The sequence below is a fragment of the Cannabis sativa genome, chromosome X (genome assembly GCF_029168945.1).
Source record: "Cannabis sativa cultivar Pink pepper isolate KNU-18-1 chromosome X, ASM2916894v1, whole genome shotgun sequence".
In the NCBI taxonomy this organism is placed as follows: Eukaryota; Viridiplantae; Streptophyta; class Magnoliopsida; order Rosales; family Cannabaceae; genus Cannabis; species Cannabis sativa.
The window spans coordinates 76,578,126-76,650,214 of record NC_083610.1 but is presented as its reverse complement, the minus strand read 5'-3'; the positions used below and the strand labels follow the sequence as shown (position 1 = coordinate 76,650,214).

The following is a 72,089-nucleotide window of genomic DNA, read 5'->3' as shown; positions in this document are numbered from 1 at the left end:
TAAGAAACATAAAAAAAAAAATCTATTTTATTGTTTTAAAAAAATAATATTTGCAAAGTTAGAAAAAAAAACACTATGCTATATATTCAGATTTAATATAAGATAAAAAGATTAAAAAAAATAGGAGTTTTTTCATTTTTACACTTCAAAATAATTTTTTTTTTTTGTATTTTTACGGAAATCTACATAGAAACTCCTATTGCAACTAGCGCTGCAACCTAAATTGCAACAAAAAATCGTATAGAAACCCATATTGCAACTAGGATGCAACTATTTTAGAAACCTAAACCGTAAATTCGAAAAAAAAAATAGTATATGGAGTAATTCCTCAAAAAAAATATACGCACTAAATTTAAATTTGAACTATAATGTAAAAAAAAAAATAGGAGAATTTTCTCATATACTATTTTTTTAAAACTTTTTTTTTTCAAATTTACAGTTTGAGTTTCTAAAGTGGTTGCAGCGCTAGTTGCAATAAGAATTTCTATACGGTTTTTGTTGCGATTTAGGTTGCAGCGCTAGTTGCAATAGAAATTTCTATATAAAATTCCGTAAAAATGCAAAAACAATATCTAGAAGTGTAAAAATAAAAAAAAAACCCAAAAAAATAATGTTTTCTGTTATATAATTACATTTAATATATATATACATTTAGATATATACATAGATATTTAACCACATTTAATATAAATTATAGATATATTTATTTATACATATTAGCAACAAAGTTTCAATATTTAAAATTTAGAAATTTAGAAGGAGAAAAAAAAATGAGTTGCATACTAAAATTTTCCCACCTCTTCTTTATAAATTATTCTCACATTATCCATTATGAGTGCTCTGGAGAAAAGCCTCACAAAAAAACAAAAGTGAAAGCATCTTGCTCTATCCACTTATCCACATATTGGAATAATATATAAAAAGACGGGGATGGTTGCTTAATTTAGAGTTTAAACTTGAAACATGATACTAAATTAATCATGCGCTTTACCCTACAAAGCCAAATCACAAAACTACACATTATCCTAAACAATTCTACCATTTTGTTTAACAAAATCCTTTCTTCACTCAATGCTTAAAATAAAATCTGAAGATAATCTTGAATTTATGTCACCATCAATTTAAGACTGGAATAAAATTAACCCTCCCATTCTATAGACTAACACAAGCCACAACAATACAAAACAAAGGCACTTCTTCCTTTGCATGTAATCATGTCATTATTATTTTCATTAAGTTTGTGCAGCTAGCCACTAATCTCAAGGAAAACTAGAAACGAAGAGAGAATTGCAGGCATTCAAATTTCATTTATTTACATGGTTACGAACCATCTACTACTGTGTAATGTAAAAGAGCCAAAAAAAAAAAAAAGAAAGAAAAAAACTTTTATCTCATTTAATTAATAACCAAAGCTGCGACTAGGGCTGCAACTCGCTCAATTGGCCAGTCTTTATAAAGATATAGACACCAACAGCTAGCTGAAACCCCCAACATATTTGTTTCATATAAACTGCATCAGCTACATTTATTGGCATGTGAAATCTGACCGCCTTTCGGCAACCACAGCAACCAGGAACGCCTTTGCAAGGACCAAACTTTTATAAATCATTGTAGAAAAGAAATGATCAGATCAAAAGTAAGAAGCCTCATTGATACAAAGACTTCGTAAAATCATGAGGTTATTATTACTCTTACCAACCAGAATATCATCATCAATATAGATTGGTAAGATATTGTAGACAGCAACCACCAAACAAATTGACATCTACCATCTGTACAACCAGTATAAACAGCACCAACAGCAAGTACATCATCTTGTGATTCAGTCACATTCGCTCTGCTCGAACAAAACTATATAAGGCCAGCATATGGACCAATATGAGTAAATGAAGATAGCATTTTCGACTTTCAAGAATAAAACGCACACAACTTCAAACAAGAAAAGGAAGAAAAAAAAACATAGGAAAATGCACAGATACCAAAAGATCTAATGATGTTAAACAAAAGAGGAAACCGGCCATAGGCAGGAATTCCTAACACCCTAGTAAAAGTCACTACAAGTGCTTAAGATAGTACCCAGTAGTATCATAATACAAAATCTACCATAAAGCCTAAGCAAATTAAAAGACTGTCCATAGAAATGTTTAACCTTCGAATAACTGCAGGGCAGTCAAATAACATTTGATATGGCAACAACATGCAACTCAACTATTTCTCCTCAATACGGGCAACGACACAATAAATATGCTCATAACTTGATATGCTGCTCTCCATCAATCCTACAGAGCACAAGACAAAATGTCAACATTTTACAGGGTAACAAACTTCAAATAAAAATAATGCAACAAACAAATAGCGCTTAATATTGTAAAAACTTACATCAACGTCTGATCTACGAGGAGAAGGGCTTCGAGAATCAACTGGCCTACCACGTGGTGAAGCATCTTTTGAAGCAGGAGAACGATCCTTAAGGTCGCGTATTTCAGGGTTTTCACCTTTTGAAGGTGTCCTACGAGGAGATGGGCTCCTGCGAGATTTAGGACTACGACTACGACTACGCCGAGCAGGGGAGGCACTGGGAACACAAACACAATTGGCAATCAGACAAACACAAGCATTTAATAAGAAGAATAATGAAACTAACAGTATCACACACCTCCCATAGGAATGGCTCCGACTGCGATGCTCATCATCATCATATTTGGACCTCCCACGACCTTTGTGGCGATCTGGACTAGCACTGCGGCTCCTGCTACGGTAACGGTGTTCCCTCTCACTCTTATGGGATCTGTCCCGGTCATATCTATCCCTACTTCGACTGCGGCTTCTCCTCCTGTCTCTATCCCTATCCCTGTCTCTGTCTCGATTCTCATCACGATGCCTGAAATTAATTTCTATCAGTTGCTGCATATTTACTAGCAGTGCTGAAGACTGGACTTTGCAACTTCAAAGATTACTTGGCAAAAAGTATCACAAAAGATAATAGGTGTTATTATTAGTGATAAGCACTGAATACCACCACGAATATAGGACAGGCTAAAAAACATTGGAATAAATCAATATTGACAGCTTCCATTTCTACATAATTATTTGAAGTTGAACAATAAGACACTTACCCAAATACAGTTCAAAATGTGCAAAGATTATGGTCTGTCCACATGCCAAATTGATGGCAGAACAAAAAAAATATACAAGTGAAATACATTCACTCACCTTGGACGAGGACTACGGCTTCTTGACCTGCTTCCAAGTTTTGATTCCGATTCAATTATCCTCCCCTTATGACTGTAAGTTTTATTTTTTTAAGGTGGAATCAAAACTTAGAATACATGTTCAATCAACTAACAGATACAAACAACATATAAAATAAGCAGAAACCAAAGACCCGCCCTCACAAGATAGGAAATAAATTGATAACTATAATAAAGATCATACTAACGATAAGAATCCACAAAAAAAAAAAAAGCTTTATAAATAAATTCAACTAAGAACGCCATTAGAGACTTACATTCTTTCGGCATTGGGGCCATACTTGGCAAATTGAACCATAATCTCTCTACCATCTACAACTCTTCCTAAATATACAAAATAAGACACAAATTAAACAATAAGAAAAAATAAAAAAATAAAAACCATAAACAATGTATCACAAATAGAAATAAAGAGAAGAAAATGACGAACCATCGAGCTTCTCCACGGCTTTCTGAGCCTCATCCGCATACTTGTACCGAACAAACGCGAACCCGCGCGATTCCCCAGTCCTACATCCATTGATTGATATAAATATTATTTAATTTATATTAAAAAAAAAAAAAACCAAAATTTCGACAACAAAGGAGATAGTTACCTTCGGTCTCTGGGGATAAAGACGTCGACGACCTTCCCATAGCGGTCGAAGAGCGGGAAAAGATCGTCTGCGGTGGTACCTATGAAAGGAGCATGAGAAAGATTAGGAAGAAGAAGAAGAAGAATAAGAAGGAGAATAGAAAGAGAGAAATGAGTGTATACGGAAAGTGATGTTGAGGACGAGAAGGGAGTAGGTGTCTCTGATGTCCGGTGGACCAGATCTCCCGAAGTGCGACATGGATATGACCAGCGGCGGTGTTAGGGTTTTTGGCTTATCAGTGAGAATGGAAAGATTTTGGCCGATTTGGAATTTGGATGTCTCACTCAAGAGATGCTAAAAATATTGCCCCTATCTTTTACATGCTAAAACATTGACCTTTATTATTTATATTAAGAGTTTGGGAAAGTATAGAGTAAACCTTCTAAAGTAATGTTCCTCTGCATGTTCTATCTAATTTGGCATTCAATAGATGGCTGTGTTGATTTAAGAGTAAGTAAATTGTCGCATAAATACTTAATATTTTAGATTTTATACACTTAAATAGATGATGTTTATTTTTAGATGTAAAAATACATAATGTTACAATTCTCTTACACTGTTACTACCACTTCTGTTAACTCATAAATATGGACACGTAGAGGGTTCAAATGTATTACATTTATTTTTTTTATTTTAAAAGTTAATATTCTTAATATTAGAAACTAAATGATACTTGTTTAAAAAAAAAAACAGTTCTCATAACAATTTTTACATGATATTGACACTTCAATTTGATAATCATGTTCCATATACTGCACTGGTTCACTCAGCTATGGTAATTTGGTATTGCATCTCTCTTATTTATTTATTATTATTATTTTTGAAACAAGTAGCATTTAGTTTTTGATATTAAGAATATTAAGTTTTAAAATAAAATAAATGAATTTAATGTTTTTTTGGCCCTCCACATATCCATATTTATGAGTTAATAGAAGTAGTAGTAAAGGTGTAAGAGAATTGTAACATTAGGTATTTTTGCCTCCAAAAATAAACATTAGGTATTTAAATGAATAAAGTCTGAAATATTAGGTATTTATGCCGCAATTTACTCTTTATTTAATTAGGATTATTTATAAAATAGGAAACAAGCCGCGTTTCAAGTGCGTTTATATATTGTTTAATGATACATATTAAATTTTAAATTTTGAAATTTTTTTAATAATATGAGTAACTATTTTACTAATTTTTTTTTATTCAGAAATGTAAAAATAAAATAAAAATTATTATATAATTTTTTATTTAATAGATAAAAAAATAAAAATATATCTTCAAATATTATATTATTGAAGTGCCTGAGTGGGGTTCTCTGAGGCGGTTACTCTGGTTTTCTGGGTTTCGATTTTTCTGCATCTTCTTCCCCATCTTGTCCATCTTCTCCACCTTGCCCATGAACTCTCTTAACTTCCCACTCTCCAAGTATACACGATCTTCTGCTCTTACCAGTCTACGGACGAATTTGAAATATGTTTCATCTATATATATTCATCATCTCACAATCTATGATTTGTACCTACACTTCTTATTTTCATTCTCAATCACTCACTCTTGTATGGACTCAATAATTAGCGTGATGAATACCACTCTATCTTTGTCTGAGAAGGAGAGAGATGTTCATACCCTTTCTGAAACTGATCTCCAAGATTCTAATGCCCCACCGAAATTTTTCTTAGTGGCCAGATGCTTATCTTTTATTAATCCCCAAACTTTTATTAAGAAGATGGGAGAATTCTGGAGTAACAAATGTCGATTTGATGTTGTGGTTTCTGAGATGCATTCTGACCTTTTTTTGCTAACTATGGCTTGTGCAGGTGACAAATACAGAGTAATCTCGGGTGAACCTTGGCATTTTTTCAATCACCTCATTCTCCTTCACTCCCCAGCATCTCTGCAATCTGTCAAGAAAGAGGATCTATTCAAGGCTCACTTTTGGGTTCAAACTCATAGACTTCCTTTCTTAAGTAAGTCCAGGGCTTTGGCTAGGAAAGTTGGTGAATGGGTAGGAGAGTTTGTTGAAGTTTATGAGGATTCTTTACATGAAGGTTGGGGTTCTTTTCTGCGCACCCGAGTCTTAATTGATATCACTCAACTTTTGATGCAAGGCAAGATGGTGACTCTGCCAAAGGTCCAAGATGAACATTGGCTTGAGTTTCGGTATGAGAATCTCCCTACTTTCTGCTTCCATTGTGGCATTCTGGGTCACCCTTTCGATAAGTGCAAGGCATTTCTGGAATTGGTTGATAATGGTGAGGATCCTGACTTGCCATATGGTCCTCAAATGATCGGAGATAAACTTCCTAAGGCCGGTTATGACAGGTATCGTAATGATTTTTCGAAAGCAAATGCCTATCCTTTTCTCACCCGTTTGGCCAAGAAAACTATTGCCTCTACTCTTCTTGCACTTTATACTAACCCCAACATAGCCATAGGTGCAATCCCACAACCTAAGCCTCTTACTCTTGCAGAATCAAACATGCCAGATCAATCGAATGTACCCAACAACAACCAAAGTCCTGAAATGCCATTACCATTTCCTTCATATATACCAACAGCTTTTCATTCGGCTAGTAGTTCCACAAATCCCATTCCCACACCAGTACTTACTACCCCAGTTCATTTGCCACTCAAAAACTCCCTGAATGCTGAGTCCATTGCACACTATCCCTCCCATCCCATTTTACCAAAGCCTTCTGATAGCAGCCCTGTTTTGGTAAATAAAGGCAAAGCAATTATGACAAGTGATGAGTCTATTGAGTTAGGTGATTATGGTAAAAGTTTCAAGAGACAAATTGATCCCAAAAACCTACGCAGTGTTCTTAAAAGATGTCGAGGCAACAAAAGGGATAACATTGATACGGAGGAGATAATTATTCATCATGTTTCTCGTTCTTCACAGGATTCAGCTGAAGACAATCCTGCGATTTCAGCGGAGGTTGCACACCAGCAGCCCCGCCCGCAACCATAAAAATTATAAGTTGGAATGCCAGGGGCTTGGGAAACCCTTCGGCATTCAGGCATCTTAAGCTGCTGGTTAAGGAGCAGCGTCCTAATTTGCTTTTTATTATGGAAACTAAGCTTAAATGTAATTCTTTAGATCGTATTCGTCACTCTTTGAAATTTAACAATGGACTTGAAGTCCCAAGGGTTGGTTTAAAAGGGGGTTTGCTGTTATTATGGATGACAAATGTTGATGTAACCTTGAACTCCTATTCAATGAATCACTTTGATGCTTTTGTGTTGTATGAGAATGGTTGTCGTTTCCACTTTACTACTTTTTATGGTGCTCCGGAATCTCATTTACGAACTAATACTTGGAATCTATTGAGAAGTTTTGCTACTCCTTCGAACAATTTTCCTTGGTTAGTTCTTGGTGATTTTAATGAGTTGTTGTCAAATGAAGATAAAGATGGGGGTCCTCTGAGAAGTGAAAAACTTATGAATGACTTCAAGCAAGCTATTGATTTTTATAATCTTATTACAATCCCTTATACTGGAGATCGGTATACATGGACTAATAAGCACTATAATGGGACTTTGGTCAAAGAGAGGCTAGATAGAGGGTTTCATAATGGTGTATGGACAGACTTCTTTGTCGATTCTCCTCTTTCTCATTTGGATTTCTACCATTCCGATCATCGTGCAATTGCATATAATGTTTCTCTGCGACAACAAATGTCCATTTCGGCTACAAGACACCATAGATTTTGTTTTGAGCAATTTTGGCTCAAAGATTCAGATTTCCGTGGTATTATTGAAGCTTCTTGGAAATCATGTAACAACTTCCAACCTATTTCTTCTCTGCTGCAAAATATTGCAGATTGTTCAACTGCACTCCAGAATTGGCATGTCTCAAAATATGGCCAAATGGGTCGTGACATAGCAGCAGCCCATAAACACTCATCTCAATTACACAACAGTAATGACCGATCGCTGCAACACTTTCAGACAGTCGAGGATGCAGATAAAATATTGGATGATTTGTTGGAAAAAGAGGAGCTTTATTGGCACCAAAGAGCTAGAGTTGATTAATTGCAAAGTGGAGATTCTAATACAAAATTCTTTCATGCCCGAGCAAAATCAAGGAATGCCACTAACAGAATTAAATCTCTAAATACTGATGTTGGTGGGGTTATACATGGTGATGAGGACATTGCTAATGAAGTTACTTTTTATTTCTCAAAATTGTTCACTTCTAATGGTGTTAATATTGAAGCTTTGAATATGGTATTGTCCACTATCCAATCGGCTATTACACCTGAAATGAATGTTATTCTGCTGCAACCTTTTACTGCTTCTGATGTTGAAAATGCTCTTCATTCAATGGCACCTGATAAATCCCCAGGAGTGGATGGTATGTCTGCGATGTTCTTCCAAAAACATTGGGATATTGTTGGTTCACTTGTAACCCAAAGTGTCCTTCAAATTCTTAATGATGGTGCGGACATGACATGTATTAATTCAGCTCTGATTACGTTAATTCCGAAAGTAGACTAGCCTAAATTTGTGAGGGAATTCAGACCTATTAGTTTGTGTACTGTGATTTACAAGTTAGTCTCCAAAGCTATTGCGGTCAGATTTAAAGAAGCGCTGCCTTTTGTTATTTCTCAGCATCAAAGCGCTTTCCTTCCTAATCGCTTAATAACTAATAATGTGCTCTTGGCTTTTGAACTTGTCCATTGTTTGAAGAACAAGAAGAGAGGCCGGTTGGGGTATTCGACACTCAAACTGGATATGAGTAAGGCCTTTGATCGAGTAGAGTGGTTTTTTCTGCGCCAGGTTATGATGAAGATGGGGTTTGATATTAATTGGGTGAATCTTGTTATGAAATGTGTTACAACAGCCACGCTTTCTTTCAATATCAATGGGGCTATCAAAGGTTCAATTGTTCCACAGAGGGGTCTTAGACAAGGTGATCCACTATCACCTTATTTATTTTTGATTTGCTCAGAAGGTCTTTCATCTTTGTTGAAAAATGAGGAAAGTTTGGGTCAGCTAAAGGGATTATCAATTGCTCGACTTGCTCCTGCAGTGTCTCATCTTCTATTTGCAGATGATAGTTTGTTATTTTACCATGCCACTGAAGAATCTTGTCAAGCCATTCGAAGAGTTCTTGATCTTTATCACCGAGCATCGGGGCAACTTCTCAACACGGAGAAAACGGTCATGTCTTTTTCACCTAACACAAGTCAAGCTACTAAAGATCGTTTCAACCATGTTTTGGGTATGCCTATTTGTGATTTACATGAAAAATATCTAGGTCTTCCATCATATGCGGGTAGAGATAAAAACGAGCTTTTTAGTGGAATCAAAGACGGTATATGGAAATTAATGAACACATGGCATGCCAAGCTTTTTTCTATTGGAGGTCGGGAAATTCTCTTAAAAGCAGTGGTTCAATCTATTCCGACATATGCGATGAGTTGCTTTAGTCTTCCCAAGAAGTTTTGTAATCAATTGGAATCAATGATGGCTAACTTTTGGTGGGGTTCTAATGCAAACCATTCGAAGATTCATTGGAAGAAGTGGAAATTCTTATGTTCTTCTAAAGTTGATGGCAGTATGGGTTTTCGTTCCTTCATCCATTTTAACCAAGCTCTACTCGCTAAGCCGGCTTGGCGAATTTTCAATGATCCCTCTTCTCTTTTAGCTAGAGTTCTTCAAGCTAGGTACTTTAAGGATGGTAATTTCCTTTCAGCAAAAAAAGGGGTATTGCCTTCTCTTACTTGGCAGAGTATCTGTGATGGAAAAGAGCTATTGTTAAAAGGACTGAGATGGAAAATAGGGAATGGGCAAAGTGTGAGATGTGTTAAAGATCCTTGGCTCCCGGGAAACACTACTTTTACTCCTTATTACTATGGGGGGGATCCTCTGTTCACGGTGGCTCATTATATTACTAATGAAAGACAATGAGATTTGAGAATTCTGGAAGACCACTTTGGGACTATTGATATTGAGCGCATTCTCTCTATACCGCTTGCTCCCTCTCCTAGAGAGGACATGCTTATCTGGCACCACTCCGATACAAGCTATTACACAGTGAAATCGGGCTACCACTTTAGCGGCTAGTTTAGAAACTATGGAGGCCGAATCCCATTCATCATCTAATCGTCAATGGTGGAATCTCTTATGGGCTCTAAAACTACCTAAGAAAGTCAAGATTTTTGCATGGCGTTTCATTAATGATGCTCTTCCAACGGCTGCCAACTTGATGCACCGTAAGATCTCGACTTCCTCAGCTTGTTCACTCTGTTTATGTGCTTGGGAATCTGTTGGACATGCTATTTTTTGTTGTACTCGTGCTAAAGCTGTGTGGAAGATTTCAAAGTGCCAAGTTCAGATGCCTAACATTGGTAACCTTAAAGGCTTTGATATTTTCTCCCATCTTGCTAATGTAAATAAGGACGCTGATTTGGAGAGAATTATATGTATTATGTGGTGTATTTGGACTGAGCGAAATAAGGAGATTCATGGGTCTAAGCCTAAGTTTGCGGAGGTGATTTGTAGCTATTCGGACACATATCTTTCTCAATAAACCTCGGCTACTGCTGCTGCCATTCAACTGCATGCATCTGCTGCAACAAATTGCAGCAACCAATCGGTTCATACCTCCCATCAAAAGACCATTCCGAAATGGCAGCCACCTGGAAAAGACATGTATAAATTGAATATTGATGCTGCTATTGATTCAAAGGGTGCTATTATTGGAGTAGGGGCTCTTATTCGAACTGATGCAGGTGATGTAGTTGCTGGACTCTCCAAAGTTTGCAAAGGTTGTTGCTCACCAAAGGAAATGGAAGCTTTGGCTATGTTTTACGGTTTGCAATGGGGATTGATGCACAACTTTCCACTCAATTTCATTGAAACCGATTCTCTCTTATTGTCTAATGCTCTCAATTGTTTATCTTCTACTAAGTGTATAACTCCTTTTCATGATTTGGTAGAGGATATTAATTATCTTATGTCCTTTTTTCCTAGAGTAAAGGTATCTCATGTTAAAAGAGATGCTAACCAAGCGGCTCATGGCTTAGCAAAGTTTGCTCTTCGATTGGACAAAGATATGGTTTGGTTTGGTGAAATTCCATCCCCAATCGTTTCTGTTGTTGTTGTTGATTCTTCTCATTAATAATAACAGCTGTTTCTTAAAAAAAAAAATTATATTGAAAAAGAAAATTTGAAAAACTCTTACGAAAAATTGAGGCCTTAAAAATATCAATAAATCTATAAAAAAAATGATCATATATATGATCTCAAAATTATTGTATCATTATCTTGTAGTCAGAACTACGTTAATTCAAAATTGTTGTCATCAACGTATCTCACTATGATTGTCATTGTATTCTGAGTTATTATTGTCATTACCATATATCACTTCACCATTTATAAATAGGTTACATAGGTCATATTTAGATTTTATTTTTTGACACAATATTAAACGAGTTGTGTTCAGTATATACTTGTAATACATGTGTCGACACGAACATGACCTATGAACACAAATTACCACCCTTTTAATGAGACCAGACTATCCTCAACCTATTTGCATCATTATTTAAGTCGGTAAAAAAAAGAATACTTTATGACAAAAAAAAAGAGAGAATTTTTTTTTTTTTGAAAAGTTGAGTTTAGGAGAATAAAAAAAGTTACAAACAAATATGAAATAGTATGAAATTATTAGAGGTAGACTTATTTTTATTTATGTTTATCTTAATTTTAGAGATAGACTTAATTAGAGAGATTTTTAAAATTTAAATTATAATATATTATTTATTGTTATAAAATAATATAAAATAGATGAGAATAAAGAAGAAGAAGATGAAGAGAGAAAGAGAAAGTGAATGAGAATTTCTTAGTTGTTTATTCCAATGGGGTGAACCCCTATTTATACAAATACAAGAGTCAAATATTAAGAAACTAAGAAAAAATGAATGTTAATTACAATTAATGGTAATAAATAAAAGATTTGGACATCCACATAATTATTAATATTTATAACACTCCCCCTTGGATATCCATAATAACTGCCTCATTTAAAATCTTACTGGAAAACTTGATCAAAAGAAAAAGAGTATAGTGTAAACTAACTCCCCCTTATTTAGGCATTCATGGAGATCTTCTAATTGACGAATTTCGATCTTGTCTGCTGTCTCAAATGTTGATGTTGGTAATAACTTTGTAAATAAGTTTGCAAGATTAACACTTGATTGAATTTGTTGAACACCAATATGCATTTTCTTGAAACGTATAAAGACGAATTTGGTGAAATGTATTCTAATTCTATTTCCTTCAATGTACCCTCCTTTTAGTTGAGCGATGCAAGCAGTATTATCCATAGAGAACTGCTTGGGTTGATACTTCTTTATTGAGTGCAATCCATATATTTCCCGAATATGCTATGTTAATGATCTCACTCCCACACATTCTCTACTTGCTTCATAAAATGCAAGTATGTTAATATGATTTAAAGTTGCCTCTTTAAAAACCTTGTCAGAAAAATCCAGTGGGACAATTGAGCTAAGAAAAAAGATTACAATATATATTTCATATTCATAACTATTTGCAAGTTGCCTCGTTAAAAACCTTGTCAGGAAAACTCAGTGGGACAAAACCTGAACTAAGGGGAAAAGAGTGCAACATGAATATGTTTCCTCCTCATGCACATATGATCCATAATTCTTTTGGTGATAATATATCTCATAAGATTATTGTTATCACTTTTAAAATATCACCATATACTATCTATGATCATATATTTTCTATAACTCTTTCAGAGTATGTGTAGACTTCTAAATTATAGATGAGGGATTCGTGGAACATTAATCTTTATCCAACTAATTGTATCATTCATGTGACTATATAATTTTGTTCATACTAAAATTTAACATTTCAAGTAGATATGAACATAACAAATTAATGATAATATAAATTTTCATTTGTGACAATGATGGTGCTCAAAGACCATATATTTGTTCCATCTTGTTGTATGATCTTAATTTCCATATCAAATGATCATATATCTATAATTCTTGATGCATATGAAGTACTTCAGTTCTTCTCTACTAATGAACAAACTTTATACATTTAATATTTCTCGATATACAAAAGAAATTAAAAGTTTGTTCTTCAATCATTTATAATATATTCAAAAACTCTTCAAGAGTCTATCACAATGTATAATTTACGAATTTATACTGCATAGACAACCATAGGTATTTTTCAAACAATAATTTACTTACATGTCTTTATTTCATACAAAGATCTTTGTCATATAGTGCGCGCGACTTTAAATTTATATCACTTTAAGACATGTATTAAATTCTTCTAGAATTTTTAGATAAGGCTTATGTCAAATTCTCATTATATTAGGTGCTCCATATAAATAACTTTTGTTGCAACATTTATGCGACGCTTATAAATCCTCATAAAATATATTCCAGTCTATAATCAAATCATGATTATATTTTCTCAATATGTAAGCCTTTCTTCAATCGATCTCATGTCTATGCAAACTTTGTACAACAATTCATATGTACAAATACATATATGCAAATTTCTCATTATAAATATTTATTTGCACACCCTACAGTGTTACTTCACTTTAGGCGAGTAAACTTGCCTGGACTGCGTCATAATGTTTTGGCCAAAAACAAAATATATGTCGATAATTCTCGACAAATCTAATACCATGATCATTCCTGTCTCATGTTAGTTTATTGCATATGCACACATTCAACATCTATTGTCGACAAAAATTTTAATATATGATAATTTCCTCCCATATTGACACAACTTATAGAGATCTCTTTAAATTACATATTTTTCAAATATGTTAATCATTTATAGGTACCTATATAAAACCACTTCAGGGATTCAATTATAATCAAATGTATTATGTCTAACTTCTCTTGGGAGTCTCTTCTAGAGTACCATTTCCATCACGGTTATAATTTCTAAATCATTAATACTTTATGACATTAAGGTATCTTCATGAGTACCTCTAGATTTAACAACTTCAGGACATATCAAATGAACATTTACTAATAATTTTAACATTGTTCATTTACACTTTAGGCGTTTACGACTCATTCTAACTCAACTTTGAATAATATTGATTTGCAGTTGGTATATATCATTTTGAACTACATCATTCTTATATACTTTGTGCAAGGATTATTTTTCAAAAATTATCATCGATCCCAACTGCTTTTCTCCCCTTGATCGAGAGAATTTTTAAAAATTGTGATATCTAATAATATTAATACACCTGTAGAGATTTCAATATATCACAATGAATCAATATTTGTTTAAACCCATTTATACTATATGACATTGAACTTCAGGTTCAAGTTCAATACTTATGAACTTAATTCATTTCTAAGAATTATTATTAGAAATACATAAATTTACAAAATTTGTAAATGCATGTCATATAATCTTATCACATCAATAAGAAACTATGCAATAAAAATCTAACAATGGCTCAAGATTGATAAAGAAATATAACTTAAATATTTTATATGTGCAAATATATGCACATTCTTCTTTTGAGCCTTATAAATTAACAATGAGAAGAATCTTCTGGTTCTTCAACAAAATTTAGTCAAATCCTTTGACAATTTATTACATATGATTGATCATGTTAAAATAACTCAATTCATGAACTTCAAGTTCATTATAATTTGTATTTTAATGAAACTTTCACAAGGTAATGTAAAATCATTACAACATAATCATTACAAGTTTCATTTTTATATACACGAATAATATAATTATATTATTCTCCAAAAGATATACACTCTTCAGGAGTTATCATTATGTTTATCAAACTTTATATTTTTTGAGGAATCACTATCGTCAATTTAATGATGTGCATAATTTACATGACAACTTCATCATGTTATTGTAATGGTCAAATAGATATAACTATAATATATCATTTATTTTTCCTTGTATCTTTCTAACAAGTCATCTAATTTATTAATAGACTACTCATCAGTCTAATTATCATGACTTGATATATTATATATTTAAAATAATATAAAATAGATGAGAAGAAAGAAGAAGAAGATGAAGAGAGAAAGAGAAAGTGAATGAGAATTGCTCAGTTATTTATTCCAATGGGGTGAACCCCTATTTATACAAATACAAGAGTCAAATATTAAGAAACTAAGAAAAAAGGAATGTTGATTACAATTAATGGTAATAAATAAAAGATTTGGACATCCATATAAAAATTAATATTTATAACATTTATTACTTAATTAGTTAGATGTATTTTTCTAGTGCTTCCAAATACGATTTTTTTTACTATACACATATATATTATTTTTAATAATAATAATAAAAATATTTTTTAGTTGCTACCTATCTTTTTTTTTATTAGTTTGAAAAATTATCTATTATTAGATATTTTTTTTATTGTTATTATTAATAATAGCAATAATTATTTTTTAGTTAATTAATCAATGAATATTTATAAAAAAAAAATAAAAATTAAATAAAACTATTTTAAGTGATTTTAGAGTATTATTTTATTAATTTAAATGAGAGAATTAAAAAGAGAATAAATAGAGTTATTTTGAGTAATTTTAGAGCGTCATGTCAACGCCTCATACTTTTTCTTTATATACAGTAGAACCTCTATCCAACAATACACTTGGGACTAATAAATTATATTCTAATTGATATGTTAGTACTAAATAGAGTTACACTAGAAAAAAAATCAAAATACCTAAAAATATCAATGTAACAACAATAACAATAAATAATCATTACTATTAAATCATAATAGAATTATTTTTGAGTAAATATAATATTTATACATGTATTACAATTTAGAATAAAATTATTAATTCTACATAAATATATTTATAAAATATATGTATATATTTTATTAAAATATAATTATTCTTATATATAGGTGTTGACCGAGGTTTTCGGCAACCAATAAAATAATATACAGATAAAATAGAGAATATATTTCTTTTCTGCTATTAAAACTAATAAAAAATAAAAGAGACCTTCGAATGACTAAATAGCAATCAACACTGGGATGTCTCTTAGTAAAACATAAAGTAGCTACCTGTAGGAACTTCGAATTGAGATATGAATACACTAGGTTACCCAAAAAGAAATCGGCATCAATTCAAAACCCAGAACAGAATAAAGTTTTATAAGATTAAAAAGGTCCGTTAAGATATAGTTGTTTTAGAACTTCATTCAAAAAGGAAACTTTCTTTGAATCACTCTGAAATAAAATTACCAAATCTTTTTTATTTTGATTATTTTTTGATTGTATCGACGAATCCTTTTTTTTACTTAATTTTCAGTTTAGAACGACAAGTGATCTTAGCTTATAATGAAAATGTCCTTTACCTTTTTACTTTAAATTGAACTTATTTTTATATTTTGTCTTTCTTAATTACATACAAAGCTCCATCTTTGTAATTAGTTCAAGAAAGACCCTTTTCTTTAGGTCTAATACAACAACACTCTGTGCATCACGAATATTGATTATTATTTATTTTATTTATTCGTTGTATTCTTTCCTTGAATACTAATACTATCTAGTATTTTTACCTCATCCTCAGTTTCGAGTCCGAAGCTAATAATAGAGAAATTGAGAAAACCTTTAGATTATTATATTACAAGCACTACTACAGTTACTGCAGGAATTGTAATGATACAGGAATTTGAGAAAGACTCTTTTGAATAGTTGAATAGTACAAATTCTACATGTACACGCAACAAGAAAAAAGAAATTCTCTAACACTTCGTTTCGATCCTGATTGGGAAATTTCGTTGATGTGTCAGAAGAAGGATAGCTATACTGATTCGGTATACTCTAAAGAAACCCTTGGTACACTATTGACGATCTCACAAAGATCTGATTTCAGTGAATTTCTGTTTACTGATTTCATCTTTTACGGAGTCGACCCCCTTTGACTGTACAAGAATATGCGGAGCTTAAGATGTCTGGAAGCACAGGAGAACGTTCTTTTGCTGATATTATTACCAGTATTCGATACTGGGTCATTCATAGCATTACTATACCTTCCCTATTCATTGCGGGTTGGTTATTCGTCAGCACGGGTTTAGCTTACGATGTATTTGGAAGTCCCCGTCCAAACGAGTATTTTACAGAGAGCCGACAAGGAGTTCCATTAATAACAGGCCGCTTTGATTCTTTGGAACAACTCGATGAATTTAGTAGATCTTTTTAGGAGGCACAAATGACTATAGATAGAACCTATCCAATTTTTACTGTGCGATGGCTAGCTGTTCACGGACTAGCTGTACCTACCGTTTATTTTTTGGGGTCAATATCAGCAATGCAGTTCATCCAACGATAAACCTAATCCGAATCATAGAGCTACGACACAATCAAACCTGAACGAAGAAAATGTTGAATTGAATCGTACCAGTCTCTACTGGGGGTTATTACTCATTTTTGTACTTGCTGTTTTATTTTCCAATTATTTCTTCAATTTAAAAAAGAAGAATAGGAAATAATAGTAGGAATTCTCTTATCCCATTCGGAAGGATATCATCTCATAATTATCTATGGCTGTTTATGTCTCTAGCACGACCACCTGATGAAATGTGGAGGAAAGTAGGACAAATGGTTGATACTACTGGAAGGATTCCTCTTTGGATAATAGGTACTGTAGCTGGTATTCTTGTGATCGGTTTACTCGGTATTTTCTTTTATGGTTCATATTCTGGATTAGGTTCATCCCTTTAGTAATTGGGTAAACTGAGTTGTAGACAGGACATGAAAGCGTAAGAACTCAACGGAATCCCCCTCGAAGAAGTAATTCCTCCCTAGATCCTATATCTATCTATATGAAGAAGAAATCATGTAACGAAGGGGATTCTTATTTGTACAAATGGTACTTAGAACTTGGAACGAGCATGAAGAAATTAACGATACTTCTTTATCTTTTGAGTTGTTCTTCCGGATTCTACTACGCTACGCAAAGGTTACGAAGTCACTTAGCTCGACGTTAAGAGAGTCAAGGGGGGAACGCCATACCTACATAGAAGAACCGCTGTTCGCTGACTTTCTAAGGTCTAACCTTTCGCTCCCCTACTGAAAAGGGGCAAGGCCGCTTCGCACCACTGATAGACTACTTAAGATTCAATTCAAAAGGCCCTACTTAGTTTCGCAAGCTTTTGTCATTGTCAGTCAACTAGAGTTTAGAGAGCTGTAAGAAATTAAGAGAGAGATTTTTACGTGGTTGGGGCGTTAATGAGCCTTAGTCCACGAGTCTGTATATTTATGATTGTATTTAATACAGAGAATGTTCTTGGTGAGTATTTACTCTTCTTGCACTTATGGAACCCAGAATTCTCGAACCCCATTAATGAGCTTTGAGGGGGTATTTATAGTATTTTTGTGGGGTGATCCCCAGAATTATAATACATGTATTTCTGTAACTATCAATAAAGTGTATTCCCAATGAATATACCATGGGTAATGCATGGTCAAATCTCTAGGTGTTGTAGGGATTTTATGAGGCCTGTCCTTATTCCCTTTTGACCGATGTGATTCTTCACAGAGTAGCCGTCATTAGACTTTAGTGGTCATAGTCTTGTAAGTGCAGATCGGGGGTTGTGTCGTCAGACTTTATTGCGTGTGGCAGTTCCAACACGCCTCCTCCCATGCGGCATTAAATGCGAGATGACTGCTCAGAGGAAGCCTGACACCTCCCGGAGATGCTTTGATGCCATCTTGATCTCCGGGAGCATATAAAACTTTGCATGCCTTCTCCGGGAGGCATATCCAAGATAATGTCTTTCTTTACAAAGACTTAGCTATTAATTTAAGTGCTAAAACCTTTGTGTCCACGTGTCCTTGTCTGGTTGGTCCACGTACATTGGGCAAAATCAGGGGCAACAATAGGTAAACTTTATTAATACGGGACTTAAAAAATGTATAACTAATTACAATTTAGAGGTTATTCTTATTTATAAATGATCCAAATTAGGACTTAATTTTTTTATAATAAATTAGAGGTTATTCTTGAATAGAATATTCTTAAATAGAGATTCTACTGTATATATATATGGATGATTTCTAAATAGGTAATACCCATTAATGGGTACTCAAAAAACTAATGAGGTGGCAATTTGGTGACCTACTATAACAGGTTACCAACAATTTTTTATTTAAAATTTTATTTATTTTTTTAATTATAAAGAATAATGATTCTTTTTTTTTTTTTTTGTTAAACCTAAAAGTTTCATTAATCCAAGGGTGGTCATTACAAATGACATTGTTGGGGATCACTTCCAAAGGGATCAAACCCGTTTTACAAATGACGAAATTGCAGCCTTACAATTCTATCGATTTCCCAAAAAGAGGCCTCTTTTTTCAGAGCAGCAATGGCATTGGCAGAATCACCCTCAATGATCACATACGGGTGTCTGTAGTGCTTAGCCATCGTGACTACAAGTAAGGGTGCAGAAGCTTCAGCTGTAAGAGGAGATAAGCAGCCTACCAGCTTGGTGTGAACCCATCTGGTATTACCCTGGTCGTCGCGCGTAATGGCCACAAGCAACGTGGACAGCGGCACACAGATTCCGGCCGTTTCGTCCCGAAAACTCCACAGAAAGAAGAGGGTTCTTAAGAATAAAGCTTGCCATTAGCTTCGACGAGAAGGATCTCAGGTACAACTCGCACAATCCCTTTTTTCTATAACCATGAAAAAGCGTTAACTCTATTATAGCGTATTTGATGAAACTGGAACCCTACTTTTATGAATTGGGTATCTCCATGTGTGGGTGTTTGAGGATTTTTATTTTAATAGGTGTTTTGTTTATAGGGAAAGCTTAAAAATGTCATCTTTCAAACCAATCCTCGATTTTCATTATCCATTTATTTACTTGAAAGATGATGTCAGAGTTCAATTCTTCAAACACATTGCTGATCTTTCTGGAAAAACCAATTTGACTCTTCTTGTCCTTGGTTTCACTGTTATAAGTGGAGGGAAACATGCTGGGAACAGTTTAGCAATTCAGGTATGCTATTTTCAGCCTTAAAACTTTGTGTGTTCTCTACAAAACTTGTGATTTTTATTTTCAACTTTTATAAATTCAAAGATTGTGAATGCTTTGCTGCCTCTGAATTATAGCCTTTGTGTGCTGCTTTACTTTATTTCTAGCTGGAAAAAAAAACTCAAATTTTCTTCATTTCAACATTGTTTGAGAATCCTCAATAGGTGACTTTAGGCCAAGAAATTTACATGATTAGTACTTTTTTAGATGAGACATTATTCAACTGTGATTGGTTGCATTTCCTACACAATTTTTTGTATTAATATGATAATTTTGTTACTGACAAAAAAAGATATAAAAATGTAGATAAGGAGATACCACTATTATTCACTTAATCATTGACTGTATTCTTATTACATATATAAAAAGAACATATTACAAAATTTTGTATGTGAGAAAGAGAATACAAAACTTAGTAGACAATTAGTTGCCTGTGTGATAAACTATTTACTTACTTGGCTCAATTTTTCATTTTTCATGGTTGATTTCTGCATTTATTAATGTTTCAAACAAAGTCTTGATTGTTCCGCAAGAATAGTTGTCTGATTTTAGTTGCAAGCAAGGTATGCACAAGGTAGAGCTGAATAATTATGTTTATTGTTCACTCCCATGAGGTTTCAGGTTCAATATCTTGTGGGGAGCACCTATTATTTTTTTAGTGTTTTATGTTTTGCAAAGATTTTGTTTGGTTATAGTGCTTGTATGTTTGGTACAATTCTATGTTGTTTCATTACAGTGCCAGTATATCATGTTGATGCTGCATTTCAGAAAGGGTTTGTTAAACATACAAGTGCTACTCAGCAGCAATTTGAGTCCACACATTCTCCACTGGCTGCTGCTCTGAGGGATGCAATTAATTCAGCGTCAACGATCACTCGAACCTTAAGTGGAGAATTAGCTGATGGCCAACGTAAACTGATGGCGTTTGCAGCTGCAGGTGCTAGCTCAAAAGGACCAAATTCCTTGACAACACAGTTGAGCAATGGTCCGCTTTCTAGTGTACATGAAATGGCGGAATCACCTGTTGATCCTATTAAGGAATTATCAAGGCTGATCGCTGAGCGCAAATTTGAGGAAGCATTTACAGGAGCCCTCCACAGAAGTGATGTTTCCATAGTTTCTTGGTTGTGTTCTTAGGTTGATTTACCAGGAATCATGTCACTGGTGCCACTGCCATTAAGCCAAGGAGTTGTACTGGCTCTTCTCCAACAATTGGCATGCCACATAAACAATGACATGTCGAGAAAGTTGGCATGGATGACAGATGTGGCTGTGGCCATAAATCCAACGGATCCTTTGATTGCATTGCATGTCCGGCCAATCTTTGAACAAGTTTACCAAACACTTGAATATCATCGCAATCAATCTACCACTTCAGCTTCAGATATCAACAGCATTCGCCTTCTTATGCACGTAATCAACTCTGTGTTAATGAGCTGTAAATGACTGTTTAGACTCGTCTAGTATTTGTTAGCACAACTTTGTTGTATAGCAAGAAATCTAGGAACCTCGCTTAGGACATCTTTGTACTTTTATGATTTGTGTTGTATAAAAATAGTTTGTACTTTTTCCTCTTATAATGATTTTTGTACTATTGGTTGTTCGTAGGTACCTTTGGTTGCCAACCCAACTTTGTGGTTAATGGGGTCTTTAAATTTGTCTCTAAGGGCTTATGAGACATTTTAAATTACAATTGAAATCAGATGATACAAAAGACTAATGTCGTTATACTATCAGTAAAATGCTTAGGGGACCAAAACTTTTTCTTGACCTCACATTTTCTGAAAACCAGTTTCACTAAGATTGAAACAAGCACTATTCATTTGAAAGAAAATGTTGGGAGTTTATCTTTAAGAATCATATCATGTATTCACGTGACCAAACTATGAATATGGAAACAATACGTCAAGAACTGTTCATACTTTTTACAAATGTATCTTTTTGGAATTTTATTTATGTTTTAAGGCACATATTTTTTTTTTTGCTTTTATGAATACTGGTTTTGGACTTTATTTTTTTGAAGGGACAACAATCTATGACAATGGTGATCTTCAAGTTTCAGTGACAACAAGCGAAATCACTCGTGAGGACGACGATATTGTTCCCCGTGAAATGATAGAAAGACCATTAGTGCAGCCAATTGCAACTAATCAAAAGCTGAAGGTGCCTGTACAAACTGAATATTAGTCAACTTAAAATAATGTACAAACTGAATATTAGAAAAATCTTTACAAATTAAAATGACATTTCTAACAACAGATGATCCTAAATAGAAATCATTACAACACTTAGCTTTCAAAGCATTAACTGAAAGATGTGTAATCTTTAATTTATATGCTTCTAATTCAAATAAATGTAGGAGCTAATTTCATTCTTAAGACATATCATACTTCTGTAAGTACATACTGATATAGATTCAATCCTATACTCTGAGTGAGTAATGAAATTTTGTGATAATTATTTTTTTGATGTTTACTGTTACTTTTCAAAAGAAGTCGCTCTAATCCTGCTGCTCTTGCTATTCTAAATGCTTAACCAACTACTTTAGATAAACACATTATAAACATTATGTTCATAACTACACAAAAAATCATAATCATAATCATAAAATAAGTTTGAGAATTTATATTCAATGTTGGAATGGAAACGACAGGAAGTGATATAAGTGCCCTCAAAGCGTGTACAGATGGGTCTTAGATTGAAAAAAGTTGAATAAAGTACATTGTGGAGAAAACACCAATAGTTCAACATCTTACCCCATAAGCATTAGCCATGATGGCTCTAATAAGAGGTGTAAGGTAGCAAGTTCCTCCCAAAGTGGTACCATTTCTTGCTGCCGAGACATTTCTTTCGTGCAGCTTTTTCATAAGATAAGTAACAAGATTAGTCCAAATCACATAGTAAGCCAAACGTTCACAGCACTTAGCACAAATATAGAGTAAAAAGCCTTATTAGTTAGAGCAATATAATTACCTAGATTGAAGGAACAAGCTTTTCAAGTTCCAATATTTTGCTTCAACACACCGTTTCTTTTAAGTCAACTGAGTCATTATTGTAGACCACTTTCTTCAATCTGAAATGAAATACTAAAAAAATTATGTCTAATGACTCTTATCCAACAATCTATATCAGAAAAACAGCATTGTGGCTAATACAGAAACAAATCTCATAAAACCAAAAGAAGTGATTCTTCTCTTACTCCCTCTATAAAACAAACAATACTAATTAGTGGGTGATATAGAAATCAGTAATCAAAAACTAAAGGAAACTTTCACCTTCTTAGTTTCCATCTAAAGAAAGCAAAAACCAAAGAGAAAAAAAATGATACTTTGGCAAAGATATATAGTAGAGGAATGTTGATCATAAATATTCTACTTACATCCAATCCAATCTTAAAACAGGATAAAGAACAACCATGGAAGTTATTCCCCAACAAACACAAATACATAATAGCAATAATTAAGAGAAAATTAAAAATTCATCCAATAATTTACAAATTTAGTGGCATCATAACCTATATTGGATAATTTTGCAACAAATTAAAAAATCCAGATTCTAAATTTCCAAATCTGAAGAAAGTTGACATGGGTCGCTGTGAAACAAGTCCATCCTAAAGAAATATCATATCAAAATCAATATCAGTATGAATGGAAGAAGCAGATAAATGAAGTGTGAACCTGAACAATCCATATTCAAAGTTTTTATTATTCAAAGGATAAAAGGCAATGAAAGACTATTACTACAATAGAAATAATTTACAGAAAATTGAAAATTATGAAGAAAATACATATATTATCACCTCAACAATCATGAACACCATCACAATCCTCATATAGTAAAGCATTTTCAATTAAATGAAAAAAAACTGAAACTCAAATGAAAATCTAATCACTGAAGTTAAGAAAAAAAATGGCAAACATTCATAAAAAAGAAAATGGCATATACCTCTAATAATTTTGCCAGTGGCAAAGGCAAAGGGAATCACCAATATACATAATACTTATATGTTGGTGAAATCCTTTTAGTTTCAAGGATCGAAGTCGTACAGACCAGTGTTGGTGAGATTTGGGATTTTGAGTCTGAAAGGGACCATCATCGTTGAAATATTTTGGGGTTTCAAGGATTAAAGCCGTAAAAGCCATTGGTGGTCGATCGCAGTCGCGAGGAGCGGCGGACGTGGAGGCGAGTGAAAGAATTCATTAACCCTGATTCAAAATCACCAAATTTTCTATAGAATCATTATTATAAAATAAAAAATGTTCAGATGTAACCATAGAAACAATAATTGATTCAATCAAATAGAAAAAATAGAGCTTCTAATACTATTGAACTAAAGAGACATTACATACAATTGAATGACGGAAGAGGGTCGTGGTGGTGGTCGGTGATGATGGAGCTACCAAAATGCCCAGTTTGCTTACAAAACTACGACAGTGACGCAATCCTCGGGTACTCAATTTGTCTCCTTAAACTTCCCCAACGGTTCCCTCAAACCATTCGATGCCCTGCTTGTACACTACTCGTTTGGTTCCCCCCTCAATGCCCTTCAGTTCTCCTTTGATCTGATGAGTTTTACTCTGAGTGGAAGGACTGGAAGCCGTTTTGGTGGATGAAGGAGAAAAAGGAGGTAGGTGGGAAAATTGATAATATTGATTCTTCCGAAATACAATTACCACATTAATAATAATTTGATTTTACTTCTCTGTTCTTCCTCCATTACGCTTTAGTGGATTTGTGAGTATTAGGGATTTGATTTTTTTAATTATAATATATTCACTTGAGAATGAGAAAGGAAAAAAAATGGGTTTGAAAAATAAGATGACCGCCATGTCATCAGGTCACAGGTCAAAACAAAACATATTAATTTTAAAAAAATTATTAATAACCTTAAATATCATCCATTTGATTAAATCTAATGGTCCTTAATTAAATACCCATTCATGGGTAATACCCATTAAAAACACACCCATATATATATATATTGATTTGTTCATAAAAATTAAATAATTCACATTATCAAAAATAAAATTTAAATATTTATTGTGTTTCTTATAGGAGTGGTAAATTATTTGTACTTTATTTTTAAGAACGTAAACTATTGAGAATTTTTTTTAAAAATTTACATCCTAAATAATTATAACATACACTATTACAACAAAAAAAATAAATAAATTAAAAAATTCTCTTCAACGTGTAAACACGTGTCAATCTACTAAAACCCCCTTTAAAGAGTGTACTATAAATTTTTCGTATGAGTTTTATTTGAACTACAAAAAAATTATAAAAAGTACTTGATTAATGCTCAAATTTATTTACTTTAAAAGCTATAATTTTTTCTTTTTTTTTAGGAGAAAATCTCAGTCACCAAACACTAAAAACAATAAGCACTCAACAAATATAAGAATGCAGATTTATTCAAGGATAACATCCGCTATCAACATGTTCTGAATACAATTGGGATTCTCTAGCCACTAAATAATACCACTACTTATTGATTTAAAAGCTATAATTGTATATATAAATTAATTTTATTAAAATATTTTCATAATTTTAATTGTAAAATTATTTTAGATAAAAATGTTTAATTTGCTTTAATTTTGTGTCAATTTAGATTTGAAGCAAAAATAATCAATCAATATAGTAGAACACTTATTTAAGAATATACTTGGACCAATAAAATTATATTCTAATTGAAAGTTTATAACTAAATAGAAGTATACTAGAAAAAATAAAATCAAAACACATATAGTTTATATTTTGGATAGAAGTCCATGTGTCAGTAGTAAGAGAAATCCTTACTTTTTTCAAAACACCTCTAATTACTTCTTTTTCATCCAAGTACAGTTGATAAATGTCTCTAGCAATTGTCATACGGGATATAGTTTCAAGTCTCGGTTCTAACTGACGAATCAATTGCCTAAACCCTTCACTCTCCACATGCCTAAAAGGCAACTCCTCCAACAAAATGTATTTTGCAATAGACTGCCTACACTTTTGTTTATCAAATTGCACTGCAATCAAGTTCGCAGTAACACCACCCTCTCCCTCTTTCTTAGGTTCGAAACACAAGGTCTTTTGTTTATTCACCCTATTAGGATTCTTTGGACACCGATTCAAGTGATTCCATAAAGTACTAGTTCCGCAATTTTTAGGGTGAGCAGCATAATCCTTCCCATAAAAATTACATGCTGCCCTAGGATCCTCAAGATTACCACCCACAATTCTAGTAAAAAACTGCCAAATATCTGACTTCTTCTTAGGCTTCTTATTTTTATCATTCCCCATTTCCTCTTTATCATTTTCTATTTCCTCTTCCACTTCAATATTAAGCATATTGTTAATTCCATTTTTGGCATATTTAATTGACAAAAATATTTTATTATTTAATGTATATTTCGGCTGGCATATATTGATATGGTTTCCATATTTGTGTAAATCAAACTTGAAAGGAAAGTTGTCTAGCTTTCCTATTTTTGAAAAAAAGGTAAAAATGGTAAGTTTGGTTACCCATTTCGTTTTTATCTAACCAGCTGTGTAATCTGATCTTGTGTTAAGTTTCCCATTTTCTTAGATCAGGTTTCTTGAAGAGAAAACCGGAGCTAGACTTTCCTTTTCTATAAAAGGAAAGTTGTAGTTACTGCCCACGATTCTGTATGTACAGAAACGGAAATTCTTGGACTGATTGAAGAATTATTTTAGGGAAGTTTCTAGTGGGTTGAGGTCTTGTTCAGACCGAATGTAAGCTGTCTATGAGATGTATATTCATTATAAATACATCTTATAGTAGCTAGGTTTTGTATCTCTTTCACACACTTAGAATTATATTCATATCTTAAGGAAAGAGTGTCTTTGTTATGTTAACTCTTTTATTCACTTTCATATCATAAGAAAAGAGTGTCTTTGTTTTGTAGAGAAGAGTTGTTCTACTCTTACTCTGTTTATGTGTTGTTTGTATTGTCTTGAGTATGTATTCAAGTCTACAACGAAGAAGAACATCAGTGCACCTTCGGGAGAAGGGTATTTACAAGCTTTCGGGAGATTGCTTTTGAAGTCTTGCATCGGGAGGATACAAGCACACAACCTTCGGGAGATGGTTGTATAGGCTTTCGGGAGATAGCCTTTAAGCCTTGAATCGGGAGGATTCAAGCACTCTTCAAGGTGATCGAAGGGAGTTCGAGCACTTGGAGTTTTATCAAGATTCGGCTAGTAGGTGGAATACATCAAGCTTGCGGCATACAATAAGAGGGAGTCTATTTATGCATAAGTCAATTACTTTGTATTTTTGATACCGATCTAATGAATCTTATCTCTGGGCGTGGCCCCGTGGACTAGTAACAATCTGAAAGGATTGTTGAAACCACGTACAAAAATCTTGTGTGTTTTTACTTTTATGCAATCGTTTGTTTTTCTCGGGTTTCTCCGGAGTTACGAGTTGCATTCGTAACTACGTAAAATCGTTTTCCACTCGCTTTATTATTCCGCATTTAATTAATCATTTAATTAAATAATCAAACTCGGGAATATTAAAATACGGAATTTCAATTGGTATCAGAGCAAGTCACTAAATTCTTAGTGAGATCTTGAGGTTATTCCGTTTAACTTGTTTTGTGTGAGATGTCTTTGTTTGCAGAAGGAAGTTCCATCTCTAGACCTCCTCTATTGAATGAGTCGAATTATCCTTATTGGAAGGTCAGGATGAGAGCTTTCATCAAATCGCAAGATGAGAAAGCATGGAGAGCTATTCTTACAGGTTGGTCTCAACCTACTGAAAATGATGAAAAAGGTAATACTCAGGTAAAATCCGAACTCGGTTGGACCACCGAAGATGAAAAACTCGTCTCGGTTATAATAATAAGGCTTTACATGCTATTTTTAATAGTGTTGGTGAAGGTTTTATTAAATTAATCTCATCTTGTGAATCTGCAAAAGAAGCATGGGAAATCCTTCAAATTCAATTTGAAGGTACCGCTGATGTAAAGAGATCACGATTTACCATGCTTCAAACTAGATTTGATGAATTGAGAATGTCGTATACCGAAACTTTAAATGATTTCTATGAAAGATTATCTCGATATTTCTAATGAGTTTTTTGCCTTGGGAGAAAAACTAGATGAATCGTCTTGGTTCGAAAAATTGTTCGAGTTCTTCCCGACAGTTTGATACAAAATTGCTTGCAATGGAAGAGGCAAAAGATTTTGGCAAAATGAAGGTTGAGGAACTCATGGGATCTTTAAGAACCTTTGAGTTGAATCAACAAATCAAGAAAAAGAGTAAGCAAAATCTCTCGAATGAGAAAAGCAAAGGTATTGCCTTTAATGCTTCTGAAAATATTGTTTCTGATGATGAAAATAATGATGAAATGGTTCTATTGGCAAAAAATTTCCAAAAATTCATGAAATCTGGTGGAAATAAAAAGTTCTTTTCAAGGAACCCAAAAGGTAACATTTCTGGTAACATTCCCTCTAAACCTTTTCCATCTAACAATAAAAAGGGTATTAAATGCAGAGAATGTGAAGGTTTTGGTCACACTCAATCCGAATGTGCTAATACCTTAAAGAAAAATAAAAAGGGATTGAATGTTACTTGGAGTGATGATTCTGAGAGTAGTGAGGATGAAAAAGAAAAAGTTGTCCTAACAAGTGTTTTGTCAAGAAATTTGCGGGGAAAAAGGAAAAAGCATTTGCTTGAACAATATCCCGATCAATGACAACAAGGAAGAATCCAGTATCCGAATCGGATGAGTCGTAAATTGATGAGGATTCCATGATTGAATCCTACAAGGTAATGTTTGGTAAGTGGTTGGAAACTAGTGCTGAAAATCGCTCCCTGGTTAAAGATAATAAAATTTTGTGTAACAACATTAATGAGTTGGAAGATAAACTCAAATGTTGTGAATCTGAATTGTCTTTAAAAGAATCAAAAATTATTTCTTTAACCAAGGAAATTGATAACATTAAAAAGAATGTTAAAATGTTAAATCCAGGTTCCACCATCTTTGAAAAAATTCAAAAATCTGGCCAAACCAATCATGCTGGGTCAAGGGTTATGTTCCAAATCAACCCGTGTCTAATACCACTAATAGTTTTGTTTCGGAAGAACTTTTTCTACCTCGCAGTTTTTCGTCTCGACAAAGAAAGCACTCGTTGCTACGTAAAAGAAGCAAGACGGTAAGTTTGACAATTTCAAAGGGAAAGGAAGACGTTTCATTCCTATTTGCCATTTTTGTGGAGTAAAAGGTCACATTCGACCTAAATGCATAACCATGCATAACATGTTTAAATCTAATTACATTGGAAATAAACATGTTTTACAAAAACAAAAATGGGTTGTCAAAAACAAATGCTTGGTAGGTTCTACTTGTTTTAAAACTGTTGCTTCTAACATGTGGTATTTTGATAGTGGTTGTTCCAAACACATGACAAGTGAAAAAGAATTTCTTGTGAACATAAGACCAATGCACTGTGGAGAAGTTACATTTGGTAACGGTCTTACTGGTAAAGTCATAGGAATGGGAACTCTCAAGTTCGAAGGGCTTCCTAAACTAAAGAATGTCATGTTGGTTGAAGGACTAAAAGCTAATCTACTTAGCATTAGTCAGATTTGTGATCGTGGTTATACTTGTGAGCTTTGATAGCAATCATTGCTATGTATATAATATTCTTGATGAAATTGTGTTACAAGGGCTGCGATCTAGTGATAATTGTTATACTCTCACTACGCATGCCACTTGTCATTCTGTCATTGAAAATGTTACTGACCTATGGCATGAAAAACTTGGGCACATTCACCTTAAAAATCTGAAAAAATTATCTGTTTCAGGGATTGTTCGAGGATTACCTAAATTAGGTAAAGAGTCATTGGGAAAATGTGGTCCATGCCAGTTAGGTAAGCAACTGAAAATTTCTCACAAGAGTGTCCCATATGTGAATACTTCTAGAGTTCTCGAACTCTTGCACATGGACTTAATGGGTCCAATCCAGGTAGAAAGCTTAAATGGTAAAAGGTATATTTTTGTTTGTGTTGATGATTTTTCTCGATTCTCATGGGTGGATTTTTTGAGAGAAAATTTTGATACTTTTGAAGCTTTCCAATCTCTGTGTTTGAAATTACGAGTTGAAAAAGATTGTAACATTGGCAAAATTGTTAGGATTAGGAGTGATCATGGTAAGGAATTTGAAAATACCGTATATGATGAATTTTGTAAAGCTAACGGTATTTCTCATGAATTTTCTGCTCCTAAAACTCCTCCACAAAATGGAGTGGTTGAAAGAAAGAATCGTACTCTAACAGAAATGGCTAGAGTAATGTTGAATAGCAAGAAGCTCACAAAGCGCCTTTGGGCCGAAGCCATTAACACTGCTTGCTATACCATCAACAGAGTATTCTTGCGTCCAGGTACTCACAAAACACCATATGAAATCTGGAAAGGTAAGAAACCAAATGTAAGTCACTTTCATGTGTTCGGATGTAAGTGTTATATTTTACGAGATCGTGATTACATTGGTAAATTTGATTCTAAAAGTGATGAAGGTGTTTTCTTAGGATATTCCACAAATAGTAGGGCATATCGTGTGTATAACATGAGAACCCAAACTATTATGGAATCTGCTAATGTTGTTGTTGATGATCTAAAAGATTTTTCTGAGTTTTCCACAGAAGAACAGATTGAAGATTTGCTTGAAAAACCTCGTCGAGGAAAAGGAACCTGACGAAGCTTCAGAAGCAGTCGTCGAGGTTACTGTGCAGGAATCTGTTGCTACAGAAAATCCAACAACAAAAGAATCTGAGTATCCTTTAAATTCAATCACTGATCCAATACAGAGGGAACCATCCTCCAGGGTTAAAAAGAATCATCCTTCAGATCTCATCCTTGGAAACTTGGATGAGAGCATGGTTACAAGAAGAAAATATGCCAATATAATTCAATTTTTATGTTTTATTTCTTCTTTAGAACCTAAATCTGTAAAAGAAGCTTTAATGGATGAAGATTGGTTTTTAGCTATGCGGGATGAGCTTCATCGCCTTGTTCGAAACAAAGTCTGGAAAATGATTCCAAGACCACCGTTTGTGAACATCATTGGAACCAAGTGGATCTTCAAAAATAAGAGTGATGAGTTTGGCACTATCATTCGAAACAAGGCAAGGTTGGTTGCCCAGGGATACACTCAAGTTGAGGGTGTTGACTTTGATGAAACATTTGCTCCAGTAGCTAGACTGGAATCGATCAAAGTTACTTCTTTCCATAGCTTGCATTCTTGGTATTAAATTGTATCAAATGGATGTCAAATCCGCTTTTTTGAATGGGCTGTTAAAAGAAGAAGTGTATGTGGAACAACCTAAAGGGTTTGAGGATCCACATTTTCCTGATCATGTTTATAAGTTAGACAAAGCATTGTATGGTCTAAAACAAGCACCACATGCTTGGTATGAGCGTCTAACTGAATTCTTGCTTTCTCATGATTACAAGAGAGGAAATGTTGATAAAACACTTTTCATTAAAAACATTAATTCTGATGTGATTGTTGCTCAAATATATGTTGATGATATTGTGTTTGGCTCTACCTCTAACTCTGAAGTGTGTTTTTGTTTCCCAAATGCAAAAGGAGTTCGAAATGAGTATGGTAGGTGAACTCACTTATTTTCTCGGTCTTCAAGTGAAGCAATTAGATGAGGGAACTTTTGTCACTCAAAGCAAGTATGCAAAGAATTTGGTGAAAAAGTTTGGCCTTGAGAAAGCCAAACATACCAACACTCCCATGAGCACAACTTTGAAATTAAGCAAAGATGATCAAGGAGTAAAGGTAGATCAAACTTTGTATCGAAGTATGATAGGAAGTTTGCTTTATCTTACTGCTAGTCGTCCTGACATTTGCTATAGTGTTGGTGTTTGTGCACGTTATCAGGCTAATCCCATGGAATCTCATCTTTCTGCTGTGAAAAGAATCATTCGCTATGTAAATAGCACTATTGATTTTGGGATTTGGTTTTCAAAAGACACTAATTCTAACCTTGTTTGCTTTAGTGATGCTGATTGGGCAGGTAATGCTGATGATAGAAAAAGTACTAGTGGTGGATGTTTCTATCTTGGAAACAATTTGGTTTCTTGGCATAGCAAGAAGCAAAACTCAATCTCTCTGTCCACAGCAGAGGCTGAGTACATTGCTGCGGGTAGTTGTTGTACCCAATTGTTATGGATGAAACAAATGATGGCAGATTATGGGTTTGATTTGAAAACTTTAACCATATTTTGTGATAACACTAGTGCTATAAACATTTCTAAGAATCCTGTTCAACACTCTCGCACTAAGCACATAGACATTCGTCATCACTTTATTAGAGAGCTTGTGGAAAATAAAATTCTTGTCTTAGAATATGTTGAAACTAGCAAACAAATTGCAGATATTTTTACTAAAGCTCTTGACTCGGTCCGATTTATTTCTCTAAGGAAATCCTTAGGGGTTTGTACTGTTTAATGCTTTTATTTTTCCATAGTCCTTGATATTTGAGTTGTCTTAGAGTTCATAATGTCTTGTCTTTGTCCTAGAAGAAAATTTCAACCTTATAAGAATTTCAGTCATTATTTTATTGCTAATGTTGTAATATTATGATGTCATACAGGTTTGCCAGGAAATTGTCCACTCCTCACGGTGAATATTTGTGTTCATCAAACAGTGTTATGTAAGCTACCATTTTCGAATGATGTTGTTAAAAAAAAAACTGTGTGTTCAAGCTCCATTGGATGAATAGAGCTACCTATCTCAATGTGTGAAAGCCATCTCTGAGTAAGTTGGAACTATGTAATTAGGAGTTATGTAGAAGATACGCTACCATTGAAAAGGGCTACCATTGAGGTAGTGTGACAAATTGCCTCCTATGGGTACAATTTATCAGAAAAAGTCTTTTTGACAAATTGGGCAATGTTCCCAGCTTACACTTTCACACACTAATGCTTGACACAGTTTGTGGTAAAATTTGTTTATTCTCGAAAATGGTGTTATAAAGCTATTACATACTGTTTGATGTACTTTAATATTCTTGGTGATGGAGTCAATTTTTCCTGTGAACCTGTATGACCTCATTCTATTACTTCATTAGTTTGATAAAATAATTTCTGATTATTCTTATGAGTTTGATTTTTTCATCAGGGACAAAGACAAATGGACATTGTGAATTCTAGTTGCAAAAATATCAAGGTTATTTTATTTTTTCTGTCTTTTAATTAAAAAAAAACAAAAAAAAAAAGGTTCGTGATCGAGTAGTCAAGTGAGCTTTGTTAAAAATTTTGTTATTTTTTTGTTATGTTTCATTATGTTCTTAGATACAATTTTTGCTCTTAAGTGGTGATTAGTGCTTTTGTGTCTTGGTGTGTTCTCTTGTTCCTTATTTGCAATTTTTTCTTTGGGGGGCATTTTCTGAAAAAATAAAAGAAAAAGGGGCACATTTTTTTTTTTTCGAATTCATTTTCGAATCCTTGTAAATATTTTTCCTTTTATTTTTTTTCATTTCTTGGAAACATGTTTTAATTGTATTTATTTAGAATGTTTCCTTTATTTGTGGAGATTTGGTCTTTTTGGTGTTTATAGGAAACTTGTACTTAAATAATTAATTTTATTTTTGGTTTCCTTTTTGGTGGCTATTTCAGATTTGGTGGGGTTTTTATTTCTTGGATTTTGTGGGAATATATGGTTTCCTTTTTTCATTTAAGGAAACATTGACCACATTTGAAAAACCTTTCTTTGGTTTCTTTTTTTTTCTTTCCACACGTGGGTCAAAGGTAAGGAAGTTACCTTCCTTTTTCAGTTTTTTTTTTTATTTTGGGCATTTAAAATTGAAAGTTATATATTCTCAACTTCCCATAATCCCACGATCACCACTCTCTCTTCTCTTTTTATTTTTTCTCTCAAAGGTCTAACATTGTTCAAAGTGTAAGAGGGTTTGTGTTCTAGGGTTTCAAAGAAAAAATGGCCAAAACTAAGAATGCCCAACCATCCAAGAAGCTCACTCGTGGATCTGCGTCTGCTTCACCGGTGTCTCCGCCTGCGCCGCCTGCTCTCGCTCCAAAGAATCGGAGCTTCTGGTTCGTCTTCTGCTCCGACGAAGTCTGCCAAGAAATCGAAGACCCAAGCTCGAAAATCAGTGGCAAAATTCTCATCTCCTCTTGTTGGTGCCTCTCCTATTGCTTCTCCAACACCTGGGTTGGGTGATCATGATGAATCCCATTCATCCGATCACACATTGTCGAAGTCCACTTCTTCGAATGGTGCTCCTAATGTCGACCAAGCTTTGGTGACTTTGCCCACGGTGAGTTCTCGAACAAGGTCCAAGGTTTCCACTCCTTCTAAGCCTGAAGTGGTTAAACCTAAAATTGCATCCAAAGGGAAAAAGGTGGTTTCTTCATCTTCAAAGGCCAAAAATCTCAAGGAGAATCCCCCTTCGGTCTCTTCCTCGGATTCTGAACCAGAAGAAAGTGAGGAGGATCATGATTCAGAGGGCTTGTCCGATTCAAGTGAAGAATTTGTGCCCAAAGATCTTCCTGTTGTTGATGATTCTGGATCCGAGAGTGAAGAACCAGAAACTGAGCTTGTCACTACAAAATCTGCTCCAGTGCCTCCTGCTGCTCCAAAGAAGGACAAAGGAAAAAGGCCCATTGTCTCTAATCCAGTTCTTCCACAGAAAAGAAAGAGGCCCTCTGGTATTTCTCTTGATAACTTCAAGCCTCACTCTCATTATTTTTGTTATAATGATCATGCTAGAGATATGAAATTCTATGAGAATAGGAATTTTACTGTGGAGAAAAATTTTAATGTTATTGCTCATAAGCCTTTTGGAGTGTATAACATGTTGAAAGAAAGACAATGGGTAGATACCTTGATCGGTTTTGATGGGTATGTGGATAGAATTGTGAAGGAATTTTATGCTAACATCACTGATGAGTTTCTCGATGAGGACTCTTTCATGTTTGGCAAAGTTTTTGTCAGAGGACACTGGTATTCCTTCACTGTGAAGGATGTTGCTGAGGCTCTCAATTTGCCTATGGGAATTGAGCCAACTGATGTGGAGTTTGATCGTCAAAAGGTGTTCGGTTATCTCTCTGGTGATAATGAAATTGAACTCTCCGACACCATGCATATGTCTCAACTCACCTATCAACATGCTGCTCTCATGAGGTTTGCCCTATCCAATTGGTTTCCTTGCTCCAATCCGGTAAATGTTTCAAATGAACTTGCTTTCTTTTTGTATAAAGTTTCAATTGGTGCTAAAATTGATTTGGCTGACATGATTTGGGAGCAAATTGTCTCTCTTCGAAAGGGTAAGAAACCTAGGCTCAATCTCATTTTTCCTCACTTAATCTATAAAATTTTATCTGATCAAGAGGAATTGATTCTTGAGAATGAATCAATTGAGATGCCCGCCGTTGGAACCACTTTCAAAATTCCCGAGAAGCCTCCTCAAGGAAAAGCCGCTCAAAGAAAGGCTCGGCCGCTTCCCCGGTCTTACAAATGATCCCGCCGTCGGATCTCGCTTCCACTTCGCTCCTACGTAAATGGCAGAATTCAACTTGCGTTTGGGAAGAATGGAGACAAGTCAGGCCTTGCTTCTTAGGAAGATGGACAGCATCATGAAATACTTCCGACCCAATGATGATGAATAAGTGGTTCAATCTTTTATCTTTTGCTTTTTATTAATGTTTATTTGAACTTATGACTTTGTCCATGTTTGTTTTTGTTATCTTTGGCTCCTTGATAGACAAAAAGGGGGAGTAGTATATTTTTTGAATTCATTGAACTTTTTGTTACAACTCTGGACCTTTGGTTTTAGGGGGAGTTGCTTGTTTGTGGTTTAACACTTTTCCGTTTAAAAAGTTGTGTTCTTCGGTTTGCAAGCTTTTCCGTCCAAAAAAAGTTATATGTTTTATGTGTTAGAGAGCCTTCATGCAGGGGGAGTATTTTCTATACTCTTGTATCTTTAAAAAGCTATTTGCTTTGGTTTCTAACACTTGATGCAGGTTTTCTCATAATAAAATGTTTTGTCAATCAAAGTGCCAAAGGGGGAGATTGTTAATTCCATTTTTGGCATATTTAATTGACAAAAATATTTTATTATTTAATGTATATTTCGGCTGGCATATATTGATATGGTTTCCATATTTGTGTAAATCAAACTTGAAAGGAAAGTTGTCTAGCTTTCTTATTTTTGAAAAAAAGGTAAAAATGGTAAGTTTGGTTACCCATTTCGTTTTTATCTAACCAGCTGTGTAATCTGATCTTGTGTTAAGTTTCCCATTTTCTTAGATCAGGTTTCTTGAAGAGAAAACCGGAGCTAGACTTTCCTTTTCTATAAAAGGAAAGTTGTAGTTACTGCCCACGATTCTGTATGTACAGAAACGGAAATTCCTGGACTGATTGAAGAATTATTTTAGGGAAGTTTCTAGTGGGTTGAGGTCTTGTTCAGACCGAATGTAAGCTGTCTATGAGATGTATATTCATTATAAATACATCTTATAGTAGCTAGGTTTTGTATCTCTTTCACACACTTAGAATTATATTCATATCTTAAGGAAAGAGTGTCTTTGTTATGTTAACTCTTTTATTCACTTTCATATCATAAGAAAAGAGTGTCTTTGTTTTGTAGAGAAGAGTTGTTCTACTCTTACTCTGTTTATGTGTTGTTTGTATTGTCTTGAGTCTGTATTCAAGTCTACAACGAAGAAGAACATCAGTGCACCTTCGGAAGAAGGGTATTTACAAGCTTTCGGGAGATTGCTTTTGAAGTCTTGCATCGGGAGGATACAAGCACACAACCTTCGGGAGATGGTTGTATAGGCTTTCAGGAGATAGCCTTTAAGCCTTGAATCGGGAGGATTCAAGCACTCTTCAAGGTGATCGAAGGGAGTTCGAGCACTTGGAGTTTTATCAAGATTCGGTTAGTAGGTGGAATACATCAAGCTTGCGGCATACAATAAGAGGGAGTCTATTTATGCATAAGTCAATTACTTTGTATTTTTGATACCGATCTAATGAATCTTATCTCTGGGCGTGGCCCCGTGGACTAGTAACAATCTGAAAGGATTGTTGAAACCACGTACAAAAATCTTGTGTGTTTTTACTTTTATGCACTGTTTGTTTTTCTGGGTTTCTCTGGAGTTACAGAGTTGCATTCTGTAACTACAGAAAACTGTTTTCAGTACCAGTTTTATTATTCCGCATTTAATTAATCATTTAATTAAATAATCAAACTGGGGATATTAAAATACAGAATTTCACATATCATTATCTTCTATAACCACATCTTGTATTTCTATATTAATATCCATAACTCCACCTAAATAATTAAATTAATTTTAGACTATGAAAAAATAAATTCCATACACAAAAATAATCAAAACAAACAAGATCAAAAATAAAAAATAAAAACAAAAATTCACTTATTTAAAAATGTATTTTTATTTATATTTAAGTTTACAATTAAACATATAAAGCAAATTCATATAATTAATTAGAGAAAACACAAATTCTAATTGGGATTTATCATAATCAGATGGAAGATATCCGCTTATCAATTGGCCACATCTTAATACAATGAACCGTACAAAGTTGGAGACTTGGAGTATAATATAAGGACAAAAACAATCTTTGATTAATTCAAGACAAAGATGTGATGATCATCCAATTCCATGCATAATGCAATAATATTTATACATATAAATATTGATATTAACTTTAAACGTACGTATGTATATAATATAATTATATGTATATTTATTATATATGAATTAAGAAAACATGTAGACAAGAGGCTCCCACAAAAACACAGTACTAAAAATATTGGTTATATATTCTCCATATTGTTATATGTTTAGTAAATAAAATAAATAAATAAAAATCTACATGGATTTTAGCTTTCTTTAGCTATAAACATATATGTATATAAAATTAAAATTAAATAATATATATAAATCTAACATATTATTCTGTTAGGTTTTTTGGGTCCAAAATTTTAGTCAACATTAGATTTAATAATGCTTTTGTGAAGGACAATCAATAATTTTCAAAACTTGTGGGTCTGATTATGTAAATTTGGTTTAAGTTAATTTTAAGAGAAAAAAAAATTCATACCGAATGACAGGTGAATAAAGCCAAGCAAGCACAATTTTTTCATTTGACAAAATTTAAAGGGTTTGTGGATAATATAAAACTACACCAATCACAATCAAACGTGAAGGTACTGGTGAAGATCACTACCACAAGAGCTATAAACATTAAAACATATATGTATATAAAATTAAAATTAAATAATATATATAAATCTAACTTATTATTCTGTACAAATAAAAATTACATATGTATATATATATATATAAATAATACCATACATGAGGAATTGAGGAGATCGGTTGTGGAGTGTCGACGGTCCGGCGAAGTGGCTGGATGAAGGTTCGGCGAAGTGGCTGGGTAAACGTCCGGCGCTCGTCTACGCTGGGTGGGTGGGTGAAGGTCCGACGCTCGTCTACGTTGGGCTGGCTGGAAGGGAGTCGAGGGGCTGGGATGGCATGAGGCTGGCCGGCAGCGACGAGCAGAGAAGAAGGGGGGAGGGGCCGACGACGAGCGGAGAAGAAGGGGGGGGGGGGACGCTGGCAGCTGTGAAGAAGAGGGGAAGATGATTTAGTTTTAGGTTTTTTTTGTTTTAGTTTTTTAGGCAGCCCGTATAAATGAAATTTAAAATATATATATTACGGGTACGGGTTGAACCCGCCCGTTTTTAGGCTAACCCGTACCCGCCCGCCAAACAACGGGTTAAAATTCAACCCAATCCAATTTTTGCGGGTTTTTAATGGGCGGTTTCCATACGGGCGGATTCTAATGGGTTAGGCGGTTCCCACGGTTTAGCGGTTTTTATGTTCCGGCCTACCAAAAAGTATCAAATGTAACAACAATAACAATAGGAAAAACTTAATACTATTTATATATATGGGTGCACTCTTAAGGGGTATTACACATGAATGGGTAAAATTAGAAAATTTTGAGTTTTTATGCTTAATTTTTTTTATCTAATTAAAAAAATCTCTCATTTTTATATCATATGAGCTGAGATTGTTCCATTAGTAAAAAAAAAAATTTAGCAAGAAAAATAAGAAAAGAAAAAGTTGAGTTTGAGTTAAATATTTGTGTATGAACATATTTTTGATATAGTGTAAAAAAGATGTATTTTTTGATATTTTTGTTAATTAAGTAGTTAAATTAAGCATAAAAATTCAAATTTGTGATTTCATTATTCGTTATTAGATCAAAATTCGATGGTTTGATATTTTTAAAATTAATATTTATAGTTAAATTTGCTTAGTAACTATTTTTGAGTAATACCTGTTAAAAAGTATTCCATATATATAAACCCACCTATGTTTTATTTAAGCTCATAGAAATTGAAATTTCCCTTTGAATTTGGGATTGACTGATGAGGCTTACTTACTATTCTAGCTCATGTCCAACCACCAGTCTTTAACATTTTGACTATTAGTTACTTAACCCTAAACTGGGTGGACCTAAATTCCTATATTATTAAAAGAATATTAATTAAAACAATTTAGAAACCCAAAGTTTGATTTGATCCATACATTACTTTTAGGGTTTTTTTTGTTCTTCTCATAATATATGGCTGAAATCATTAAAGACTGAGTCAATATTTGTGTTAATTAACACCTATGATATTATCATTGTCCAAATTTAGATCCTACTACTTGTCGACCTACTTTCAGTAGGTTTTGTACTCGTGTTATGTTTTACAGTTTTCAATATTGCTGGGTTGCTTGATGGTTTACACTTTAATTGATTATGTTCAAATTAGTAATTAGGTATCTTAATTAATTTAATTTCTTCAAATTTCTTAAAATGACAAATTTATTTGCTTACTAATAATAAATAATGGTTAAAATATATAGAGTAGGTAGCTAAGTTAAGCATGTGATTTTGTATTTGATTAAGTGGATCAAGTAGGTAATTAGTAGTAAAGTATTATTTAAATTCATAAAACAATTTACTTTTAGCTTAACAGTTACACCATCACCATCACCACCCAAAGTCAAGTCTGTACATTAAAGTTGAATCATTTAAGAATGGTAGTAACCACTCACTCTACTCTGTATTCTGACTGAGAAAGTTAGAACCAAGAAAAGAAAACAGAGTAGTCCAACTCCGTTTACTTAGTATATATATATTAGTACGTAGTAGATATAGATCAAAGCAATTGAATTAAAGCACAGAAAAATGGCTGGAGGTGGAGTTCTAGCCGTTGACGGACCCGTCAGTGGCTTTCACAGCAGGATAACAACGTCGGTGGTGATTACGTGCATCGTTGCTGCCTCTAGTGGCCTCATTTTTGGCTATGACATCGGAATTTCAGGTTCCTTATAACTAATTAATTTCTTTTTTCTCCAAAAACTTTTTAATATAGATATAAATTAACCTTCTTTGTCTGTCTGTCTTCTCTTTCATTTAGTAGTTAATCCAGACCTTTTACAGAAGCAAAAGTTTGATTATTGAATTTGATAACACTAGCGTGCACTTCATGCTCGTACTAATTACATGGAAAAAGTATGTTTATTTAGAGAGAAAGAAGAGAGAGCGAGAGGAGCCAGTGATTTTATTTTAGATTTTTTTTAAGAAGAAAATGACTTTATTTAGCGATGTAAACTGGGCGGGGTTGTGGCGGGGATTGCTCCCCCACCCCTATTATACCCACTGTTTAAATTCATCCTACACCTGTTCCAATACCTATTTAAATTAAAGCGAGGACGGAATAGAAATTATCCAGTAGGAGAAGGATTCCTATCGGGTACCCATAGGAACATACACGGGACATGCATGGTGTGGCCGGGGATCGCTCACCCACCCCCATACCCGAATCCTAAATTCACCCTATACCGTTTAAATAAAATTAGGAGACAGAGCAAGGATTACTCGGTGGGGGAGAATATCCATTCAGCACCCATGAAAATATTTTTGAAAAAAAAAGACCTCAAAAGGAATAAAAGAAAAACAATCGTACAAAGTCATTCAAATAATAACTATAAAAATTTCATTACATGAAACATAAAAATTCACCAATAGCCTTAAAAAAACTAACATAGTCTATTGTTGAAATAAATAAAGTCCATAAATAAAAAATAAATATATCTTTTAGGGCACCTTCATCATCGGTCATCATAATTTTTATCAAGTTATAAAGTTTACATAACTTGGTCCCTATAATAATATATAAGAAAAATATATTAAAACTTATAACTATTAATGTAAGTAGCTAAACTAAATAATATTTGAATAATTCAAACAATAATTACATCTTCATCATCATCTTTTATATTTTCATTTACTGTTGAATATGTTGGTATTTTTGTAAATGAATCTAAGAAACAAACATAAAACTATTAGAAATAACTAAAATAAGAAGAAAAAAAGAGAGCAAGATATAGCATACCTAATCTTTCAGCCCATAACCAATCTTGTGCACACACCAAAACTTCCAAAGTGTTAGGATGTAGCCTATTACAATGATGAGAGACATGTCTCCCGCTAGTGCTAAAAGCCGACTCCAAAGGAACGATAGTCACTAGTATAGCCAAAATATCTTTAGCAACCCTTTGTAAAGTAGGATCTTTCAACACATTGCTCTTCCACCATGCTAAAATGTCAAATTTAGAAGTCCTTGGCAAAACAACCTCTTCTAAGTAGTACTCTATCTCAGACTTAAAAGTATCATTGGTTGTGCTAGTAACGAACAAATCATAACCAGCCAAATCATCAACAAATTCATCAACATCCTTATCATGCTCAGAGCAACTCAATGAATGATCAATAGTACTTCCTTAATTTTGATTAATATTGTATTCTTCCACTAAATCAAGACACAATTTTCGAACTCTCTCAATTTCTATTGAGGACTTCTCACCATAAATTCGAGGGAAGTAGTATTCAATCAATTTCATCTTAAATCTTGGATCTAGAATTGTTGTTATGGCCAATATTCCATGTATTATAGACCAATACTTCTCAAATTTTTCAATCATTTTTTGAGCCATAAATTTTATCTCACGACATTCTGACTCAAGACATTCATTAAACAATAATCTAATCTTACATATCTTAAGCAAGTGTCTATATTTTTTCTCACTGATTGTTAGGCGACTGAAAACATCCTTATATATGAGAGCACTAGAAATCATCAAGTAAGTAGAATTCCACCTAGTCTTACAATCAAGAACTAATTTTCTAGTGCATGAAATTTTGATTTGTCTTGCCGCTTCCTCAAACTTTTCAACTCTTTTCGGAGTTGCAGTCCAAATCCAATAAACTACACTCTCACGTATGTTTTTAATAACATCTTTAATTTCATCCAATCCCTCTTTAACTATCAAGTTCAAAATGTGAGCACACTGCATATGAATAAATTTTCCACCCAACATCAAATGGGAGCAAGACAATTTCTCGAACATGAAATTTACCATGGCATCATTAGTAGTACAATTATCTAGAGTTAAAGTAGATAACATACGATCAATATTCCATGAAACCAAACATTGCATTAATACTTTTGAATGCTTCAGCAGTACGAGGAGAAGGCACATATATAGAAACCTACAATCAAAATGTATTGAAAGAAAAGTATTATTACATATTTCAACAATAAAATAGAACTCAAATTATATGAAACTATAAATTACCTGATAATGCGATTATGTAAAGTCCATGAGTTGTCAATGTAATGGGCAGTCACCATCATATAGTCTCTTTTTTGATTATTTGATGTCCATATATCTGATGTAATAACGATTCTGCCACTATTGCCATTCAAATAATTCATTTTTTTTTTCTTTTCTACCTCATATATCTTCATGATATCTTTCTTGATGGAGTTTCAAGACACATGATTAAATAATGGTTGAATGGAGCTCACAAAACTTCTAAATCCTTTATGACCAACCATACTAAGAGGATATTCATGCAAAATAATCATCTTAGCAAGTTGTTGCCTTGAATTCTCTTGATCGAATGAATATGTTCTAAGTGAAGTGCCTCCATATTTTTTTTTTGCTAGGATTCGAAATTGATTGCTTTATGTCTCTATGCTTTCTGAGAGGACATATCTTAAAATGCTCGTGCAAATGCTTAGTTCCATTTCTGCTTGACCCTGCTAATTTTTTTTCACAACAATTGCACAGTGCCTTATCTTGTCCATTGACTTTTTGCTTTTTAAAATGCTGCCAAACAACAGAAGTTAGTTTTTCTTTTTCCAATATCCACATCAATTGTTGGTGGAGTTGATTTATCAGTCTTAGAAATGGAAGTGAGAAATTAGTAAATGGGACAGATTCTTCAACTTATCCTTCGTTAGATGGAATTACTTCAGGAACACTCTCTTTGAAACTATTATCTTCTGCCAATAGATGTGAATATATTCCCTAAAAATTGAATAATATAATTGTTAATAAATAAATAATAAACAAAATCATCATTTAAGTAATACAAATAATCTAATACCAATAATTTTATATATATTATATCTACAGTAATTAAATACATATTAAATAATTATCATTTAAAATTAATTATGGTAATATTATGCCTACATTAATATATATTACGAATAGTATATATAAATGATGATCATTTAAGACTAACTGTAGTAATATTTAATTAAATACAAATTATCATCTATATTATACCTACAATGTCAATAATATACTTAGATATGGTCAAATAATATTATATACTTTAATTTATATATATATATATTTTAAGAATTTAAAATTAATTTTCTATAAATAAAGATATTGTTACTATTTGAAAATAAAAGCAATCAAATAAATTTAAAGTATAAAAATAGAGTTCTACTACAAACATGATATGAGCTCCTTTGGGATTGTTTCCAAAAAAACAAAATTACGCATAGTATACATTTATATCTTTATATATTAAAAGTGTCTATCTAACGGCATTTTTTGGTTTAACAGAATATACTTAAAAATAAAAGAATATTCTGTTAAATTTAACGATTAGGTTTGATCTCCCGTTAACAAATAAACTCAATAATTAAACCAAAAAATTAAACAATCTTTTAAATATTAATAATCTCTTTTTAAATTAAAAAAATCATCTTAGCCACATATTTCTTTAACAAACCTATTCAATTAGAAGATTAATGTACATTTTACTATTAATAACATACATTATTATAACATAATTATGTTTTACTTATTAAATATACTGACACATATTTTATTTTTTTAAAACAAATCGTTTAAATAATTATACTATTTTAATTATTAATTAAAATAAAAAACTAAAATATTAAATAAAATTAATAGTACGTGGCTTGGCACGTAACGATCACCTAGTATAATATATATATATATATATATATATAACAGATTGTTAGTCTATTGAATGAAAAAAATTATAACCCAATCAAACTATTAAACAACTACTCCTAACTAAAACACTAATATATACCAATATACTGTACATATATCTAACAAATATATACATATACATACGATTTAATATAAATACCTCAAATATAGTGATACGTAATATAAGGATGGTTAACTTCGTCACCAACGTCAAAAACACTTTCGATGATGCAAAGTTTTTCATTAGTTTGGTTTGACTTCCTTCCAACTTTAACAGAGAAGAAAATACTATAAAAGTGAAAAGTTTTTTCTTTTTTTTACTTTTGCAATTTGTTTTTATTTTTTTAAAACAGTGAATAACTCTTCATAGAGATGATAATGATGATGAGTAAAGATATATAATTAAATAGCGTGTACATTAATTGGTAATAGTAAAAAAAATTAATTTAAATAAATAGTAAATACATGCATTTTCTTGAACAATGAAAAATCATCTCCTTAATATGTAATCAATAAAAAAATTTTAGCGTGAAGTAAATTAATAACAACATTTATTATTTAAATTTAAGATAATATATATGTTAGAGTCATATCGGGACAGTTTTAGGGTGGGTATCAATACCCCAACCCCGACCTCAATTTGGGTGTGAATACTTAAACTCGACGCAGGTATTTGAACCCGCGAGTATAATTACCATCCCTAACTTTATTAATCACAAGCAAAGATACAAACAACTTATACAACTCGAAGGGCTCAAACAATACCCCCACCCAACAACACTAATTACTTATTAGCTTCTCAACAAATCTTCTTTCCTGTATAGAATGTTTTCTATTTTTTTTACAATGTATAATTTTTATAAAATCACTATTTTGATATCTTTAACTAAACAATCTTCACTTCTCATATAACCATCAAACGAACAACTATTCCAGTTCAGCCAAAGACCATGGACACAAACTCCCAGCAAATCATAAGAAATGGTGGCAATAAACCATGTTCTCCTCATAGTAAACCAAACAATCCAACAATTAAAGTCCAAAGTTTTGAACCGCATCCAATGAAACACATAATAAACCACCTTCGAGATATACTCGAAAAAAAAGTGACCATGACTTTCATTAATGAGACCACAAATAGGACAAGGAGTTGAGTCCATTTGGATACAAAACATTGTCAAAAAAATTTCTTGTGAGAAGCTGAGAGTTAATTGCTTGCCACAACATAAACTTGTGTTTTGGAAGACTAAACTTGCTCCAAACTGTTTTATCATAAAGAATTTGCTGTTGAGCAATGGTGCTATTATAAATAATAGAAGCTTTGAATTTACCTTTAGCACCAGCTGCCACGATTTGAGCTTGACTAAACACCATCCGAAGACACAACTTTCTTCAATACCAACTCGAATAAGTTTTTAAAGTATGATCCCAAAAGGAACGACCCTTTAAATTTGTGGAGTGGACACCTCTTACCCAAAGCACATCATGCTTCTCAGAAAGAGCCCAAATGTATTTAACAAGAATTGCTTTGTTCCATTTAGGCCCCTCCCTAAATTCGAGACCACCATACATTTTGGGGAGGCAAACTTTTTCCCAAGAGGCTATATGAATTTTACTTCTATTCTCATTTACTCCCCAAAAAAACCCTGCAAAGTTTTTCAACTTCCTTAATCACACTTTGAGGAAGAACAAAAATACTCATCCAATAGTTACGAAGACCAAGTAACAACAAATGAATAAATTGAGTTCTCCCCGCAAAGGAAAGGTGCCTACTAGCCCACAAATACAATCTCAACTTAATACCACCGCAATCTTCTTTTCTCCACTTAGTAGGGCTCATTGGAACACCTAGGTACTTGAGGGGGAAAGTCCCTTATGAAAAGTGTAAAATCTAAGCTATAGTTTTTCCTTTATGTGGCAGCAACCCTCCAGAGTAGATTTGAGATTTATCAACATTTGCCAATAAACCCGAAGTAGCACTAAAGTCACCCAAAGCAGCCTTTAACACGCTCACCGAATTACAAGACCCCTTGGAGAATAAGATAAGATCATCAACAAAACACAAGCTAGTGATCCTCAAACTTTTGCACATAGGGTGAAATTTAAAATTAGCATCTAAAGAAGCTAATTTTAATCTTCGGTTATGTATTCCATAACTAAAATAAATAATAAAAGTGAGAGTGGATCACCTTGACGAATTTTTTTGTCACCTGTAAAGCTCCCTTGAATTCTACCATTCACCATGAGAGAGTAAGTGGTGTTTTTCACACAAGTCATAATCCAACCAATGATTCTAGTCAGAAAGCATAAAGCTTGAAGAAGATCCTCAAGAAAACTCCAATCAATCGTGTCATAAGTCTTGCTAAGGTTTATCTTTATAGCACATCTCGGAGAAACAACCTTCCTTCCATAATTCTTGATAAGATCTTGAAACATTAAAATGTTATGAGCTATGGACCTTTAATAAATGCCCTTGATTAACAATCTGAGGAAGAACAATAGCTAATCTAGTACAAAGAAGCTTCAAAATTCCTTTATAAATGGTAGGGTAGCAAGCGATCGGTTTGTAGTCTATGGCTCGAACTAGGGAATCAATTTTTAGGACTAAAGAGATTGTTGTATCATGAACGACTGCTGGGCAATGACCTGTATTAAAATTTTTTAGAACAGATCTACATAACTCTTCTCATATTTTTTGGCCACATTGCTTTAAAGAAGCCTGAACCATAACCGCCAGGGCCTGGGGATTTAGAACTCAGGATGCTAAAAAATACTGCTTTAATCTCTTTGACAAAGAAAGGCTTCAAAAGATCAACTTGCTGATCAAAAGATATCTTGTTTCCCTAGTTAATACAATGCATATTTAAGGTTGTAGTTGCTGAACTAGGACTTCCCATGAACCTCTTAAAAATGATTCAAGAAATGGGTAGTAACTTCTAAAAACTTATCTACCACTTTTCCTTGATCATTTGTAAAAGAAGCTGTTATATTCTCCATTCTTCTTTTTTTTTAATCCAAGCATGGAAAAAAGAATTATTCTCATCTTCATGTCTCAGCCAAGTAATTTTTCTTCTTTGCACTAGGAAATTGTGAGACATTCTCTCATGCATACTGAAATCCAAGGCAGCCTCTATTTCAAGATCCTGATACCAACTATCCCCATGGTGAGCTTGAGCCTGCAATATTGAGCCTCCTGGCATCTTTCCTTAGCCTGCTGATTGTTCTTCTCAATATTGCCAATCAAATCACTATTTAAAATTCTTCAAGCATTCCTTCAACCTCAAAGTCTTTTTGAAAATATCTTTTAAATCAGTACCCGAAATTAGTTTAAGCCAACTTTACATAACTAATCTCTCAAAATCCTCATGCTTCGTTCAAAAATTATAAAATCAAAATGGCTTAATACCAATACATTCTATAACAGATCTGGTGACCGAACAAAAATAGTGGTGTGAACTAGGGTCCTAACGAAACATGCAACAATATTTGGGAAAGTATCTAACCAATCTTCACTAACAAAAACATGATCAATCTTAGAATAAATTCTAGAGTGACCATCTTGGTTGTTATTTCAAGTGTACTTTGAACCAGTACTTCTAAGCTCATCCCTCAACTTAAGAGAGAGCCAATGATTAGAATCTACCAATTCAGAGGTAGATAGTGGGTTTCCACCTTGCCTATCATCTAAGTGAAAGACTGAATTGAAATCTCCAAGCATAATCAAAGGCCTAACAGAACATTTTATCTTAGCAAGACCCTTCCACATTCCTTTCACCAATCAAGTTCAGACCATAAACAAAAGTAACACTGACCCACCATTTTAATAAAACAATGGACAAACTGATTTGTTTCTTCCACAACAATCACCCTCATAAACACTTTCCTCTAAACTATTGTACTAGAATAGAAATCCCAGTTCAAGAACTTAGTATCCATTACTCCACCACTTTATTCCTTTTCATTTTAGTCTCTAACATAGCCACAACACCAATTTTATTTATACTACAAAAATCTAAAATATTATCTTGTTTATTAGTACCTTTCAAGCCTCTAATAATCCAACTAAAAAGATTGCAACAATCCATGACAATTAACTAATTGAGGAATCAAGATCTTTTTTATTACCTTCAATTTGAACCTAGGCCGCAAAGGAATTCTTCCTACTATGATCTTGTCCTATTTCCAACATATCCGCAACAATCGAATTCTGCCACAACTTATTGATCTGAAATGTCCTCTTTGGAGTAAGCCAATCCTGACCCCTCCCTCTCCCTGTGTAACGTCCCCGCTTCAAGCCTCCGTTAGGTTCTTACACCCACGGAATGAATGGCTCTTATACACGAGTACACCACTTTGGTTGCTTCCTGGATTGATGACTGACCCTACAGACCAACACGAGTGTTTTCAGCGTGCTTTGTCCTCACTCACACGCATCCTGGGAAAACTTCCAGGAGGTCACCCATCCTTGAAATTGCTCCAAGCCAAGCACGCTTAACTGTGGAGTTCTTTCAAGATGGGCTACCGAAAAACAAGATGCACCTTGTTGATATAGGTAGTACCAATCAATCCATTTAAGCTCTCTTCAACTGTGTAGTCCCATACCTACACAGTCTCAGAATCATCCCACTTGACCTTCCCCAGGCGGTGTGGAATTGCATAGATTACCCGGTGTTTTCCCTTACGGATCACGGGACTACTGACTGTCACAATCACCCCCCTTACGGGGTCCGACGTCCTCGTCGACCACACTTCCGGCTGGGTCAAGGCTCTGATACCATTTGTAACGTCCCCGCTTCAAGCCTCAATTAGGTCCTTACACCCACGGAATGAATGGCTCTTATACACGAGTACGCCACTTTAGCTACTTCCTGGATTGATGACTGACCCTACAGACCAACACAAGTGTTTTTAGCGTGCTTTGTCCTCACTCACACGCATCCTGGGAAAACTTCCCAGGAGGTCACCCATCCTTAAAATTGCTCCAAGCCAAGCATGCTTAACTGTGGAGTTCTTTCAAGATGGGCTACCGAAAAACAAGATGCACCTTGTTGATATAGGTAGTACCAATCAATCCATTTAAGCTCTCTTCAATTGTGTAGTCCCATACCTACACAGTCTCAGAATCATCCCACTTGACCTACTCTAGGCGGTGTGGGATTGCACAGCTTACCCGGTGTTTCCCCTTACGGATCACGGGACTACTGACTGTCACACCCTGGCTGCTCTTATGAACACCATGTTCTATAATTTTCTTGTCACCAACTGTTGTATCCATATTTCCTTATGGTTTAACTAAATTAGAGGTTCCTATTGCCACCAAAGTAGAAACTGTTTGTATCTCAGGAACACTTTCCACTATGGTCTCCTTCTCTTTATCTATTGAATCTTCTATCCTTTCTACAATCAGCCATAACAAGACCATAACTAGAACAAGATTTGAACTTAATTAGGAACCACTCATAGTCAACCCCCTGTTCTACAAGTTGCCCAAACTCATTGAAATATTGAATAACCCGCGACAGAGTAATCTTTATTTCCATTTCAACCAAAACCCTTGCAAATTGAACTCGGATTCGATCACGAGTGAATTTGTCCATCATAATTGGCTTGCCAATGGTACTCACCAAAGCACTTAGGCATTTATTGCCCCAATATTGAAGGCCAAAATATGGAGATGAATCCATAACAGGTTTGATCTAACCAATCGAACTGCATTCATATATGTAGACCAAGGTCGAATAATGACTGATTTTTTGTCAAATTGAATCATACCATTTTCCAAAACATGGTCTCTAGTTACTTCATCATTAAATTTCACCATCGTAAGTCCCTTTGTCATCCTCACAATCTGAGCAATCCCTAGATGTCCCCAAATTCGCTTAATAAAGCCTTCAACCACTGCTGTAGGAGGATTAGCTCTAAGAACCATACAGATGATTGCTGAATTCTAATTGGTAGCCTGAACCTTAACCTCTTCACAATCCACTTGAGAGATTTTCCTTCCATCTTTCACTATCGGATTCGAATAGCTCAATTTAGGTTCAGAATAAGAAATCTTATCCTTTGTGAATTTCTTCCATTGGTGTTGAGCAGATGCCCAGTATCCATCTTGTTTCATCTCCTCCGTCTAGCTCAAAGATATGAGTTTATTTGCATCTTCCATACAATCCTCTCCCTTATTATTCACAAAACGAATCTTCCATACAATCATCTCCCTTATTATTTACACAATGATCTTCGATAATTTTCCCTGCTTGAAGAGCATCAACTATATTAAATTAAGCCCCTTTGAATCATCCGCAACACAATTAGCAATCTTCTCATATTTACTCTCATCGTATCATGGATTGAAAGGAGATCTTGATGATCAGCTCGAGTAACTGACTTCTTGTTCATTCTTTTATTCTTTGCCATGGAAGAGAGAAAGACAAGAGCAAGAGTACTCTTGTTGTAAACTTTGTTTTTTTATAATGTTAATTATTTATGTTCTTCTAAAATTTTGCTAAATATAACTACTGTAAACAATTTCATAAAATAAATTATAATTATATAATTAATTTACATAGGTAAATGTAATATTTAAATAACATAAAAATAATATACAAATAATAAAAAACTAACAACAAAATAACAAGAGTAGAATATAAAAATAACATGAAAATATTAAAAAATTATATTTTCTGTAAATAAAATATTAAAAATTATAAAAATATTTAAAATTTTGTACAATGGTATTTTTGTAATTATTTAGTTACTTTTGTGTATTTTTGAAGTAATCTAAAAAAAAATCTACCTTAAATAAAACTCCCGTTAAATATAAGAGAGTAAGGAAAAAACCAAACATATGTAAAATCAGTTGTATGTATAAATTAAAAGATGTTAAAAGATATAGTATATATGACATGATTAAATTAATTTCAGGTGGAGTGACGACAATGTTACCATTTCTGAGGAAATTTTTCCCATCTGTACTAAGGAATAAGGAAGGAGAAGGAAAAGCCACCAAACCAAACATATACTGTGTGTACGACAGTCAAGCATTGACAGCATTCACATCTTCACTTTACATAGCTGGCTTAGCTGCATCCCTAGTTGCAAGCCGCCTCACCGCCACCTTGGGCCGCCGGAACACCATTTTATTGGGTGGTTGCACCTTCCTTGTTGGAGCTGCAATTAATGGTGGTGCTGCCAATATTGCTATGCTCATATTAGGCCGTATCTTGCTCGGATTTGGGGTTGGTTTCACTAACCAAGTAAGTCAATCAACTATACTAAAATACTATGGGCAAAACAATAATTTATAGAGATGCGGTATCAGTACTAGAGCTTCCACTTAAATACTTTTCAAACATTAATTTAACTGAAAACTTAAAGATATATTTATTTCAACATAATTACATATTAAATACTTAAATAGAATAAATGCATGAACTTAGATATTTATAATAATAATAATAATAATAATAATAATAATAATAATAATAATAAAAAACTATTTAGTCTTTTTGGTCTCCGAGAGGTATTGATTTATGTAAATGTTTATGTGAATTTCCTTTTTATATTATATTTAATTATATATATATATATATATATATGTGAGAAATGGTAGGAGCCACACATGTTTAGCACCCTCTTAAGTGTCATATCGCTATTGGTGCAATTAAGCATCGAGTTCTATATAATTTAATATAATATCTTTTAGAGAATATTGCTGACTAATCGTATATAGGGTGCTACCTCTAGAACACTACAATAAATTTGGGCTTTAGAGGCGGTTTTTAAGGCCTTTCAGTGTCGATTTTGGCAAAATTCATTAACGACGCTTATCTAGGTGACGCTATAGAATTGAAAATAATTGACGTTAAAGTGTACCTTAGTGCGTCGGTTATTATCAAATAATTGACGTCATATATACACTATGACGTCAGTTATACAAATAATCGACGCCATATACACTAATAACCGACGTCAAATGATTAAAAATTGACGTCAAATCCTTCATAATTATTTTATTTTTCAATTTAAAACCTAGTATAAATTCAAAATTTTAATTTATTTAAATTATATATTTATTAATTTATAATAAATATTATTTAATTAAAATTAAATATTTATTTTTTTGAAAGCTAAATTAAATATTATTTAAATTAATTTTAGGGTAAATACTATTTTGAACCTTGTGTTTTACAAAAGTTACCAACTCGACCCTCTGTTTTGTTAAATGACAAAATGGACCCTGTATTTTCTAAAATTATACAAATAGGACCATGAACTGATTTTTTGTCAAAATAAAACTTAATAATAATCTGATCTAGAGATGTTATGAAAAAATTGGTTACATAATCTGTATCTGTTCATGTTAAAAATGATCTTAAAGTTAGTTATATTATTGAATAAAATTGTTAAAAATTGAGCTTATGGTCTTATTTTTACCATTTTGGAAAATATAAGGTCTATTTTATCATTTAACAAAACAGAGGGTCCAATTAGTAACTTTTGCAAAACGTAGGATCTAAAATGGTATTTACACTTAATTTTATGATTAGCCAATATACTTAAATTAATTTCATAGAAGTAAATAAAAAAATTACAATTATATTATACAAATATTTTAAAATTAGTCTAAGTGTTAACAAGTTAATAAATCTAATTACAAGTTAACCTAAAAAAATAAGTTAGGGAAGAAACATTCTTATACATTTCAGCATCAATCGTCCAAGTCTTCGTGAATCATTGCCAGCAATCATTTTATCCACGGTCATTGTAATGGTAACAATTCAGTTTTTGGATCCTATGTCTTCTTTTCCCCAAACTATAAAAAGAAGTAAAATTTTATATTAGTTTATATATATTATTATTTGTTAATATAATAAATACGATAATTAATAATAAAACTTACAGTTTTTGATCGTGTATATAACAGTTAGAATTTGCACGTGCGACGATGTCAGACATGTATTTCAAAATACAAAAACCACATTCTTGGTTTTTAAATTGATTTTTAAATTATCTTGGACAATTTGATAGTGAAATTCCTGGCCACACCCCATGGATACGCATTTGAAGCCCCTATAATCTTGTGTGCTCTATTTTAAAAATTATATTAACATTTCAATTCATTAACATAAATATATATAACTTAGTCAATCAAAAGATTTGTTACATAATGAGTAATTAAATTATTACCTTTCTAATATTGGATTCATTTGTGGGAGAACTTTGTGGCCACGTATAAGGTCTAAATAGATAATTTTTCTTGGTGCAACGATCTCTAGCATCCAATGCGAACTAAAAAATTATATTGGGATGTATGTAAGATAGTGTAAAAATAATTTTAAGTTATAATATAGAAAAAAAAATTAAATTACCTCTTAAATAGTGTTTACTCAGTATTCCTGGAAATAAAGAACATTTAGTGTTGGATATTCATCGACGATAACCAATGAGCCAATCCTTGTGATGCATTCTCAAAAGACTCATCCTTCTCTAAATCGTTGATACCGTTCACTACGAGAAATTCTGGGTCATAAAACTTGAAAATTCGTCTCAAATCATTTAAGCTCTTCCAGATGTGTCTGCATTAAGTAGTTAAATATTAGTGTTTTATAATAATTTCATTAGAATTTAATATATAAGGTTAATTAGATTAAAGAAGAGTATACATCATTCCAAAAATCATTTCCTGGTTGCCAATAAAGTCACACAACGCCACCTGCTGCAAATTTTCTCCAAATATCGTGAACTGGGTACGAGATTCTATGAATCCACGGGGTACCCGAATTAGGATTATCTCATGTTTGTCCTTGATTATCAAAAATTCTTCAACCATCCATTTAATTGACTTGGGGATTAGTGCCATGATCTCTAGTGTGAATAATAGATCTGCTTGATCACCACCGCCTTTTCGACAAGACATGGGACATTTTCCCTTCGACACATCACGTCTTATACAAAACACCAAATTTGATCTTAATTCTACCAAATTTTCAGCAGCATAACAACTATAATTGAATACTCTCAAAAATTTTAAACATGCCTAATAACAAAAAAAAAGATAAACAATTGATTATTTATTCATCTGACTGCAGCATATGTATTCGCAGAACTTACTTCATTATGGTTGAATATTTAAGATATTCAAACTCCACTAATCATTAATAATTAATTTATAACAAACCATTACCTCGAGTGTTACAATTAGGTATTTAGGCCAAGGAAGGAACATGTTCGCTACTTTCTTAACGCATTTGCACCCCTCAATTGAGATTGGGATTTCGGCATTCTCTTGCACCATTTCTGAAATGAGAACCCGAGCATGTGAATCATCATATGGCTTAGTGTAAACTGTGATTTTACTCTCATGTTCATACAAATTATCTTGGGCCACTATGTTGTCGATATTGTCTGATAGAGAAATATAGGCTGGTTAGCTGCCCTCTGTTCAACAAAATTGTACATGAGAGGTGGCTCATTTAGGGAAACAAACTCCTGAGCATAATTTTGTGGACCCTCATCCTCCTGATCATATTGTTGTGGAACATATGCTTGATGAGCCACCTGTGATTCTTTCTCATCCTCATTCTGCTCTTGTTCGGCAACATCTTTCTTCTGTTTAAGGGATTTGATTTCGACTTTTAATTTGTCAATCTCCCTCTGTTTCTGAGCCACTGCATCAAAAACTTCTATTTTCTTCCTGTCAAACAGTTTAGATGCCTTGGCAAGGAACCTGCAAATCAATAAATAAAGTTAGCTATAATTTATTTTGTATAACTAATGAAACAATATTTTTCAAGTACTAGCACACCTAGCAGCCCTGACACGTCCAGATGCTCTGGTGTCCCGAGCACCTGCGTCAGAATGTTATTTTGGCCATGGATCAAAAATGTAAAAAACTTGTACTACTTGGCCAGCCTGGATCATTCTTGCTTCCTCTCTTACTTAAATCTACCAAAGTAAGTCAAGGTCGTCAGTTTTACTCTAACACTGTTGTAAACCCAATAACATTTAAAAAGTAGAATTTTGAACGCAAAATAATTGAGCTCCCATATTTTTTCAAGAACCCCATAATACGTCATGGTACCTAAAAGAGGGTTTCTATCTTTTGCACTTGGAAAATGCATAGTTTCTGCGACAATACGTATGCCACTATTTTAAACCTCTCGAGCATCATCTCTTGATTTGTATAAAAACATTTACCCCTCACAATGTACGCTTCATCCTTTGTTACCGCAAAATTTAGTCATAGGGCAATACGACTCAACTCATAGGATACTCCATGATTCGTTTCGTTCAACTTTACTTGAATGATATTCCTTAACCACCCAATGAAAGTTTGATGATGCTTGTCTGCAACCCATTTTTGTTTACTTTTATAATTTCTTGTAAGTGTTGATTGTAATATCTCCTTATGGTCACTACAAAACATGAAAGGTTAATCAAGTAATTGTTCATCGTGACTAATTAAATGTTAATCAAAGGAAAATGTAACACCCTAACTAACCTAGGCGTGTTAACGTGATTTTTAAACTTGTTGTGCAGCTCGTTGCTAATCAACGAGGTTAATGAAAAATGTGATTAATTAAAATTTGCTTATTTAATTAAAACTTATAACATTACATACAAAACATTTCAGGATCCTGTTTACAAAATACTTTACAAAAGTTTACTAGTCATTTACAAAATATTTTTCGCCCAGCGACTAACAACAAAGCCCTGATGTCCCGAGGATCGTACGCTCCAGGCCTAACCGCCCCGACATGTACAATCTTCATCTGCTCGTCCTCACGGTTCCTCAACTTTAGCCTTGTCCTTACCTACACATAAACATAGCACTGTGAGTCGACAGACTCAGTAAGAAAAGCATAAATCATATAACATGCATATATCCCGGATTATGATCAGACGCCCATACCCCTGACCATAACCCTAATCCCCGTGTCCCACACGGTACTGAGTCTCGAACGTTCGTACGACGGTACTTTTGACATAGTAACAGCCTATACTCGGTACGCTAGTCATACTCTAGCCGTACCGATGTGATACTGTATCAGCCTATACTCGGTACGCTAGTCATACTCTAGCCGTACCGATGTGATACTGTCAAATAGTACGGTGCTAATGACCATAATATCAGTCTATACTCGGTACGCTAGTCATACTCTAGCCGTACCGATGTGATACTGTCAAATAGCACAAAAGCCAACATACATATCTAATGTAATCTAACAGGCTTACTAACATGCACGCTAAACATGTAAATACATATGCATACTGTTATACTAATCTTACCTCGATCCGAATTCAGGTGTGCCGGTCAACCTGAGTGGAACAAACTGCTCGGCGAATTACAGGCTCCTAAATCACATCAATCACAACACTGATAAGCGACACGCTAAATCACTTTCCGGGGACTTAAACTTGAAACTAAAAGTTTCCCTATCGATAAATAACTTGGCAATACCCTAAATAACACAAAAATGGGAAAAACTAGGGTTCCCAAAACTGCCCCAACCGGTAGACCGGTTCCCCAACCGGAATTCTGGTTATGGGAAAAATTCCTGGAAGCCAACTGAAATTCCGGTTCCTACAGGCCTCCCTGAACCGGAAATTCCGGTTCAGTGCAGGAATTTTTCAAAATTTCATATCTCATGCAAATCAACCCAAAATCAAACCAAACTCTCCAGGCCTGCTATATAGACCACAAAGAACATATTCCAAGTGATAAAACAATCATCCATTCACAAAAACGAATTTCACCATTAAAGCTTCAAGATTGAGTTCAAAAACTCAAAACTTGACTAACCCTTCAAACAACCTCTAATTCATGCATAAATCAACATAATAACCCATATCTAAACCTCAGAACACAACAACAACTAACTCCAGCAGCTTCAGCAACAACATTTCAAAGCATGCAAAATTTCTTTTCTTACAACTTAAGGAAATAAAGAGAAAGCTACAAGAATCTTGCCAAGAACATGAGATCACTAATTCCTTGCTAAGACTAGCTTGAAATGCAGAAAAACCAACCAAAACCTAGCTGCCTCTAGGTGGGTTCGAAAGAGAGAGAGAGAGAGACTTGAGAGAAAATGCAACTTTTGTCTAATTCTTGATTTTTCAAAAAAAGGAGAAAATAGTTGATTTACTTGCTTAATAATCAGCATATAGCCACTCAAAATCATATTTAAACATAATATTAAATCCCCACTAAAATACAAAACTCAAAAGGCAAAAAGACCATAATGCCCTTGCCCATACTAAAGAGTCACACAAATCACTTAGGGTATTTTGGGAAAACTCTAAATTCCCGATTAATCTCGACATTCCCAATGTCTAAAAATACCGCCCCGCTATACTAAAATACCAAGATGTTATTCTACTGAGCCATACACCGCGTTCCAATATTGCCGGGCACCGATCATGCAAAGATATGAAATTTCACTATATGACATATAAAATGCATTCTGAATTCAAATAAATCAACATAAATAATTATTTAAATATCAATAAATAATTTTTATAATTAAACCCTAATTATCTGCTAATTTTTAAATTTAAACTAAGCGGTCTTTACAGAAAAGCTACCTACAACTTACGCTATATATGGCTAAGCCTCTACATTATTGTTCATCACAACTAATTGAGCTTGATCTAGATCAAGCTTGGAGACTTTCACCATTGTTCCTTTCCCCCTTAATCCTCTATCAACCTCATTTGGGTCAGTTCTTGGTTTGCTAATTCCAATTGCCTCAACTTCGGCCATGTACTTTAAACCAAATTCTACAGCCTCTTCAGATGTGTTGCACTCAACCATAGATGCTTCTGGCCAATAGTGGTTATGCACATAACTTTTAAGTACCTTCATATTTCTTTCAAATGGATACATCTATCCGTTGGAATTATTTTACCAGGATCTAGATTTACTACCATGTATGTTGTTTAACATCCTAATATGAATTTCTAAAATAATGTAAATAAAAACATATAAAGTTTAAGAAACCTTACATTGATTGCAGCGGAATATAATGACTCCTTTCGTTCAGATCTCTAGCCCTTGATTCCTTTCTGTAGCAGAGCATTATTAAGATCTGAACCTGGATCTCTTTCTCTCCTTCTTGTTGATTGGATTCTTCACAGTCTTACATACTATGATTGAGGACCAACTTGATGTGTGTGGGCACTTACTCAATCACTAATGGCTGAAATTATTTAGTGAAGAAAGGCTATAGGTTTCGAAATAAAGAAGAAAGAAGAAGGAAGAGGTCTCATCTAGGTTTTTAGCTTTGGAGGCATTAGTCTTGATGAAGAGACCATAGCCTTCCTTTTATACTATCTTCAATAGGGTTAGGGTTGAATTATTAGGAATAAAAGATTGATAAAATAGAGTAAAATACACCCCTAATGGCCGGCCACATAGTGGGCCTTACATTAGTTTGGACTTTATCATTTTTCTCAACTATTTTATCTATTTTTCACAAATACTACTTTTGCACTTTCAACCCTATGAATGCCAAAACTTTTTATTTAATAATAAAAATAATTATCAAATAAAATTGTCATTTATAATATTTATTAATTAGACTCCATAAAGTCTCTTAATTAACAAATAAACCCCAAAACACTATTCTTTCACAATCAAACCATATCTTAGTGAAAAATTCATAAACTAGACATAGTCTAATTTTAGAATTAAAATTGATTAATTAAAATCAATTAACTGAGTCTTACAAGCAGTTTGTCTCAACTAGTATGGGGACCATGTGCCTATATAACCGAGCTTCTAATAAGCAGATTTAGAATTTACCAAGTAAATTAACTAACTTATTAATTCCTCATTGCATCCACCATAGAACTTGGAATTGCACTCTCAATTACATAGAACGCTTTATATGTTCCACGATATAGATACGCTATTAATTATCCATTGTTATAATCCCAATAATCAATGATCCTCTATAGATGATCTACATTGCATAGGGATAAAATTACCATTACACCCTTTCAATGTATTTTATCCTTAAAACACTTGGCCACCCATAAATGATATTTTAGTGAAATAATATAATCACTAAAATGAGATCTCAATCATTTATCTCTATTTAGCCAAATAACACTCTTGAGATCGAACCTAATCATGTCAGGATTAAGATCATTTGATCTAGGATCAACTAGGTGATATTGAATTGAATAGATATTACGGTAAATTTATCATATCTAATCCAAGTTCAATATTGGTCCCTTCCAATGTATACTCCATACATCCGATACTGGTAAACTTTGCCAATGCCTTGGAAAGGACATAATACTTATCCAAGGTGTAAGTATACCTATCGCTGATTATCGTGCCAGTCTAAATCCAGTGAACTGACAAATCAGGGAATTAAACTTTTGAACATATAATCATGATTATATTTCACTGTGTTGACAACACTATAATCATGAACAAATACATATGTTCTGGACCTAACAGAATTTATAATCATGAAATACATCATGTGAACCATGCAACATAAAATGCGATTTCTGATCTTTATTAATTAGTAAATCTGATTATATTGAAATGGGTTTTATTTAGGGCACAAAACCCAACAAAACTAATATAAAACAAAAAGTGCATTTCAAATAATCTCAACACCTTGATATCCAAATCAAGTGTAGTATACTCTCTGTAATATGATCTGACAGGTTGTATTCAATACAACCTTTCCTCCACCATTACATTTCCTTAATCACAAAATCCTTGAAATTGTGAAATTCCTCTCTATATGTCTACTCCTCTAGGGATACTGGTTTCTTTACTTTTTGGAAACTACTTTTGCGTTAGTCAGGAAGTAACACTAGTAGTTAATAAATGTTGGAATAATGCCAAAAATGTATAGAACTTTTCTTAGACTGAATAAGTATCTTTCCTGCAACTTTAACATTCATTCTCTCTGGTAGACTTAGAGACTTCAGATAGGTTTTTACACTTCTCCAAAATCACTACTCCACCCCCAGAGTAATCACCATCTCATCAACATACTTTCTAGCACTAAGGCAAGTCTAGAAATCTGATTTGGTGTAGTCTAAGAGTATTAAATACACCCTCATCGACTAACATATAGTTCCTCTTCTTGATCTTAAGATTCCCTTGATTGTTTTCCAATGTTCCTTTCCTGGATTAGTCTGATACCTACTCATTACTCCCACTCAACAGCAGGTGTCTGGTCTAATGCATAGGAAAGCATATCTGAGACCTCTCACTGTTGATCCTAAGGAATTCTTTCATTTGCCTTTATCTTTTCTGGAATAGTTGAAACTTTTCCTTAAATAAATAAAATCTATATCTAGAAGTCGAGAAGCTTCTATAGATTGCCATTAAAAAAATGCTCCAGCATCTTACCAAAGTAAGTTGCTTGCACTAGAGTAAGTAAATTACTAGGCATACCACAAGCCATAGGTTTAGATAAACTCAAACCTTTACTACTAGGAATAGAAAGTTTTATTAAGTCCATTGAATAGACTTACTAACAAAATTTCCTTTCTTGTCCTTGTAATAGAAAAACTTTTGGTTGTTCTATATGAATGGTTTTAACCATAGTTCTCTTGGCTTAGCTTCTTAGTTTGTTATTCTAACAATCCATTACTTGTTTAAACTAACAATGGATTTTAATCAACGGTGTCTTCCAAGTCATAACAGGGTGAGTTCCTTCAAACCCTCCCACTACGATAAGGTACCGTGAATTTTTGTCTAAGAATACTAAATGGTATTGCCCTCTTCGGTTGTGTCAAGACAACAGAGGCAGTGGGACCATCTTATATCGAATTAGATGATTGAACACTTTTGGAATCAAGAAAAATATCTCCTTTATTTGCTACTTTATTTTTCAGACTTAGTCATTTTCTTAGAAAAGTAGTATTTGTTGAAACAAACACTTTCTTATCTAATGACTATGGGATGGTCCACCCCTAATCACTTAGAATAGCTAACAAACATGCAAACCTTGGTTAACAGTTCTAGTTTTTCTTAAGATCACGATTAGGTCATCCATGAATCTAGTAATGGTTTAACTAAGTACACAACCATTCCATCATTCTGAAATTTTCCTATCACTAGGGTATATCCCTCCAATTACACACAAATCCAATTACATTGTTCATTTTTATAAGTAAAAAGACAAAAGTGAAAGTAAAAGGTAAGCAAGAAAATATGTTTAAGAAGAATAGAGTAAGAAAAAAAAATAATAACAACAGTATCATGCATAACATATATAATGTTTAGAGGAGTTATATACCCTTAATTATCTAATCTAATTATATCCAAATGAAATAACATATATACATACACTACTTATTTAACATATGGAAATTATATTGCTCAATGTGTAAAGAAACAAATGAAGAAGATAAATCTCATTTTTATTATACAGTAAAAATAATAAAAAATATTTTAATAGAATAATTTATTTTATTAGTGAAGAAATAACAAATATCAACGCAATCTATATCTATAGCATATTATACTTATTTTCTTCACCACCAAAATCGCAGAGATGAAAATGAAAGAATGCTTGGAAGAAGAAAAAAAAATGATAGCTGATTATGAAAGATATTTCATAAATTAATGTTATAAAATGTAGATTTATCATCAGGCGGATCGTACAAGTGTATTGGGTATATTAGGCTTGGAGTCAGTGGCGACTCATGATAAGTATTTGGGATTGCCAACGGTTATTAGTAAGAATAAGAAGCAGACTTTTGCTAGGAGTTGGAAGCGAAGTTTCTTTTCAGTTGGGGGGCGTGAGGTTCTAATTAAGGCAATTCTGCAAGCAGTGCCAAATTACCTGATGAGCATGTTTCAGCTGCCTGTGGCGACGTGTGATAAAATTCGTTCAATCATTTTACAGTTTTGGTGGGGGACGAAATGTGATAAGAGGAAAATTGCTTGGGTAAAGTGGGATAATGTTTGTCAACCTAAGTCGAAGGGGGTTTAGGCTTTAAAGATCTGGCGCTTTTCAACCAAGCTATGGTTGCTAAGCAAGTTTGGCGGTTACTTCAGTCGCCGAATTCCTTCCTGGTCGTGTCTTGAAGCACAAGTATTATCCCCATACCTCAATATTGGAAGCTAAAGATCGACATGGTTCTTCTCATTTGTGGTCCAGTCTCATTTGTGGGTTGGAATTGTTGCAGAAGGGAATGAGGAAGGTTGTGGGTGATGGCCATAGTATTGATGCGTTTCGCGATCCTTGAATACCCCGACCTCGAACGTTTCGACCTATTTCAGCAGCACCTAATGGTAACGTGATGGTTCAGGAGTTGATTGGTAATGATGGGTCTTGGGATCTTCAGTCCTTAGGCCAATATTTCTTACGGTTGGACATTGATGTCATTCTTGGCATTCCGTTGAGGATGGGACAGTGTGCTGACGTGTGGTGTTGGCATTACAACTCCAATGGATGTTACTCGGTGAAGAGTGGTTATGCGGTGGCCCTTGATTTGGTGAGTGAAAGGATTGGGTGTTCTTCTGTGAATCAATCTCATTGGTGGAATGGCATGTGGAACTTAAAAATTCCACAGAATGTCAAAATATTTCTCTGGAGAATGTATCATTGGGCTCTTCCAACCAATTCCCAACTTATCAAAAGTAAGGTCCCGGTTCAGCTGATTTGTCATAGGTGTGGTGAGGATACGGAGACTCCAGAGCATGCTTTGGTGTTCTGTTCTTCCTTGCTCCCTATGTGGTCAAAGCTTTAGGTGTGGAGTCATTTAAATCGATGTAGGACTGGTCCATTAGCAGAATTGTTGGTCTGCTTATTTGAGGTACTTGAACAGAATAAGTTTGCTCAATTGTCTATGATTTGGTGGTGGGTATGGTATGATAGAAACTCCGTTTTGTTTGGGAAGAAAAAGTCCAGACTAGATCTGATTCTGGAGCTAGCAAAGGATGTCTTGGAGGAGTTTCAAGGGGCGGCGGTGATCTCTGATCATCGGGGATTGGGAGGCTCTCTTGCTGCCTTTGCTGGGGTGGGTGTTGGGAATGCTGGTGGAGTGGTGGGGCGGGTAAGACGCGCCGGGGGGGGGGGGGCGAGGGTGATGTGGGCGGTTCTGGACGTTGGCCTTCACCAAATATGGGTGAGTTTGTGTTATCGGTTGATGCCGCGATTACATCGGGGAGGGGTTTCGCTGGGTTTGGTGGAGTTATCCGTGGGGGTGGGGGTGTGGTGTGGGCGGCGTGGGCTGTGGGTGGGGTTGGAGAGTTTCAGGTTGTGGTGGCGGAGCTCCTTGCCATGCGTACGGGTCTGTTGTGGGCGGCCAGATTGGGGTACAAGGTGATGCGGGTTGAGACGGATTCATCTATTGTGAGCTCTTGGATTAATAATCCTAATTCTATTATTATGTTTAAACCAATTGTTGAGGAGATTATTTCTCTTTTAGCTGCTGGTGGTGGTGGTTCTTGTTGTGCCATCTCGAGTGATGCGAATGGTGTGGCCCATGCACTAGCAAAGTCTGTTACTAGTTCGGTAGGAGTTCAATTGTGGACGGATGCTTGTCCTAGATTTATTAGTGCTCCTGTAACAGCTGATGTTATTTAATTGATTACATGCTTTCTCTCAAAAAAAGAAAAAAAATTTAGATTTCTATATACTTGAATTTTTATAATATTAAAGATTAATTAATAAATACTTGAGAAAAAAAGTTAATAATTAATGCGGATAGAATACTAATTCTTTAACTTTAACATAATTTTCTACTGAGTAATAAAATTAAATTGATGATGTGGTTGTAATTAATTGGTAGGATAGGGTAGAGACAACATCTTGGGGACATGTGATTTTTTTCCCTCCAAGGTGACGTTAATCAACCTAGAAAAATTATATCTTAATTTATAATTTTATAATATTGTATATTGTACTTATTGTAAACATCTACGAAAGGACATTGTAATTGGGTTATGTGTACAATTCCTACTGAGAAGAAAAAATTAACATGAAAATTTAAATATTTTTATATTTAATAATCATATACTAAAATAATAAAAAAGTTTATTTTTTTATAACACAAATCCTTACAAAATTTAAATAAATTTACTTGAAGTGATTATAATTTCTATTTAAAAGACGTAATAAATATTTTTATAACAATTAAGTTTCATATACAAAGTAAAAATTTTGAATTTGTCACTTGACACCTCACTTGTTTTTAAAATTTTTATAAATAATTTATAGTGTTCAAAATAGTATGTCACACTCATTTTCTTTCGTATATAAGTGACTGCTTAAATCTTACTTTTGAGGGTATAATTAATTATATAAAAAAAAATCAAAATGGATAGAATGTTTACTATAAATATAATTATATGAATTTATGATATAAGCTGTCATTTAAAAAAAAACCAAGTTATAATATGTCTCCACATATCGAAAATATAAATCGTTAGTACGGTAGGAGCTAGCGAAAGTAGGGCTAGTAATTCGTGTTATCGTGTCGTGTTCGTGTCGATAGATTTATGACACGTACGACATGATTAAAGTAAACATAAACACGACACGTTTATTATTAAATGTGTCGAAACCTGAATACGAACATGACACGATTAATTCGTAGGTCACATAACATGACACGATAACACGATTATCATTATAAATACAAAAATTTGAGTTTTTTTTTTTTTTTTTATAAAATATAAGAAAATTAATTCGTGTTATCATGTCAACATGATTATTACATGACACAATTATTAAATGTGTCGACATGACTATGACACGATACAATTAAGGTAAACACGAACACAACACAATTATTAAACGTATCGAAAACTTAAACATGAACACAAAACAATTATTAAATGTGTCAGAAACTCAAACTCAAACACGAACAAGACACAATTATTAAACGTGTAATCCAAACCCATTTATTTGTGTCATTTTCGAGTCGTGTTGTCGTGTCGTGACCCATATTGCCAGCCCTAAGCAAAAGTGATGAGTTATGAATTTTCTGTATATATACATTACGCGTATATATAAAATTAATTAGAGAAATGTTAGAAAGCAATAATAGTGCTTGGACTATCTCTAATTGTTAAATTTTAAAGGATGATTGCTTATTTGGCAAAAACACAAGGATACTATACCATTAGAGTTAAATATGTGTTAACATAGAAAATTATATTGAGGCCACTACACGACGATGCTTTGCTTTTTAAAAAAGATAAAAAATTAAAGATAAATAAGTAGTGTGAATATTTATAATTAAAACAAATAATAATATATTAAATAATAATGTCTCATATCATAATTTAACATTTTTTAAAAGTATTATATTTATATTATTGGAGTGTTTGTAGAATTAAGAGTGTCAAAATTAAAATTGATCTGGAAGAGAGATAAAATAAAATATTATATTTTTGCATGATATGAAGTTTTTAGCATTTTTAAAAAATAATATTATTGGAGATGCTTTTAGTATACCCTATTACGTGTCAATATCGCTATTGGTGGGTTCCATATCGATTGTTTAATGTTATAACTTTTAAAGTGTATCGTTATCCAATCACAAGACGACACATCTAGAAAATTTTAGAGACTCCTAATTCTCAATCATAATGCTCAATTAATTTGTATAAGATTTGTTAATAATCTCACTATATATATAGGCGACTCCTGTCTATCTGTCGGAAGTAGCACCCCCAAAGTGGCGAGGGGCATTCAACACAGGCTTTCAATTCTTCATCGGAATTGGAGTGGTAGCGTCCAACTGCATAAACTACGGCACAGCCCACCGCAGCTGGGGTTGGCGTCTATCTCTAGGCCTTGCCATGGTGCCGGCAGCCATAATGACAGTCGGGGCGCTAATGATCTCCGACACACCTAACAGCTTGGTGGAGCGTGGGAAGCTAACTCAAGCCAAGTTGTCGCTACTCAAGGCCCGAGGTGGCAAAGAGTCTGAGGTGGAAGCTGAGCTGGCGGAGCTAGTTAAGCGAAACGAAATGGCTAAAGCCGTAGCTGGGCAAGAAGAGTCTCCATTCTTGAGCATATTGGAGAGGCAGTACCGTCCTCAGCTGGTGATGGCGATAGGGATACCATTCTTTCAACAGGTGACTGGGATCAATATCATTGCCTTCTATGCACCTATTCTCTTTCAGTCCGTTGGATTGGGAAACGATTCGGCTTTGATCGCAGCCATCATACTTGGCTTGGTCAACCTTGGTGCCATTCTCGTCTCTTCCTTTGTCGTTGATCGCTATGGTCGACGGTTTTTGTTCATCGTTGGAGGGATTCAAATGTTTCTATGCCAGGTATATAAGCTATATATAAATATATATATATGGACGTAGGTTATAAGCTATATATATATATATATCTTTTCTGTACTTCTATAGTAATGGTTGTGTACATATAATAAGGTGGCGGTGGCTGGGGTGGTAGCAACTACGAGTGGTGTTTCAGGAACGAAGGAGATAACGAAGGGGTACGCTTTAGTAATACTAGTGCTAATATGCACGTACGCTGCTGGTTTTGGATGGTCATGGGGCCCTTTGAGCTGGCTCATCCCTAGCGAAATCTTTCCAATGAAAATTCGAGCCACAGGCCAAAGCATCAGTGTTGCGGTGAACTTCGGGACCACCTTCGTGTTGTCCCAAACCTTCTTGACAATGCTTTGTCACTTCAAATATGGCACATTCCTCTTCTACGCCGGTTGGATTGCGGCCATGACTGTTTTCGTTGTCCTTTTCTTGCCGGAGACCAAAGGAATCCCTTTGGATTCCATGGCCACTGTTTGGGAGCGCCATTGGTACTGGGGTCGCTTTGTGAAAGGCCAAGGCCAACTACGTTCTCCCTCTCAGCAGGGGAATTCTCATTAATTAATATTAATATTGTTTAAGAGCATATATAATTAGATTTTATTGATAAGTACTTACTTTGTATACAGAATGCTATTCGACGACACAATAAAGTTATTGTTTAAGAGCATATATCATATCGTGTTCAACATTATAGTGATGTGGCTCATTGCAGTGAGTTAATTATTAAATTATGTGATATCCAATAACAATATATCACCTCGTGAGATGCTTAATACATGGCATTTTTCATTATGTAATTAGTCACTAATTATTATTCATGACACCCATTCTTTTTCTTAAAAAAAATTGCCAAGTTGAAATCCCTCCCTTTTATAATATAAAAAATAATATATTATTTAGTATCAATTAGTTGGTCCAGTCATCAAATCCTATTCTTATTGGTCCAAGTTACTCCAAGTTAGCTAGGCTGTTAGAAAGATTTCCAATTCTATTTTTTGTAATTAGTAGCTAAACACCTATAAATAAAAACTTTAACCCTTGAGTTGGCCAAACATTATTTTTCTTGTAAATTTTCTCTATAAACTTGTGAATGAATTCTTTTATTCTTGTAAAGTTGTAAACCACTACAACAAAACAGATTTTTTATCCTACTTTTTACACTAAAAAAATAAAAAAGTAAGATAAAAACTTTTAATCTCACTTATACATTTGGAGCCTTAAATAAATGTTTGGAATAGGGTTTTGTTTGGAAAACGGACAAAAAACAGTGTTGGAAAGACTATTTTTATGCATTTGCCAAACACAATTTAATATTTTAAATGGGACTTTCTATTCCGGTTTTTACATAAGAATCGAGATAAAAGGTCCCCATATATCTGGGCCTTTTAATTGTTGGGTCGGCTACACATATAAAATGAACAATTAACTTTTAGGGTTACTCTCATTGCCTCCTACCCGATCTCTCTCTCTCTCTCTCTCTCTCTCTCTCTCTCTCTCCTATCTCTCTCTAAGTGGCTGCCCACATGAAGATCAAATGGGTTCTGCCATGGCGTATCTCTCAGCTTCAGTCCTTCCCTATTCTTCTATTTTTGTGCATTATCTCAGGTCAGCGACCTTTTTCTGGCAAAGGATGAGTCAACGGAGTTCAGATCCGAGCTCCATCCCCTCTAAAACTTCCAGGTACCATTTGTCTTCTTTTTCTTTTTTGTTCTGAAGAGATCTGTGCTCCACGTCCTCTAATTTGGTTCTACTTATTTTTTATTTTTTTTAAAACACTGATCAACTCTCTCTCCTTCTCTATTTCCTCAGGTGCGAAGGTTCGTGGTCGATGGGTTCATGGTTTTTCATGGTGGACAAAGCTTTGTGGTCATTGTTTGTGATCATTGATAATGACTCACGGTTGTCGAAGGTAGTTCGTCGCTATTGGTGGTTGTCCAATTCGTGTGTTGTATTGATTATTTGAGGTTTAAATCTGTATTGATTGTATATTTTATGAAAAATATTGTTAAGGAAAAAAATTTCTCTGTAGTGTGGTTTGTTGCTTATTAGTTTTAGTAAATTTTTTTTGTTATTTTTTTTTACCTTTAATCCTGGTTATTATAGGAAAATTGGGATAAAAAATCACTCTTTATCCCAGTTTTTAAAGGAAAATCGGGATTAAAAATGGTTTTTTAGCCTAGTTTTTTTATAATAATCGAGATTAAAAGTGGTTTTTTATCTCGATTTTTATAAGACCTTTTATCCCACTAGCATATATTCCGGTTTTCATTATAACAAAAATTGAGATAAAATGCCCCTAAAAACCGGGATAAAAAGCCTATTTTTGTAGTAGTAAAGAGGGAATGAATGAGAGAATTGTGACACTTTGGGAGGAATTTCATGAAACAAAATAAAGTGGTGTTTGTAGATCAATTTGAATGTGTATGAGATTCATCTGTCTTCTTTGTGTGTAATTTGATCTCATCACTAGTATAAGATCACCCTGGGATTAAGTGATCTTGTTCGTGATTTGTAGTGATTTTTGGATCGATTCCACAACAAATTGGTGCGGTGAGCATGGACTCAAAACAATGGGATCGACAAATTATGAAGTGGAGAAATTTACTGGACAAAACGTCGACTTTGGATTATGGTGATTAAAGATGAAGGCTCTTCTTGTCAGCAGAGCCTGGAAGATGTTCTAAAAGGAGATGAAGGTCTCGACGTGAAGCTTGAAGATAAGGACAAGAAGATGATTCTTGATAAGGCTCATAGTGCAATTATATTGAGTGTTGGAGATAAATGTTCAGACTAGCCTCCAAAGAGAAATCTGCAATATCACGAATTTAGTCGAAGCTTGAGAGCCTCTACATGACAAAGTCTCTGGTAAATCGCCTCTATCTAAAGCAAGCCTTATATTCATTTAAATTCAAGAAGATAGGCGTCTAAAAAAAAGTTAGATATCTTTAACTAACTAAGTCTTAATTTGGAGAATTAATATAGATGTATCTATTAGTGATGAAGATCAAACTTTGTTTTTATTATGATCTTTACCAAGATCTTACAATCATTTCAAATAGACATTGTAGTATGGAGGATTCCTTGACCCTTGTAGAAGTTCAAGGAACTCTAAATTCAAGAGAATTGAGTAAGAGGAATGTTAAATTAGATCCCCCCTGTCACACTTATTATTACAGCTTTACAGAAGAGAAGAAAAATACAAATAAAACAGACCAGATCCTATGTGGCTTCGCCTCTAGTGGATCAAGATCTAGTAGTTAATTACAACCGAAATTGTAACTAACTCCTAGACCTTGATCAACCCTAATCTACAACTATATAAAGGGATCTAGAGCCTTACCAATCTCTCAGTTGAGAGATACCAGAAATCCAGAACCCAGATTTTCAGATCTGGAAGCTTCAGCTCCAAAACTTGTTGTTTCAAGTTCATGCAAAGAAAAAGAAAAGAGTCAGTGAGTGAGAAAAGAAAATAAAAGAGAAATAAACACAGAAAAGAAAAAGAGAGATCATCAGAAATACCAGTCAAAGATTGTGACTTGGATTTCTCACCTATTTTGTATTAATCTTCTTCAAATAGTGCAGATCTGAGGATCGTCTTCAAGGCGAGCTCGAAAGAGGACGTACCCCTGATTTAGGGCGAACCTCTATAATCTCTGGTGTTTGTTTTTTTTTTTTTCACTCTAACCTACTGTGTTTTGTTTGATCTTTGTGTATGTGTGTTGTATGGTGTTTCTGGGATGATTTCTGGGTGAGATCGATCAAGAGGTCGAGAAGAATCTCTGGTTCTAGGGTTCGAGAACCAGAGAGAAGGCAGAGAGAAAGTGAGAGAGTTTGAGAAACTCTCGAATGTTTGAATGAGTGAAATGAGCTAGGGTTAGCTCTGATTTCACTGAGTTTTGTTCAAGGCAGAACTTCAAATCGTTTGGTTAAAACGATTTTTCGTGCAGGTGAATACGACAGTGTTTCTTTGTCGTTTGGTATTGGTTTAAGTTGAATTTTCTGGGACAGTTTTGTCCCTGTCGTTTTTGACTGAATATTTGAGTTGGTGTAGGGCATTCTTGGAAATTCACCAAGAAAAATCCTACAGTGGTATCAGAGCCTTGGTTCAAGCTAAATTCAACTCAAGAAAGGATCAAGAAAGTGATCAAGACTGGAAGAAGAAGGAGAAGCACAACAAGAAGTTGTGGACACTGGAAAAGCTGTGGAAATTCCACAAATTGATAACCAATCTATTCCTATAAACTCTACTCAATTTAATTTTGACTTTTCTAACATGAGTAATATCAAAGTTGATATTGATCGTTTTGATGGATCTGGTGATTACAGGATCTGGAGGAGAAAGATCAGATCTCTGTTGGCTCAACAGAAATTGCTGAGGGTTCTTGAAGACCCTATTGAATGGCCAGACAACACTTCAAAAATACAGCAAGAAGAGCTGTTAGAAACAGCTACAGGGATCATAATTTTCAACCTTTCTGATGCCATCATCAGATTGGTTGATAAAGAAGAAACCCCTGCCAAGATTTGGAAGAAACTTGAAGAACAGTTTCAACAAAAGTCTCTAACTAATAAGATCTATCTAAAGGAGAGAATCTTTGGGTTTAAGATGAGTCATACTAAAACCCTAGATCAAAATCTTGATGAGTTTCTCAGAATGCATATTGAATTGGCAAATTCAGGAGAGAATGAAGCTCTAAGTGATGAAAATCAGGCAATAATCATCCTAAATTCATTGCCTGATTCATACAGAGAGGTAAAGACAGGAATCAAGTATGGAAGGACTTCAATCACACTTGATGAAGTCATTTCTGCCCTAAAATCTAAAGACTTAGAGATGAAGAGTGAAAAATCCAATTCTAGACATGGTGAAGTAAACCTAAGTAGAGGAAGGCCATCTCACAAGAAACCCTACCAGAACAGAGGTAGAAGCAATAGCACACATCATCACAGAAACTCAAACAGAGGGAAGAGTAGATCACCATCAAGAGATTCTGGTGATTCTACAGGTTGTTTCTACTGTGGAAAAACTGGACACTACAAGAAAGACTGCTATTTCTACAACAACAAATACAAGAAAAAGAAAGGAGGCAGACTCCCAGAAAGAACAGATCACAACAAACATCAAAATGACAAACAGCAAGAAGCTAATTACTCAGATGGTTATGACAGTGGTGAAGTCTATGTTGCATCTACATCTTTCAAAGATGATTGGATATTGGATTCTGGGTGTACTTTTCACATGACAAATTCTAGGGAAATCCTAACTGACTATAGGGATTCTAAAGGTGGCAAAGTAAGATTGGGAAACAACAATACATGCAATATAGAAGGTTCAGGTCATGTCAGTTTTAAAATGTTTGATGGAATTGTTAGAAACCTAACTGGTGTAAGGTATGTCCCTAATCTTGCTAGAAATTTAATTTCTATAAGTGTTCTAGATGACATGGGTATTATTAGCAAAATTG

General features: G+C 33.9%; 3 protein-coding genes and 1 long non-coding RNA gene across 15 annotated transcripts; 2 read left to right on the top strand and 2 right to left on the bottom strand.

Annotated features, from left to right (window-relative positions):
• Window positions 1–1,178: 1,178 nt before the first annotated feature.
• Window positions 1,179–4,224, bottom strand: LOC133032657 (serine/arginine-rich splicing factor SC35-like). 10 transcript variants are annotated; one of them, XR_009685243.1, is made up of 10 exons: window positions 4,009–4,210; window positions 3,848–3,926; window positions 3,682–3,761; window positions 3,509–3,575; window positions 3,214–3,285; window positions 2,657–2,881; window positions 2,380–2,575; window positions 2,150–2,279; window positions 1,696–1,851; window positions 1,179–1,595 (listed from the first exon to the last, which is right to left on the bottom strand). XR_009685243.1 is itself a non-coding variant. In XM_061106755.1 (8 exons), the coding sequence occupies exons 1-8, from the start codon at window positions 4,082–4,084 to the stop codon at window positions 2,274–2,276; spliced, it is 801 nt and encodes a 266-aa protein (XP_060962738.1). In that variant the 5' UTR covers window positions 4,085–4,224; the 3' UTR covers window positions 1,975–2,273. The 10 variants fall into 10 exon arrangements, 2 of the variants coding, with proteins under 2 accessions (XP_060962738.1, XP_060962739.1); XR_009685245.1 differs by having other exon boundaries at window positions 1,179–1,579; XR_009685244.1 differs by having other exon boundaries at window positions 1,700–1,851.
• Window positions 4,225–19,132: 14,908 nt separating this feature from the next.
• On the top strand, window positions 19,133–21,542 carry LOC133031853 (enhancer of mRNA-decapping protein 4-like). 3 transcript variants are annotated; one of them, XR_009684916.1, is made up of 3 exons: window positions 19,133–19,552; window positions 19,708–19,903; window positions 20,676–21,542. XR_009684916.1 is itself a non-coding variant. In XM_061105592.1 (3 exons), the coding sequence occupies exons 2-3, from the start codon at window positions 19,721–19,723 to the stop codon at window positions 21,074–21,076; spliced, it is 552 nt and encodes a 183-aa protein (XP_060961575.1). In that variant the 5' UTR covers window positions 19,155–19,552; window positions 19,693–19,720; the 3' UTR covers window positions 21,077–21,542. The 3 variants fall into 3 exon arrangements, 2 of the variants coding, with proteins under 2 accessions (XP_060961575.1, XP_060961574.1); XM_061105592.1 differs by having other exon boundaries at window positions 19,155–19,552; window positions 19,693–19,903; window positions 20,708–21,542; XM_061105591.1 differs by having other exon boundaries at window positions 19,156–19,552; window positions 20,708–21,542.
• A 213-nt stretch (window positions 21,543–21,755) lies between these two features.
• On the bottom strand, window positions 21,756–24,690 carry LOC133031854 (uncharacterized). Its single transcript, XR_009684917.1, has 5 exons — window positions 24,289–24,690; window positions 23,885–24,144; window positions 22,913–23,012; window positions 22,696–22,797; window positions 21,756–22,106 (listed from the first exon to the last, which is right to left on the bottom strand). It is a non-coding gene; the product is annotated as an uncharacterized LOC133031854 (long non-coding RNA).
• Window positions 24,691–39,559: 14,869 nt separating this feature from the next.
• On the top strand, window positions 39,560–67,293 carry LOC133031671 (sugar transport protein 5). The gene is made up of 4 exons (XM_061105191.1): window positions 39,560–40,336; window positions 51,264–51,595; window positions 65,974–66,615; window positions 66,724–67,293. Exons 1-4 carry the CDS (start codon window positions 40,201–40,203, stop codon window positions 67,180–67,182), a joined length of 1,569 nt encoding a protein of 522 aa, XP_060961174.1. The 5' UTR covers window positions 39,560–40,200; the 3' UTR covers window positions 67,183–67,293.
• The last annotated feature ends 4,796 nt before the right edge of the window (window positions 67,294–72,089 follow it).

What these genes read in the sequence shown, in the direction of transcription:
- LOC133032657 (XM_061106755.1), bottom strand. Translation starts at nt 4,084, where the DNA reads ATGTCGCACTTCGGGAGATCTGGTCCACCGGACATCAGAGACACCTAC. An exon ending in AGCCGTGGAGAAGCTCGATG is followed by an intron (nt 3,576 to 3,681) that starts GTTCGTCATTTT and finishes TTGTATATTTAG; the next exon opens with GAAGAGTTGTAGATGGTAGA. An exon ending in CGGAGCCATTCCTATGGGAG is followed by an intron (nt 2,576 to 2,656) that starts GTGTGTGATACT and finishes TTGTGTTCCCAG; the next exon opens with TGCCTCCCCTGCTCGGCGTA.
- LOC133031853 (XM_061105592.1), top strand. Translation starts at nt 19,721, where the DNA reads ATGTCATCTTTCAAACCAATCCTCGATTTTCATTATCCATTTATTTAC. An exon ending in GGAACAGTTTAGCAATTCAG is followed by an intron (nt 19,904 to 20,707) that starts GTATGCTATTTT and finishes GCTGCATTTCAG; the next exon opens with AAAGGGTTTGTTAAACATAC.
- LOC133031671 (XM_061105191.1), top strand. Translation starts at nt 40,201, where the DNA reads ATGGCTGGAGGTGGAGTTCTAGCCGTTGACGGACCCGTCAGTGGCTTT. An exon ending in GGGTTGGTTTCACTAACCAA is followed by an intron (nt 51,596 to 65,973) that starts GTAAGTCAATCA and finishes CTATATATATAG; the next exon opens with GCGACTCCTGTCTATCTGTC. An exon ending in TTCAAATGTTTCTATGCCAG is followed by an intron (nt 66,616 to 66,723) that starts GTATATAAGCTA and finishes ACATATAATAAG; the next exon opens with GTGGCGGTGGCTGGGGTGGT.